Source organism: Vombatus ursinus, unplaced genomic scaffold (genome assembly GCF_900497805.2).
Source record: "Vombatus ursinus unplaced genomic scaffold, bare-nosed wombat genome assembly UNPS02014778.1, whole genome shotgun sequence".
NCBI classification, from domain to species: domain Eukaryota; kingdom Metazoa; phylum Chordata; class Mammalia; order Diprotodontia; family Vombatidae; genus Vombatus; species Vombatus ursinus.
In genome coordinates, this window is record NW_020954556.1 from 58457208 (window position 1) to 58529296 (window position 72089).

The following is a 72089-nucleotide window of genomic DNA, read 5'->3' on the forward strand; positions in this document are numbered from 1 at the left end:
GTACTAGCATCTGAGATCTGGAAAAGCCCCGTGCAGAAGGTGGCTTTTGAGCTGAGCTCTGATGAAAACCAGGTATTTTAACAGGCAGAGGTAAGGTGAGGATGAACTCTAGACATGAGGAAAGGCTATGCAAAGGTACAGAGACAGAATGTCATGTGTGAAGACCATCAAAAAGGGCCACTTGGCCAGAACTTTAGAGTGTGTGAAGGACAGTAGTCTATAATGAGTCTGGAAATGTAGGTTGGAATCAGGTTCTGAAAGGTTATAAATACTAAATAAAGTAAGCAGTTAAGTAGCCCATTGGATAGAGCACTTCTTGGTCCTGATGTCAGGAAGACTTGGGATCTAATGCAGTCTTAGACACTAACTTGCTATGGGATCCCAGACAAGTCACTTAACTTCTGCCTGCCTCAGTTTTCTCATCCATCTATTTCTCAGGATTGTGTGAGGATCAGACGAAATAATCTTTGTAAAGCACTTTGCAAACTTAAATGCAATATGCTAACTATCGTTAACATTACCTATTATTAGTGATCTTAGAAATCAAGTGTTTGCTGATTAAGATAATTTCTTGGCTCTTTGTACCTTATTTTACAGTATTACAGTTTAACTGTTTTACATGAATTAACTATCTCTAAGAAGTGAAAATAAAGTCAATATCTTTGTTTTTACATATTGCTAATTTGAAGGGTGGGGTGGGAAGGAGCCAATGGATAATTTATCTGGGTGTCTTTGTCTCATCTTTATCTTTTCATCTAATTGGTATTTACTTTGTTATTTACTCAAATTAGTCAAGGATCTTTATGCAAGTAGTTGAGTACAAGTTACAAGCTTTTGATCACTTTCATTTCCTAATCTGAAACCATATTTTCCACCATGTTTTTTGCTGTCCATTCCCATACTCCCTTTCTCATTAAAGTCATCAAGTAAATGGTGACTTAGTTTGGAGAATATTATCAAGTTCTTTGAAGAATTTCTCTACTTCCTTCGTCTTCTGTAATGATTTATTTATTTATTTTTAATTTATGGAATAAAACAAGCCTTTGCATAACACAGTAATAAAAAAGATGAATGTAATGAATCATAGCATGCAGGCTAACATGACCTAACTTGTGATCTATTAGCCCAGGCTCATCCTAGGTATTTCCAGATACAATGTGACCAAGTATCATAAAAAAGATGTTTCTCATTTCTTTTTGGCCATCCAATGAAAACAAAGCTGCCAACTTCTTAGTGAGCAGTCACCAGAACTAGCCCAACCCAGACCCAGAATGTCTTGGCTCTTTCACCATCTTTATCTAGTAATAAACCAAACAGATCACACTCTAAGCATACTGAAATTAAGCTGGAACTTCCCTTAACACTTGGGGCCTCCTCTCCCTAGAATATCCACCTACCTCTGTGGTTTCTCAATCTGGAATATCCATTTCTAATGCCTGTACCCTGCTCCCCTTTGTGAGTTCCTCTAGAGGCAATAATTTTGTGGAGGGGCCCTGGGCAATCTTCATTTCCTTCCTGACTCCTGCTCCTGGCTTCAGTATTTCAAAACCATGCCCCTGAAGTAGGCACCTTCACCGCACTCTCCACCTCTTTGAAAATGGAAGAACAACAACAACATTTATAAAATCATAGAGAACTAGAAGGGATTTTAGTGCTCCTATTGCCTAATGCCCTAATTTTTATGGCTGAGAATATTGAGTCTACAGATGGTACAAAGCTGGTCCATTGGATGATAGAATCACGATCCAAAAAGGTCTCAACAGGCTTTAATGTAGGGATGGATCTAATAAGATGGAATTTAATAGTGGTTATGCTGATGCTTACACTTGTGTAAAAAAACTCAGTGCCATAAGCACAAGATGGGGAGAATATGTCTAAGCAAGAGCGCATCTGCAAATGATCTCAGGGTTTTAGTTGACTGCATGCTCCCTATGAGTCAACAGTCATTCCCTGGACATCTGATCGCCAGCCATCTTGCCACCTGAACCAGAGACTATACCCTGAGAACTTAACCTTTTCAGCTCCAGAACTCCTGCTTTGAGATACTGCTGGTCTGATTGGGGAGTATCTTATGTGGTTCACTTTATCAGACTGGCCCCATTCGCACTTTGCTCTACTCTTTTCTTGCTGGCAGCCCCACCCCTCATATTATCCCTTCTCTTCTTTTTTCTTTCATATAATTAATAATTAATTGATTCTATGATTTGTTTTTTGACTCACTCATTTAGGATTTCCCTGTTAAATTTCCATTTGAGTCTGTGTATTTTGTTTATGCTCCCTGAACTGATTACTATTTTTATTGCATTATGGTCTGTAAAGAATGTGTTTAATATTTCTGCCTTTTCACATTTGTTTGCAATATCTCTGTACTCTAAATACATCATCAATTTTTGTAAAAGTTCCATGTGGTACTAAGAAATATTTATATTCTTTAGCAGTCTCATTTAGAAGATGCCATAAGTCTTTATCTCTAGTTTCTCCAGCAATTTGTTCAATTTTATATTTTCCCTTTAAAAAAAATCTTTCTGTTAGATTTGTTCAAAGACCTCTTGGTCATTGAAATCTGCCATTATGTAATTACTATGTCTTATTGTAATTCAATTAATTTTTCATTTATGAATTTAGAGATGCTAAGGCATTTGAGCATATTGGGCAGGTCATTTAACCTCTGTGGGTCTCATTTTAACCATTTCTAAAATGAAGGGGTTGGACCAGATGACCTCTAAAATCTTTTCCAGTTATAAATGTATGATATGTGACTCTCTATGAGGATGATCAAGATGGAGGAAGGCCTTGAGTCCATATAAGAATTGGTTGAAAGAATGGAGGATGTTTAATCTAGATTAAGGAGGGCTTAGGAGGATGACAATAGCTGTTTTCAAACACTTGAAGGGCTTTATATGAAAGAATGGGGCAGCTAGGTGGTGTAGTGGATAGAGCCTGGGGACTGGAGTCAGGAAGACCTGAGTTCAAATCCAGATTCAGACACTTACTATCTGTGTGGCTCTGGGCAAGTCCTACTTCACCCTGTTTGCTTCAGTTTCCTCATCTGTAAAATGAATTGGAAGAGGAAATGGGAAAGCACTCCAGTATCTTTGCCAGGAAAACCCCAAATGGGGTCATGAAGAGTTGGACAGGACTGAACAGCAACAACAACATGAAAGCCTTAAGAAATTGTTCTACTTGCTCCAGAAGAGAAAAATAATGATGCTGGGTACTAGTTGCAAAAATGTAGGTTTAGCCTTGATTGAAAGAAAAAGAAATTCCTAACAATCAAAGCTATCCAAAATTAGAATGGGCTGCCTGAGAAGTAATCAGAGGCTTTTGAGCAAATACTGGAGGACTGCATGTCACATATGGGGTATGTTACAGAACAGAATCTTGTGTCAGGTATAGATTGGCTGGACCAAATGGTCTCTGAAGTCCCTTCCAACTCTGTGAGCCATATTAAATAGGTACCCCCTCCCCTCTACACACACATAAACCTTTCATCCGATGACGTTGTCCTCCTTGCTCTTCCATGAACAAGACTCTCCATCCCTCTGCTCCAGGCATTTTCTCTGACTGTTCCCCATCCCCGGAATGCTCTCCCTCCTCTGCTCTGACTGCTAAGCTCTCTGGTTTCTTTTAAGTCCCAACTAAAATCCCACCTTCTACAGAAAGCCTTCCCCAGCCCCTCTCAATTTCAGTGCTTTCCCTCTGTTACTTACTTCCTGTTTATCCAACACAGAGTTTGCTTTGCATATACTATTTACGTATTGTTTCCCATATTAGTTTATAGGCTCCTTAAGGGTAGCTACGTATCTTTTGGTATCCCCAGTGCTTAGCGCAGTGCCTGGCACATAGTAGGTGCTCAATAAATGTTGATTGATTGATAGTGAATAAGAGAGAGCCAGGAGAGGAAATCAGGTGCTTTAATTTTATATTCAGTGTTTTTTTTTTTCCCTTACCATGCACTACCTTTAACAATTCCATTCAAATACATGCCAAGTATTATACTTAGAATTGGAAAGGCAAAGCCAAAATGAAAAAAATAAATTAGTCCCTGCCCTCAAAGAGCTTACATTTGCTAAAGGGGTGCATCATGTACATAGACAAGTAAATACAAGTTTGAGGAGAGAGAGAGAGAGCACCAACTACTAAGGCTATTAATGATAACAATTGGCATTTATACAGCGCTCTAAGTTTTGCAAAGCATTATATATTTACATGTTATATTATGTTATTTATATAATATAAATGATAGATACATATGTTAAATATTATATATTTATGTAATGTACATGGATATAGAAATATATTGTTTTGTAATCTCAATACATATTTCATATATTAAAACATAAATATAACATATTATTTATGTATAAATATAATAAAATATATTGTGCTATATATTTATATGTAATCCCATTTTGTCCTTACAAAAACTCTGTACAGTAAATACTATAGGAATTATCCCCATTTTATAGATGGGGTTAAAATTTATCCTTTCTGAGTCTCAGAGAGATTAAATTGTTTAAATGTTTTCTGAAGCGTGATTGCAACCAAGAATTTGCTGACCTCTAGTTCAACGTGTTATCCACTAGAATACAAGGGATCAGAAACAGTTTTCTACAGAAGGAGGACCTTGAGTCTAATCTTGAAAGAAGCTAAGAATTCTAAGAGGTGGAGGAGAAGAGAGAATTACGCTCTAGGCATTTTTGTTGTTAGCCATTTTAGTCATATCTGACTCTCCATGATCCTGTTTGGGATTTTCTTGGCAAAGATACTGGAGTGGTTTGACATTGCCTTCTCCAGCTCATTTTACAGATGAGGAAGCTGAGGCAAACAGGGCTAAGTGTCTTGCCCAGAATCACACAGTAAGTGTCTGAGGCCACAACTTAACTTGGAAATCAGCTTTCCTGACTTCAGGGCTGGCGCTCTATCCACTGAGCCACCTAGTTGCCCCGCTGCAGGCACAGTGGACAGCAAGTAGAATGTTTTGATTGACCGAAAGAGTATCAAAGAGGAATAATATAAACAAAGTCAGGAAAGGTAGGATAAAGCAAGCCTGCTAAAATCGTTAAGCGCTGAGAAATTTATATTGAGAAATGATAGGGAGCCATTAAGGCTCTTTGAGTAGGGGAGTGACTTTTCTCATAAAAGTGTTTTAAAATTTACAATACTTTCCTTATAGAAATCCTTTGAGGTAAGTAATGTAAGCACCATTATCCCCTTTTTACAGATAAGAAAACTGAGTTTCAGAGAAGTTAAATGATTTATATAAGTTTACACAACTACCAAATATCAGATCCTGGCCCAATTGTTCTCAGGTCCTCCTAACTATAAGCACAATGATGCAGATACTGGGCTAAGATTTGCTACTGAAGCAAGTCTAGAATTGGAAGTGTCCAGATTGGAGAAAGTTTACATCATTTACACTGTTGTAAATAGTTTGAATCCTTTTTTTTTTTTTTTTTGTCATTTTAAGTAAATAAGCAGTCACGTTTAAATGGAGTATTTCATAATATGAACATTTGAATTATCTTTGGTTCTCTAGGTTTGGAACTTGAGGTAACCAGGCAGGGTACATCAAACTGGAAACCAAGCCCAAGCCAGTTTGCCATTGGCTAGTAAGAGAGGTAGACTCTGGGCCCCTAGAGAAAATGAGGGATGAGGTCTAAATTAGAAAATCATGGTTTCCCAATGTCCTTAACATGACTGCCTCATCATATTAGCCACATTTTTTTCTGTTTCCTGCCACATGAAGTATGGGGGGAAAGAATGCTGGATTTGGACTCAGAGCTCAAATTCACTTAGACCTGTGCAACTTGAACAAGTCTCTGTACCTCAGTTTCCGTTAACTGTAAAATGAGGGGGTGGTACTAGATGACATCGAAGGTTCCTTCTAGCTCTAAATCTCTGATCTTGAGTGAATTTGTCTGTCCAAAGTGCACGTTTTCTCCACTGGAGTCACTGTCTGCAGATTCATACTTGTTGTTTCTACCACCCCAAGTTGAGGCCCCTGGTCAGGTTGCTATGGGGGGAGGGGATAATTAATTTTAGTTCAGGGGCTGTTTCAGCTTTTGTATCAGCTCAGGAAATGGGCTGCTACAATAACACTTTTTTTTTTTGGCTTCAACTCACAGGGAGAGACGAAAACTGCTTTCTGAGGATAGCCCCACCCAACAATTATCCACAGAGTTTCAGGTAATGGAGCTCAACATTTCTGTGGTTTATGTGAGGGGCTATTCTGATTTTCTTTCAAAATCAAAGACCTTGCCTGAATTTTTTCCTGCCAAAACCAACAAAAGGGAGCAGAAAAACTGGGGAATGGGTTAGAAGGGATGGAAGAAGAGAAGTGAGGGAGAGAAGAAGAAGGAAAGGAAGGAAATGAAAGGAAGAAGGAAAAAAAAAGAGTAGGAAGAAGAAAGGAAATGAAAGTGAGGGAAAGGAAGAAGAAAGCCTGAGGGAGACAAAAGGAAACAGGAGGGCTGAAGGAAGAAAGAACGAAGAGGAAGGGAAACTAATGACTAGGTTGGTAACTAGAAGGGGGACATTCATTGCAGCTTCTTTGGGTATGGGGAAATGATTTTTAATTCCTGGCTCATAGCCCAGGGAGAAATCACTTTTTCTTGCAACACATACTTACCTTTGTCACCATGAAAGGGCGGGGAGTAGATTTAACACAGAGACTCACGGTCAGTTGATTTTCTTCCTATTTCTCTGTATTGGAAAGGCACGACACTTCAATATTTACAAGGCGTTTGTTCTGAAATGGAAAAAAAAAAAAAAGTTGAGCTCCATGACAAATTTTAAAAAAAGCAAGATAATGCTTAACCCTCACAGATGAAAGGGGGAAAACCACGAAAGTGAATTCACTTTCTTTGGTTAAAGACAATGAAATCCTTGTGCACACCTATGCCCGGGCAACCCTCCCACAGTTACAATCATGTTTCTTTTTATCTAAACCCAACTTTAAAGGGCTCCTGATCCTTTGTCTCTCTCCTCCTGATTCCTGGATATTTCCTTTGGTTTTGCTGTTGGGGTGACTCAGTTTTCTGGATCTGATAGTTAAAAACTTGCCTATAAATTTTTCTGGTTTCTTTTAAGACTCAGCTTAAATCCCACCTTCAGCTGGAGGCCTTTTCTGGTCCTCTTCCAATACTAGTACCTTTCCTCAGAGATTACCCTTCGTTTATGCTGTACATATCTTGAATGAATACACAAAGTGACCTCCTGGAGGATAGGGATTCTTCTTCTATGCTAGTGCTTGGCATGTTGTAAGCATTTTATAAGTGCTTGTTGATTGATTGGCGTGTAGATTTGACTTTAATTAAAAAGCTCCTTGAGGGCAGGGACTGGGTTTATTCTGAGCTTCTAGCAGAGTGACTTGTACATGGCAGGTCTTTAATAAATATCTAGTGAATTGACAAGGGAGGGGAGGGGGACAGCCATAGACTGGAAGACTTAAAAGTCTAAATTCCCACCTATATTAAACACCCCATGCTTGGGGCCAAAGGATCCTTGCTCAGTTTACCAGGTTTGGGTTTGCTTAAACTGGGCCCATGCAGGAGACAACTCCAGTGTGTTTTCTTCCTAAAAGAGCCTACCTATTAAAATGATTTCTTGCAGCCTTTGTTAAATAGAGCACATCTGTACCAGATTGGGGAAAGAATGAAATGGCAAAGACTGAAGTTAGGATGATGAGCCGTAGATCTCCATGTCAAATCAGCCCTGTGATTTATCACCAAACCACACAGAAATTAAGCATCTGGCTAAGAGGGAAGGAAAGAGGACAGAGGAGAGGCATGATTTACAGATGCTAAGAGGTCATGGAGAAATAGAAGCTCACTGAGCATCTGTCACTGTGGAGGAATCCATGTGGACCCATGGGACCAACTTGGGAGCTTGGATGTGGCCCAGGGCTGGGTTGGGGAACCTGTGGCCTCGAAGCCACGTGTGGCCCTCTAGGTCCACCAGCGTGAGCCTTCGACTGAATCCAAGGTCACAGGGCCATGCTGGAGGACCTAGTGGGCCACATGTGGCCTCAAAGCCATAGGTTCTCCACTCCAGGACCATGGGAAAGGGTACTGGGCAAAAAATCAAGAAACCTGGAATCTAGTCCTAGTTTTGCCATAATGTGACCACAAACAAGGCACATACTGCTGGGGCCTCAGTTTCCTCATATGTAAAATGTACGAGGAGGAGGCTTAATTAATATTCTCTTTAAATTAATTTAAAGAGAATTAATATTCTCTTTAAAAGGCAATGAGGCATAGGAGAAAGACTGAAGGACCTGGAGTCAGGAGAATGGGGTTCAAATCTTCCATTGTAGTGTAGTAGAAAGAGTATAGTCTAGAATTGAAGACCTGTGTTCAAATCATGATTCTGCCATTGACTACCTATAAACTTTTGGGTCAATTGGTTAAGTTCCCTGGGCCTTCTCTTTTTCATCCCTAAAATGAGGGGATTGGACTCAGGAGTGTACTGGTAAGTGTTTTATAATAGACTCTCCCCCCAAATTATATGACAACACACTTTTAGGTTTAATCTGCACTATTACCATTTTCTCCATCATTTTCTTGAGTCTAGACAATCAATAAAACAATAAATCAAGTCCTGATTTATAGTGTCCGCTCATTTCTGAAGTGTAAATCCTCACACTGAAATTTAACCATCAGCCAAAAAAAAAATTTGGCTCCAGCTTGACCCTAGTTGGACTAACTGACCTCCAAGGTTATTCAAGGCCTGAATCCATGATTTATGATCATATAAATTTATTAACTATATGTGACTTAGAGCAGGAGGACAGAACCCTTTTTGGGTCATGGACCCCTTTGACAGTCTGGTGAGGTTTATGGGTCCTTTATAAGAATAATTCTTTTAAAGAACTGAAAGAAATACTAAATTTCAGTTAAAGGTTAATGAAAATAAAGTTGTGATTTTTTTTTCCCATCCGTGTTCACAGACCTTCTAAAATCTCTCCATGAAACCCTTAGGTTAAAGACCTCTGGCTTAAAGCTTCATTTTCCTCATTTGTAAAATCAGGAGAATAGCCTATGTTGGAAGGATATGATACATGAAATTTGGAACTTGTTGTGAAAGAGAAAAAAAAATCTTGCACTACCCAACTCACAGGATTGTCATAAGGGAAGCATTTGGAAAAATTTTAAGTATTATAGAAATGTGAATCATCATTGTGATGAATAGTAATTGTTCTATTATAAATCAACATTATTACATGATTATTAGTGACAAATTAATTAGTTACCCATTAATTCTATTGTTGTTGTTATTCAGTCATAAACATTTATCAAGCATCCTACTGTGTGCCAGGTACTATATGAGGTGCTGGGGATAGAAACAAAAACAGAACAGATCTAAAGTTTTATGTCCATAAGCGGGTGATGGGAATGGGAGGCTAACCCTGAAAGAGCTGTCACTAACCAGACAGAAGGGACCTTCCTGCTTTGACTCACTCTCAGATTTACATTCCCTGACCCCACAGGGAAGTAATTAATTTTTTAAAAAGTCAGCTCTTGGTTGGCCACGTATGAATTATTCACCTCATGGATTATTCACAGCAAAAGTCTAAGCTTAGCCTGACTTCCACTAGCTAAACCAGGGGGGACCCCTCCTCCTGAAGTCAGGCAATATTTGTTCAGGGAAGAAATGAGCTCTTGAGAGGTGCTGTGTAGACTAGACCAAGGCCCATTTCAAAGGTGCTCTGGTTGATGGTGAGCAGGAGTAGCCACTACCCAGTCTGTGCTGGTGGAAGCCAGGAAGGGGTTTGGAGGATGTTCAGTTATCTCGGATCCTTAGATGAGTGTGCTCCATATATACCATCCTGTGATATATGTGTGAACTTGACGAGATAGACTGAAGTGCACTAGTGGCCCTTCCCCTACAACTTAGAATTACAGGATTGAGAGCCCCAAAGAACTACATAGGTCATCTAGATGGACCTCTCATTTTATAGCTACAGAAAAAGAGGTTCGGGGAAGTCATCAACTGTTCAAAATAACAGAGATTGCTACACCTGGAGCCAAGAAGACCCAAGTTCAAATCCTGTCTCAGACACTGACTAGGTATGTGACTCTGGGCAAGTCACTTAATCTAATAAAGTCACTAATGCCGTCTCAGTTTCCTCATCTACCAAATGGGGGTAATGATAGCACCTGACTCCCAGGGTTGTGAAAATAAAACAAAATGTTTGCAAAGTGCTTACCTTAAAGTGCTAGATAATTGCTAAATATCATTATTATTAATGTTAAGAGATAAACCAAGGTCTTATGATTCCAAGTCCAAAGTCCTTTCTGCCTATTACAGCATGCTGCCCTCTGCCAGTCCCACCATGTCCCATGATCTCAAACACATAGGACGATAAGATTGCTTGTCAATTTAATTCACCTCAATAAAGCTTTGTGCTACTGAACATAGCTAGAAAATGTTTTGGGAGAAGAGATGCCATGGGAAGCTCAAGGTGGGGGAAGGGTGATAAAAAGGTTTGGAATAGCCTCTAAGATAAGATAGTTTATTTGGAAGCTGTGTGGAGTATGAATTGGATAGTGAAGCAACCTATTAGCAAGCTACTACAATAGCCTAGGCAAGATACGATGAGGACCTGAATTAATATAGCGGCTAAGTGAGTAGAGAGAAGGGGTTGAATATAAAAAATTACTGTGGCAGGATTTATAAAACTTAGGAACTGAAATCAAGTCAACAAGCATCTATTAAGCAAACAACTACTATCTACTGAGCGCTATGCCAGTGATTGGCTATGTGGTTTGCGAGAGAGAGAAGAATCAATGATAATTCCAAAATTGCCCAACTGAGTTAATGGCAGGACAGGGGCTCTTTTAACTAAAAGAGTACTTTGGAGGAGGGATGATTTTATGGAAAATATAAAGAGCTTACTTTGGATATGTTGAGTTTGATAGATAGCAAGAAGTTAGTAATATGAGATCGCAGTTTAAGAGAGAAATTAGGGGTGGACATTTTTTGCCCTCATCAGATCTCCTCTGTAATAATTGTGTTCAATAAACAAAGGTGCATTTTAAGAAGGACCATGACAAGATGGAAAATGTCCGAAGAATAGCAATCAGATTGGTAAAGGGTATTGAATACAAATCCTATGACTATAAGTTGAAGGCAGTGGGTATGTTTAAAGCAGAGAAGAGAAGACTCATGGAGCACATGAGGTATGTTCACGTACATGAAGGACTGACATATAAAGAATTAGACTGGTTTTTTTGGCCTCAAAGAGTAGAACCAGAAACGATGGGTGGAACTTAAAAGGAGACCAATCTGGTCTTGATGTCAGGAAACAAACTCCCAAAATTTAGAGCTATCCAAAAGTGGGAGGGGCTACTTTGAGAGGTAGTGATGGTGGCTCCACCTTAAAGGTTTTCAAACAGGCTGGATGACCACTTGTTGAGTGTGTTACTGTGGTTATGCTATATTCATGTATGGGAAGGCTGTTGAAGTTCCTTCTGATTCTCAGATTCTGTGGATTTGTATTAGAGGACCTGAGTTCAAATGCTGGATGACCCTGGACAAATTACTTAACATCTGTAAGCTTCAATTTCCTCATTTGTAGAATGTGGGAGTTGGTTTAGATGATCTCTGAGTTCTCTTCCAGCTCTAAATCTATGATCCCACATATAGATTTGGGAGTCATGTGCATGGGTACATGGCAAACAATGCTGACTGTAGGGCAAGAGAACCTGATTTCAAAATCTGCTCCTGATGCTTTAACTATGTGATCTGACTTAGGACAAGTCACTCACATTTCCTGGACCTCACTTTCTGCCTCTGTGAAATGAGGGGTTTGGACTTGGGAGCCTAGGAAGTCCCCATATCTCTGTATCTATGATCCTAAGGTCATATGAACCCATGGAAGTTGATGAGATCACTAGAGAGAAGGTAGAGAAAAAAAGAAAGCCCATTAGAGAACTTTGAGGAGTAGCCATACTTAGGAAGTGGTACATAGAAGATGATCTAGCAAAGAATCTTGGAGGTGACAAGTGGAAGAGAGACAGAGAGAGAGAGAGAGAGAAACAGTGTCATGGAATTAAAAGGAGAGAGTAGCCAGAAGGAAAGGGGGCAGGGTTGACAAGGTCTATAGTGGCAGAGAGTTCAAGCAGAATGAAGCCTGAGAAAAGAAAATTGGTTTTTAGCAGTTGAGACTAGTAGTAACCTTGGAAACAGCACGTCAGCTGACTGGTGGGGTCAGACACCAGATTGCAAGGGACTGAAAAGTTAAGTGGGAAGTGAAGAAATAAAAATAACATACATAGACAATCTTGTCTGAGAGTTTAGTCATGAAAGAGAGAAGATCTATAGGGCAAGAGCTTGAGGGAACAGCAAGGTCAAGAAAATTTTTTTTAAGGAAGAGGGAGATTTTGATACATTTCAAAAATGAAATGATGCTATTGACAATTTCAGAAAGATGTGATTTGAATTGTTTTCTCAATAGTGGGGATAGATTTGCATTGATCCAGTCATCTACTCATACACACACACACACACACACACACACACACATGCCATCCTCCTTCCATTTTCCACCACGGTTGTGACCATTTTCCTTCTTTCTCTACATTTCACACCACCAACCAAAAACTAGCAAATAGAACTGACGTCAGCCTGGTACTAGGTCTGTGACATAGGAGGAACATCTCTGTGATGAACCTAAGTATTCCAATATATTGTTAGGGAATGGGTTAGAGATGCGACTAACAAAGCAAAGAAGCTAAATATGATTTCTATGAGGGCCATTTGCACAGGGAACAATTCTGTTCATATAATCACCAAATTAGGGCATTGGAAGGGACTTAATTGACCATTTTGTCTAACTTATACATGAAGGAATCGCCATTAATACATACTTGATGTTTGAAGACCTCCAACAAGGGGATACCTGCCAATTTATGAGAAAAACTCCTATTTAATTTTTGGACAACTTTTATTGTCAGAACATTTTTTTTTTGACATTAAGTCTCAGTTTGCCTCTTTTCACCTTCCATTTATTGCTCCCAATTCTGCCCTCTAAGACTAAAAAGAACAAATGACAGAACTCCATATGACAGCCATTCAAATACTTGAACATAGGTATCATGTTCCCCCCAAACCTTCTTTTCACCAGGCTAAATATGCCCAGTTTTTTTTTAACTAATCCTCATGTGTCATAAATTCCAGGGCCATCACCATGCTGGTTGCCATCTTCCAGACACCCTCTAGCTTATCAAGGTCTTGCTTAAAGCATGGTGCTCTGACCTGAACAGAATTCTCCAGCTGAGGTCTGACAAGGGCACAATACAGTGGCATTCTCACCTTCCTGTTCCTCTAAGGTATGGCCTCCTAATGGAGCCCAAGATTGCATTAGCACTTTCGTCTGCCACATCACCCTGCTGACGCTTATGGAGCTTGACAACTCCCCAACTCCCTATGTGCTTTTCAGAAGAACTCGTGAGACTGGTTACTTTGCATAAACCTCTTCACTTAAATCCAATTCACTTGCAAGTTATGGCATCCCTTCCTGATGTCTTGGTCCTCTAGGAGAATGAAGGACAAACAACACAACAATTACAACAGCTGTCTGTACCTTCTCTATCTTGTACTTATGGAATTAGTTACAAAATACTAGGTAAGGAATACTACCAGTTTTGAGATCAAAATGATTAAAGTCAAGATATCATGAGATAATGTCATAACTCAATTATGTAACTTAAATCATTATGGAAAGCCTGTTAAAAATTGGGATCAAGGTCCTTAAGTTTACACAAATTTCACTTAAGTGGGCTTGGGCATCATTTGTTCCTAATTTTCTTGGTTATGATAATGCAAACAAAACAAAACAAAAACACACACACTCATGAGAAATAATCTTGCAAGGAAAAGAGCAGAAGAGCCTGAGTATGTGCTAAAGTGCAAAACTTTATATTTATTCTTATTGATATAGTAGCCGATTTAGCACGATAATCTAGAGCTGAGATGCCAAACTCATGGTCAGTGTCGGTCACTCCTGAACACAGCAGGAACCAGGTTAAAATGCAACTGATAAATATTTAACAAAATAAATAAAAATACAGTACGATATAGATAATGTTAACTTGTAGTTTTCTAAGTCAATATGCAGCTGTGGGGATCTATTTCTAGTTGAGATTGAAACCACTGTCACTTGTCAAGATCCTTTTGCGTCCTAACTCTATCATCCAGTACGTTCACTATTCCTGCCAGCTTTGGATCATTGGGAAAGGTGAAGAGCTTGCCATCTATGCTTTTATCAGAATCACTGATTAAAATGTCCCATAGTCACAAACTGCAGTCCTAATGAGAACTAACTGTATCATGGTTGCATACCATTGGTCACAATGGAGACTGAATAAGAACATATAGGAAGATCAATACAACTTATTTTACAGTCTTGGAAAGTCAGAAGTCCTAAGTTTGAGTTCTGACATTGAATGATTCTTGCTATACATATCATTTGATGTTTATGCACATGCCCAGGGCCCAGCAGAAACAGGGGCAGAAAAGAAGAAGGGGGAGGGGGAAGGGAATAAGTATTTATTAAGCATTTACTATATACTAGGCACTGGACTAAGTTTATAACTGTTATCTCATTTGATCCTCACAACAAACCTGGAAGGTAGGCGCTATGATAATTCCAATTTCACAGTTGAGGAAACTGAGTCGGAGGTTAAGTAACTTGCTGAGGAGGATCACATAGTTTATAAGTGTCTGAGGCTGGATTTGAACTGGAGTCTTCCTGACTCCATGCCCAAGAAACTGAATTAGAAGGAGGTTTGGTAGATGCAATAGCATGTGGGGGTGGGGGTGGCAGGATAGGAGAGGAGAGGGGAGTGAAGCATTGGAGTAGAGAATACTTACCACTAGAAAAAACAAAACCAAACCCAAAACTTTGAGGCATCAAATCAAGTCATACAAATAGTCAAGGTCACAGCACTACCTGCATTTTGGCTTCCTAATCTTATATGGTCCTGCTGAGCTCTGAAACTCTGCCTAGAGGTGAGTCCTCCCTCTTAACTGATGATGATTTAGTAACAGCATGTTCATTTGCTAAAGGCACAATCATTTTGGGTATTGAGTTTACTTTCTGAGGCTAAAGAGTTATAAACCAAATGATTTTTTTAAAGGTACATATGGACTGAACTCTCAAACTATGTGACCTCCTAGGTCTAGACAATGGAATCATCTCCCACTGGACAAGGTGAATATCCAGTTCTCTTAAGTTGTTTAAGATGGATCTGGACAAAACACCAGAGAACATCTATCATCACCGGGACTTATGACTGGACAAAGGTAGATTCCTCAACTGTTGCTGAGTTATGCCTTTCATAACACTGAGAGACAAGGGAATGGCCCCTTGTGTTCCTGCCCCACCCCCCAATTACAACTAATGCTTTGAGGTGAGAGAGAGAGATGAAAAAAGTATTTAATGTTCTTGTCTTGTGGGTTTTCTGACCTTCCTGTGAGAGCACAGCCCTTCTCTAAGTATGGGAAGAGAGGGGCACTCAATTATGTTGGCTGCTGTCCTGGGTACTCAAGAACCAAAAATGTCTCCATGGTTCATATTGATCAATTCTGAAGATAACAACAGGTAGTGCAGTGGATAGAGTCCTGGACTTAGAATCAGGATGATCTGGTTTAAAAAACATATCTGGCTAGTTGTATGATCTTGGGCAAGGACCTTAACTTTTATGAGCCCCAATTTTTTCATCTATAAAATGGGTACAACAGCATCTATAGTATATGCCCAACAAGATGATTATGAGGCTCAAAAGTGATAATCATTGTGAAGTATTTTGCCAACTTTAAAGCTCTATAGAAAAATCAGTTGTCATTGTGATTATCATAAAGTCAAGATCTACTCACACCTAGAAACACCATACCCCCTTGCCCTCAGGGAAATTTCTCCCTTGAAGGACAGGAGGAGCATTTGTAGAAACTTCTAGGCCTGAAGTGAAACCAAGTTTTAGGCTGGTGTCCACATTATAGATATTTTACCAAGGATTCATTCATGCAGGTAATTTGCTTCTACATGTAGTTTCCTCACTTCCAGACAGGATTGACTTCAATCCAAAAGACACTTAATGGGTTAGGAATCCTGTGAATGTTCTTAGTCAATCAAAATGTAGATGGTGAAACAGAAGGTGAGGGCATGTTCCTGGAGAATCCCCTTCTGGTCAGACTTAATGGGCTGAAAACTAGTCAGGAAATTTTCTTCCAGAGGCTGCCACCACTTTCTGAAGATCCGAATTCATTTTTTATTGATATTCTCTGGCCAGGACCTCTGGAGAATTTCTATTATTTATATGATCAGCTTTGGGAAGAATGTCGAGATCCCTAGTGAATGAACATATTTTATTCCTTTGACTAGATACTGTTCAGTGGGTGAAGGGTGGGGTGTTCCTAATGGAACAATAAAAGTGTGTAAACTTATGAAAGTAATGAGACCATTCCTAAGACAAATGTAATAGAAAAAGTTGCCTCTGGAAAATGGGGAACATGGCTGTAAAGATGATGAATGCTAAGAAGTTGACATTTTAATACATTTAAGGAATATGGGGGAATCAATGAAGAGAACAGAACTGGTCTGGGAAATGAAACCAAGCAATAAAACTGCCCTTTTGAGAGAGGAGTGTTCCAAGGAGAGGCCTTGTAACTCTGTCACTTGGCAAAAGTCAGGACACTCTTTGAAATTCTGTTAAAAGGTATTTACATCATTTGTTTTCTATTTTCTGTAATTTCCGTCAATGAAACTTAAGGAGAATAGCCAGATGACTACAATCAGATGTGGGTCCAGTTCCAACAGGTTGAATAGTATACTTCCCAGGCACTTGGCTTGGTCAGTCTCCTTTGAGTTATGTGGTTCTTTTTACAATCAGTATATGTGCCAGGTACTGTGCTGGGTGCTGGGGACATAAAGATAAAGCTAAATAGTCTCTGCCCTCAAGAGTCTGGCATTCTCCTGGGAAGATACATCAACTAATCAACATTTGTTAAGCACCTACTATGTGCCAAGCACTGTGCTAAGTGCTCGGGACACAAAGAGAGGCAATCATTATAAATGGCAAAATCCCCACAACTCAGACTCCATTAATAGAGAATGGATAATAATTCAGGAAGTGGCCAAGCTGATGTGGGTGGACCTAATTACTTTCTCCATACAGGCGATTATTTTTAAGGCATCTAACTGTATCACTACTTTACTGAAAAAAAACTTCAGGGGTTCCTGTTGCTTCTAGGAAAAATACAAATTCCTTTGTCTGGCATTTAAGATCCTCTAAAATCTGGCTCTTGCCAACCTTGCCAGTCTTAGCGTATGTGTGTGTGTGTGTGTGTGTGTGTGTGTGTGTGTGTGTTTGTGAGAGAGACAGACAGACAGAGACAGAAAAAGAACAAAAGAGAGACAGAGAGAGACAGAGACAGAGAGACAGAGTTATGAAGCAAATAGATACATAGATAGATGGATGAAAGAATGGATGGACATAGCACTAATTAAATAATTATTATGTGCTAGAAATATATACTAAATTCAGGGTGTACAAATATAAGCAAAAGAAAGAAAGAAAGAAAGAAAGAAAGAAAGAAAGAAAGAAAGAAAAGTCTCTTACCCTCATGGAGCTTACGTTCTAACAGAGGAAGATAACTCATAAGTAGGACTAGAGTACAATGAAGAAGGTAGAAAAGCACTGAGAGTTAAGAATGAAGCAGGAGAGAGGGGAGTTTGGGTTGCCTGGTTGTGCCAGGCAGGAACTTCCCATCAGAGGGGAAGGCTCCAGAGCTGGAAGCCTCTCCAGGGGGAGAAGGTTACTGGGCAGAAAGTGGAAAAGTCCAGGAGTGAAGCTGGGAGAGAAGTGAAGTGAGATTACTCCCCTTCATGCCCTCTCTATTCTTCTTGTCAAACTGGCCTGGTTGGGGGGTATTACCCTTACACAACATTCTCTCACTTGCCTCCACATATCTGCACAGGAGCTCCTAAAGGTCTGCACTGCACTATTATCTCAGTTTACCTCTTAGAGTTCCTGGATACTTTCTAAGCAGGTGTTATCTCTTGCACAAAGATTTTCCTGATTCCTCTCAATCCCAAATTGATAGTATTCTCTATCACTTATGACTTTGTATTGGTTTATTCCTACTTACCTGTGTATATCTCTCAGCTCTGAGCATTTTGTCTGCCTGTCCTCCATGCCTGGAATGCTTTCCCTGCTTCTCTCTGACTGTTGACCTCCCTGGCTTTCTTTAAATCCCAACTAAAATCCCTCCCTCTACAGGAAGCCTTCCCCAACCCCTCCTAATCCCAGTGATTTCCCTATTTTAATTATTTCCTATTTATCCTATATATAGTTTGCTTTGTATGTATTTGTTTTCATGTTGTCTCCCCCATTAAACTGTGAGCTCTTTGAGGGCAGGGACTGTCCTTTTCCTCTTTTTGTATCCCTAGCACTTGGCACAGTGTTTGGCACATAGTAGGTGCTTAATAAATGTTGATTAATTGATGTTGTATCTTCCCAGGAGAATGTCAGTTTCTTGAGGGCAGAGACTATTTAGTTTTTATCATTATATCCCCTGAACCCAGCACAGAGCCTGGCATAATATGTAATAAATAATAAGCACTTAATAAATGCTTATTGAGTTTAAAGACAATGTTATTAATAAGTGTGATTGAGAGTATGAGATACAAATAAACAGTCAACTGGGCTCACAGTCTAATGGAGAAGACAACAAGCAAACAAATACGTATAACCAAGCTATGTACAGAATAAATAGGAAATAATTAACAGAGGGAATGCACTAGAAGGCACTGGTGAATGGTAGGTGTATAGCACCAATTGTTCTTACTGAGTTGGAATCATGTACAGTGACTTGTATAAAGTTGGTGCCCCCATTCATAAATGTTTGCTAAATGGAATTGTATTGTATTATCTTTCTTTAAAAAAAAATAGACAAAATGAAATTCCTGGAAAATCTTTCACAGAATCATAGAATTAGAGCCAGAAAGAGCCCATTGGGTCCAGCCCCCTCATTTTGTAGGTGATGAAACCATTTTCAAGCACCTCAAAGTGTAACTTGTGTACAAGTAAATGATGTGCCAATGACAAACCATTGTAGAGGCTAGAATTGGAAGGGACCTCTAAGGTTATCTAGGAGAAAAGTTTGGCCTGTGGGGGAGGTGGTATTTGAGCTGTGCAGGAATCTCTCCTCTGACATCTGGGTCAGATGACCATCCATCCTCTCCTTGAACACTCCCAGTGGCAGGAAACTTAATTCATAAAACAGTACATTCCATTCTTGGACAGTTTGAATTGCTAGAAAGTTTCTTCTTTATATTGGGCCAAATATCATCTCCTTCTTTCGCCCTTTGGTCCTAGTTCTGGAATGACGCAGAACCAATGTAATCTTTTATCCACAAAACAACCCTTTTAATATGAGAAGACAGCCATCATACCTTCCCTAAAGCTTCTCTTTTCTGTGTTAAACAAGCTCAGTTCCTCTAAATGTTCTTTATGTGATATGGTTTCCAGACCCCTTGTCATCCTGTTTGCCCTCTACCTTGCTCCAGTTTGTCAATGTTTGGTTTAAAATATGGCACACAGAATAAAACATAACACTGCAGATGTGGTTTGCCTACAGTAGAGTATACTATCCTCTCGTTGTTACAAAGCAGCAACTTCTTTCTTCTGGATACCATGCTTTTACTAATGCAATCTAGGATCCAGTTGGCTCTTTGGGTTTGCATTAGCACTATGTTCTATTCAGTTAAGATGAGTCCTAAAAATCTGTTCAAGCTCAAAATGTTACCTGAATTATAGTTTTACAAGTTTTATAAAGTACAAAAAAAAAAAGCATTTATTAAGCACCTGCCTCATTGTGAACACTGGTAGGTGCTGTCCGGTGAGCAGGGATAGAAAGTTTAGATAAGATATAGTCCTTACTTTCATGGAGCTTAGAGTCTAGTAGGGACATAAAATACCAACTCAGAAAGCCAGAGCACAAATTCTACATGGTAAGTGTGTGAAAGACCAAAACAGAGTGCTACAGGAAACGGGAGATCACTTTGGACAGTCAGCACATCCAAGAAGTCTTTGAGGAGGAGGTTTGAGCTGTACTTTAGAGGGAGAATGAGTAAGAATTAAGTAATCAAGAGGGGTGAGAAGAGGAAGACATTCTCGGCATAGGGAATGGCAAGCAAAGGCGAGGAAAGGTCAGAAAGTAGAGTGTTGAGGGGGACAGAGAATTATCTAGTTTGTAAGTAGGGAGCAGTGAGAGTAGGGGATTAATATGAAATTAGGTTGGAAAGGTGGGGTGGCAGCTGACAGCATAGTGTTTGGAAGGCAGAGTAGCAAAATTTAAACTTTGCCCAGTATATATGAAGCTCAAAAGAAAATATGTGTGTATGTGTGTATGTATGTATGTATATGTATGTGTATATGCATATGTGTGTGTGTTATACTTGTTTATACATATACATGTGTGTTGTATGTTTCTGTGTGTGTATCATAAAATTACTTTTAGCCTTGAACATACATACACGTATGTATGTATATTGGATCATCCAAGCATTAGTACAGTTTTAAGTGTCAATCACTTAAAGCTATATTATATACACATACATGTTTATACACACACACACACACACATATATACATTGTGTATATATGTGTATGTGTATATGTATGTATGTATGTACTTACCAAGAACCAACCCAGACCTGTCCTTCTCTGGTCCTGTGAGTCCTGAAGAAACTTGGGATCCATTAGAAGGGAGGGGACCCACCAAAACAGGATTGTTTGATGCTCTTAGGAAAGGGGAGGAGTGTTTTCCTGACTAAGAAGGAGTTTAGGCTGTATTTTTTTTTTTGTGGGTTAATTAAAACCTTTTATATCTGATGTCTTGTTAGCTTGAATGTTAGCAGAAGAGAGCCAAGGGCATTTTTGGGGAGAAAAAGGAGCCAAATTCTGACATTCCTAGGGGAAACTCGGCAGAGAAGAGGGAGAGAGGTGGTGCCAAAACAAGCCAAATTCTGATGTTTGCTAGGCAAAATGAACTACAGAGATTATTTTTGAATGAGACTCCCAAAGTGAGTCCAGGCCTTTGTGTTAGGGGCTGGAGCTCAACTGACACATTTGTTACATAAATATTAAATGCATCTTTTCTATTCTTGTAACATTTTAGAAGCCCTTTGGGTGAGAAAACCCTGATCTTTATATTTTTGTAACATGATGCTATGTAATGATATGTGAAAGTGCAGACACATTTTTTTAAAAGTACCTAATTGTCCCAGCATAAGATTAATCCTCTGCCTACCTGTACACACAGCCCAATGTTCAGACAGGATGAGCTATGACAACTTCAAAATTAGGCATCTAAAGAAATAGCCCCACCTATCCCTCAAAAAGAAAAACAAAAAAAGCAAATGAGCTTGGAAACTGCCTATGTGAAAAAAAATGCAGACATAATTAAGAGTTTTGATCAGCACAACCCATGTTGAATTTATTTTGGAAAAGACCAAGGGAGATATAATGCTAAAGGGTTACAGTCACACCCAATGAGCCAATTGTACAATCATTTTGAATTCTCTTTCCAGAGAATTTAATGCCCTCATTTTGACCTTGTTCAATGATTTCAGATTAGAGAAGGAAATGAGTCAAATCTAAATAAAAATCCTTCATTTCTTGGCCAGACAAGTGATTGTGAAGGAAATTAAATGATAATACAAATTGACAGAGCGCTTCAGATAATGTGCCCCAAAATCTGTAACTGCAGGAGACATGAACAGGGAGCTTGGCTGGGGAACTCTGTCAGAAGTCTCCTAAGAAGGATCCTCCTCTATTTGTCCAGAAATACATCCAGTGGTTCCAGATGCTGACAAATGCAGATGTCTTTCCCTGGATGTAACCAACTCTTAGTACTTAAGACTCAAGAGTAAGTAATGCAAAAGGGACCGGTCTTAAAGTCAAGAAGACATATGTTCAAGTGCTGACTTGCTGGCTGTGTGATTATGAGCAAAGCCCCTCAGTGCCCCCAGACCAGTCTCTAAGACTCTTAAGTGACAGGGGAGTTGCTACTTTGATGGAAGTTGTTTACACACTGGGATCAGGCCAATACTAAACAAAGAAATCACAGCTCTAGATAAAAAAAAAAAAGATTTAATTTTATTTAGAATTAGAGATGTAATGTGGAATAATAAATAGAGAGCTGACCTCGAAACCAGGAAGACCTAAATTCAAGTCTCATCTGTGACAATTACTGACGGTGTGAGCCTGATTGTCTCACTCAGCTTCTTAGTGCCCCCAGACAATTCCCTGAAACTATAATTGCAGAAAAGGTGCTAATTGGCCTACATTGGTAAAGGGATTTTCCTCCTGGGAGATTCCTATACCTATCAAATCCCAAATCCAGTTCTTAGCCCTAAAATGAAATAAATACATGCTCTTCACTGGCAGGTTGGGAAAGGAATGGAGGAGAGATAACCTACATGAAGAGAAAGGAGAAGAAAACAGAGACAGATGGAAAAACAGAGGAAGAAACAGAGAGACAGAAAGAGAGAGAAAGAGAGAGAGAAAGAGAGAGAGAGAGATTAGTCATCTGTGCCTCTCATTTAAAGGATCTTAGAAGGCTTAGCGTAATTGTTACCCTCTTCCTGAGGTCAAGAATCTAAAATGAAGTCGGGGAGAAGTTCTTTATGAAGATCTCCTTTGGAAGATGGCAGACAGGAAAGACAGAATGCCCCTGTGCTTTGCCATCGTTCTGTTTCTAGATTATGTTCATTCATTTACTTTAACCCCAGAAAACTGCCATTCCGTCTTTGGCCTCTGCACCTTGACAATTCTGTCCCTCCAGTGTTACAAAAGAGTCCATATTTTACTTTCTATCTCTCTTCAGAGACACCCCACCCTCCCCCAGACTCGCTATTTGCAAAATGCCATTTTTCCCCCTTTTTGACCTCCTTACACTCTGGGTATTTGTTCTTTAGCTGTATTGGTTGATCCCACATGTTATATTACTCATATACTGAGCACATTCAATGGGGGGGGGGGGATGACTTACAGCAGATTGTGTCTTCTGTTCTTTCTATTAGGGGTGCAATTTCAATGATGAATGTTTCTAACCTGACCCAAAGAATTTCATCCTTCTCTGGAAAACTGTGTAGGAGAGGATTCTTAATGGACAAAGAATAATGTCTTCTGATACCCAGCCAGAAATTTGGATTTGCTTTTAAAAGCTTTCTGGGTCTATTATTTACAGTAAACATGATTCTTTCCTTTGGCCTCTCTTGATAGTCAGAAAGTAACCTGTGGGTGTTTGCATGGGTGTGTCATTGTTTTCACTGAGAATCACTTAGCAGCAATGATGAGTTAGTTCTGTGTTAAATGCCTTCTTGATTGGCTACCTTAAAAGGCTATACTGCACTCCAAGCTTGTACACAGAGATTCCCATAACTGGTAAGGAGCTTGGTGTGCTGGGGGCACAGGGTTGGGGAAAAAGGGATCTGCTTCAGAGTTCAAAAAAAATTGTTATTGCTGTTCCTAACAACAGTCATTTGTGAAACTAGAATATAACCGAAGAGATACCCTTGAAATATCCAATAGGATGGGTTTTTTAGGGGGGGAGAGAATGAAGATTTTAGGTTTCAAGTGCCTTAAGAAAGGTCTTACTGCAGTGTATACAACTGTCATCGAGATAGATGTGGGAGGTGGGAGGTTAGTGAGAAAACTATGTCTAAATTTACCTAATCGGTTGCCAAATCTTTTCAGTTCTATCTCCACAACATCTCTTCCTTCTTTTTTTTACTCACATGTCCATAGTCCTCTGGTAACCTTTGCTGTGGACTAAGCTATTATAAATAGCTTCCTAAGATTACTTTCCCTGCTTCAAGCCTCTTTTCTCCCCCGTGCATCCTCCAGTTAGCAGCCAAAGTGATGTTCCTGAAGTAATAACCACACTAGCTAACATTTATGAAGTGCTATAAGGTTTGCAAAGGTATTCTATAAATATCATCTCATTTGATCTTAACAACCTTAGGAGGTAGGAGGCATTATCATCCCTATTTTATAGATGAGAAAACTGAGGCAAGCAAGAGTGAAGCAACTTGCCCAGGGTCAAACAGCTAGTAAGTATCTGAGGCTGGATTTGAACTCAGGTTTCTTGATTCTTGGTCCAGTGCTCTATCTATTAGAGCCATCTAGGTGCCTCATAAAATAAAGGTATGACCATGTCAGTCCCTTCCTCTTTAAACTCTATTGGCTTATTCCTTCAGAATCAAATAAAAACTCCTCTGTTTGGCATTGAAAACCATTCACAAGCTGATTCTGAACTCTCTTCCTGCCTTATTATACATGGTATCCTTTATACAACTTCGGGTCCAGCAAAGCTGGCTTTCTTGCTCTTCCTCACACACAACTCTGTCTCCCATCCTTCTGTCTTTGCACTGGTTGTCTCGCATGCCTAGAAGGCATTCCCTCCCTATTTTCACCTCTTAAAATCTCAAATTGCCTTCAAAGTTTAGATCAAATGCCACCTTCTACATGAATGGTATTTTCTAATACCCCCTTCTGCCAGATACTAATCTCTTCCCCACTAATTATCTCATATTTATTTTTCATGTAACGTTTGCACCTATCGGGGTGTGAAGTAGAGGGTGAAGTACCCCCTCCTCTGACCCTCCCTCTTTGGAATGTAGGTGTTGCCAATGAGGACTAGCCATGTCTTTTCTACTCCCACTGGGTAGTTTAACTTCCTTAATCACTTCCTTCAACTCTGTCACTGCAGAGTTTTCTCTGTGCACGTGGGTGAGGAAGAGCAAATAAATGAGTCCATGAGGACACGTGATCTGTGAAAGCCCAGCCTTGCTCTAGGAGCAGGAGGAAAATCCAATACCCAGCTGAGCTCTCCCTTCTGAGAGGTTTATTTAAAAAAAAAATCAGAACTCAAGACTATAAGATTTTCTCTTAATTTTACTCTGGTCCCAGCTAGGAGAAAGCTTGCCACTTTTGTATCAGGGCTCAAATTTTGGTCCTTTCTTTTTATACCTTTGTATACAAAAACACATTGTTTTTGAAGCAGAAATAGAAACAGAAAATACCGTTCCTCTTTCCTGCAGCCCCTATGTTTAATCAAAAACACAGAGAAACTGAAGGCAGTTAAAATAGAGCAGGTTTTATCAATAGTGAGTTGGCCTTTAAAAATTCTTCTTACAACAGAAGGTAAACTGTAATAGACAGAGAATTCCAGATTATACATTTTTCTCAGAAAGAAAGGGATGATAAGAAGGAAAATGGTGAGGATGGGCTGGTAGGTGGCGCGAGGATAGAGCACTGGCCTGAAGTCAGGAGGACCAAAGTTCAAATACGGCCTCAAATATTTACTAGTTGTGTGACCCTGGGCAAGTCACTTAACCCTTATTGCCTTGAAAAGAAGATAAAATGGCGAGGATTCTGGTTTGAGTACTCCCTCCAATAGGGCAGATAGCAATCCCTTCCCTGTATTAGTAGCCAGCTAAATGAATTGCTACAGATAAAAAGAAATAACTTGGCAACCAGCCTTCTCTGGTGATAGGCCTCAAGACAACTGTCTATCACTAGACCTATATTGGAAGCCTCTTCTGCTTGTGATCTTTTGAATTTATGCTCCATTGGAACAGTCTTCAAAAATTCAATTCGATTCAATGAACATGTATTGTGTCCATTCTGTTTGTAAAGCATGTGCTAAGCACTGAGGATATAAGGATAGATACTACAGAGGTCCTGCTCTCAAGCAGCTTACAGTCTAATAGCATAGGGTGAATGGGACAAGTACAAAGATAATAAATGAGTTGAATTGAATTGAAAGATATGTTACAACAGAGAGTGATTGAGATGACTGTGAAGGTGTGATCCAGACTGTTCTGAGACACTTGAGAAGGAAGGGGATTACCTTTGGTGGTACTAGGGGTGAGAGGAGGAGGTGTTTGGGAAAGGCTTCATGGAAAAGGCAGCATCTGGGTTTGACTCTGAAACAAAGGAGGAACTTTAATAAATAAAGAAGCCAGCATCACCTCTACAACACTAGGGCACATTTGAGTAGGACTTTAGTACATTTAGTATGGTATATTGGAGGAGAAAATAACATCATATTTATTTATCCATTTTCCACCCCAAGGGCATTTTCACCCTTTTTTATTATTATACTTCACTTTCTTCCTTCCCAGTTCATTCCCATCACCCCTAGCTCATTCACTTTGACCAAAACCCAGCAGTTCTCTCTGCTTTTTTCTATCCTTCTTCCTAACCTTCCTCATTCTCCTTGCTTTCTGCCTTCCACTGTGTTATCCCTTCCACTTTTATTATATCTTAACTTCTGTCTTGTCGATGATTTAAGCTTCCTACTTCATCCCACTTCTCTGCCTTCTTTCTTGACTTTCTCACCCCCAAGATTATGGAGGCAAGAAGACCCTTCACAGAAGATGCCCAGATGTTCCCTTCTGACAGTGCTTGTGTTAATTCCAAGGCTTCACTTCTTCAGGATAGTAGGAGCTGAGTGAGGGTGTGTGGATAAATTAATATCAACCCTTCCCCACTGGTGGAAAAATTATTTAGAGTCCATTGCTCTATAATGAATGAGTAAAGTAATCTGCACACAACAACAATAATAGTGATAGTAATAATAACAAAACATTTCTCTCAAATATAAGTTGAGACCACTGAAGTAATTGTGGCTGCTCGCCTACCTCTTCAACCATAGCAACAAAACCTCTGTTATGCTATTGATAGGACCTTGGAATGTCACAACCTCCTTGGGTCTCTGTTTTCTCATCAGTAACAAGAAGGCATTGAGCTAGCTGACCAGGTCCCTTCCAGCTCTGGGTCTGTAACCCTATGAGGTTATTATGAATTGCTCTAGATGACCCTGGAAGTGAAGAGGAACTCAGGAATAAACAGGGGACTCACACAAAGATGTGAGCTCCCAGCTGGACAGTTTACCAATGTCAAGCATTCAGTGCCAGACATTAAGACAGGAGATTCACTTTCTTTCCATTCCTCATGAAATATCTTCTAGAAAGTTGGTAATTTCTCTGGCTTTCTGTTACGAATTCTCACGAAAGGATACATTACTACTTTTTAAACTGTAGGCAAAGAAATAATCATACTTTAAGCACATCAGAAAAACTCTCATACTAACATCTATATAGGAGAGTCAACACATGACCCTAAATTATAATATATATATAAAAAGGATACTTTGATGGATCTGCAATTCCCCCCATTGATGTGGGTTGGAACCCTACATGAACCTGCCCATCCTGTATGCCTACTGTTGTCTTATAAATCCTTCAAGGATGGTCCACCCACAGTGCTTAGCAGCTTTCTCTAGATCAAGGAGTATGATAAAGACCATGGATCCCTTTTCAAAATAATGTTTTTAAATGAATAAAGTAAAATACATGAGATTACAAAGGAAACCAAGTACATTGAAAGAAAGATATATTTTTTCCATTGCAATTCACAGACCTCCTGAACTCTCTCCATAAACCTTATGGGGGTCTATTAAAAATCCCTTGTTCAAGATCTTTTGAAATTACGTAGAAACCAATGGAATATGAAGGCTATCCATACTTCAATTATTATAAGATCATAGAATCATATATTTAGAGTTGGAAGAGGTCATGTAAAGCATCTGGTCCTATTGTCATAATCCTTTGCAGATGAGTGAACTGAAGCCCAGAGAGGTTAAGAGTCTTGCCTAAAGTCATGAAGGTAATAAATGATAAAATTAGATTCAAACCCAGGCTTCCTGGTTCTAAATTTTATATTCTTTCCACTGCACCATGATGTATACTTCACTCCTGCTAGTTACAAAAAATTGTTATCAATAGAATAATACTAAACCCCATACAGATACTACATATATATAATTAAGATACTTGGCAACCACAGAACACATCAAAGAAGGAATAAGATAGTGGGGTGCCATAAGAGTGTTCTATCCTATGTCCCTTAATTCCAGGAATCTGGAGGAAAGGAAGATAAAGCAAATCTATTTTTGTCCTCCATCTTTGGGAACTGCCCCAAAGAAAAATGTACCTGTGAGTGAGAAGCTAATAGCCCCATTTAAGGACACCTGGCTTCAGTTCTAGGAATGTCTGACAATTTTTGGGAAAATAGAATGGATCTCCCTGCTCCCTGACCCTGATGGAAAATAAGAAATTGTAGCTGAGGGAAAGAGCCCTCAGTAAAAAACCCAAAATTCAGAAGATAAACACATATATGCATCACAAGCGATAGTCCCATTTGGCAATACCTGACTTCATTTTCTGAATATTTTTAAAGAAATGCCTGTCCATTTTTGAGAAGGCAAAATAGAATGGGTCCCCCTGCTCCTCCATCCTACTAAAAAGCAAGCAATAGGAGATGAGGTATGTAATTCTCTGGAAAATTCCGAAAAAGTTCAACAGTTCAACTTGACGAAGTTTGTCTTGCTATATACACATTCATTCATTCAATACTGACTAAACACTTACTATAGGCACACCTTGTTTTATTGAGCTTTGCTTTATTGTGCTTTGCAGATATTGCATTGTGGTTTTGTTTTTTTTAATTGGAGATTTGTGGCAACTCTGCATCAAGCAAGACTATCGTCGCCATTTTTCCAACAGTGTGTGCTCACCTGTGTCTCTGTGCCACATTTGGGAAATTCTCACAATATTTCAAACTTTTTAATTATTATTATATCTGTCATGGTGATCCGTGGTCAGTGACCTCGGATGTTTTACTACCGTAATTGTTTTGGAGCACCATGAACCACATCTATATAAGATAATCAATAAATGTTGTGTGTGTTCTGACTGCTCCGCCGATCAGCTGTTCCCCTGTGCCTCTTCCTTTCCTCAGGCCTTCCTATTCCCTGAGACACAACAACACTGAAGAATATTACATAAACTTAGTTGATAAAGCAGTGTCAGAGTTTGAGAGGATTGACCCCAATTTTGAAAGAAGTTCTACTGTGGGTAAAACGCTACCAAACAGCATCATATGCTGCAGAGAAATCTTTCTTGAAAGTAAGAGGCAAACTTCATTGTTGCCTTATTTTAGGAAATTGCCATAGTCCCCTAACCTTCAGCAGCCACCACTCTGAACAGTCAGCAGCCATCAATATCAAGGCAAGACCCTTCACCAGTAAAAAGATTTTGACTCACCGAAGGCTCATGTGATAGTTAGCATTTTTTAGCAATAAAGTATCTTTTTAAATTAAGGTGGGACTTTTTTAAGACATAATACTATCGCACACTTAATGGACTACAGTATAGTGTAAACATAACCTTTATAAGCTCTGGGAAACCAAAAAATTCATGTGACTCACTTTATTGTGATATTTGCTTTATTGTGGTGGTCTGGAACCAAACCGACAATATCTCCAAGGTATGCCTATATGTAGTAATACACTACGCTGGTTGTTAGAAAGCACAGCAATAGTATAGAATTTTATAGATTATAAAGAACTTCTACTTATATATTTTCAATTTATCTTCACAACAATCCAGTAAAGTAGGCAGGGCAAATATTGTTATCTCTATTTTATAGGTGCAGAGACTGAGGCTCACAAAAATTTTAGGGGAACCGTGAACAGATCCTGTAACTTGTTTCCAATCTCTCCCTTTGCTTTTCAGGTGGTATATCGAACAAGACTCAAGTGGGAATAATATTATAAAATGAAACACATTTCTTTTCTTTTGGACTAGAGTTCATTTAAAGGATTTAAGCAAAGGTCCACAATTCAGAAATCAGGAGCCTAATGCTAACCCTTCACCAAATAAGTCCCTCTAATGAGATGAAAAATGGAGGTCATCAGACTTCACTACCATGCTGAAGTATTTTGCAGGTCATTGGGTTAATGCATGAAAGCATGTGGAAGAAAGACACTAAAGAATTATTATTAGGGGCTCCCATAGGCATCATGCTTGCCCTCAACATAGAGGTTTGTCTAGAGAATATATGTAATATCATCACACAGATATGAACTTGCTACTCCCCGTCCCAACATGTCTGCTGCTTCATCACAAGACTGCTAGGGATATCAAATGGACACTGTGTTCCATCATGGTAGCAATTTAAAATGCAATCCAACCTGGCCTTTGTATTTGGTTTATCCACCTTTGGTACCCACTTGTCACCCAGCCCTCATCTCTGGCTCCAAGAAGCTGTAGCATGCCCAGCAGCCCCTGGGAAGACTGGCTAAACCAGGTTGAGGGTAACTGACAGGCCTCAAATCCATTGGTGAGTTAGGGAATGTCTACCCAAAGCATGTGAAGACTTCCCCCAGCAGAACAGGCAGATAAGAATAATTTGTTCCAACAGCCATGAAGGCAGCTGAAGCAGGCACTGTGGAGCCCTTAGAACTTGGTCAAACATGGAAGACACCAAAATCATCCACTGCAATTTGAACCATCACCAGTCATCTTGACTTTTGTCTTGCCCCTGGAGTTCAATGACTCCAGAAGAAAGAGAAAAGCTGATGACTTTGTGCAGCTCTGTCTCACTTAAATCCAACTCACGGGCAAGTCAAAGCATCGCCCTGTGATGTCATTGGTCCTTTTTGAAAACAAAGGATGAACCACAACAACAATTTTGTTTGGCCTAAAATTCAAATTCAGCTAAAAGAAACTGTAATGAGTACCTATGATGCAAAAAGTGAACTTGAAGAATCAAAAGACGTGACCCCTGATCTCACGGAATACACACTATAGCTGAGAAGACAAGATATAAATATCGGAAAAACTAAATGACCATAGACGTCAACGACTTGTGAAAACAAGGTGGTAGGATTAGAAGAATCTCCAGTGGGGGAGGAGGGGGCTCTTCCCCTTGCCTTCCCCTTCACCCTTATCTCATATGGGCCACTTGGCTAGAAAGTAGCCAGGCTGTTCATTCTGCTGAATGAACTGGGTGTCACCAACCATAATCCTTCTGATGAAATGGAGGACTGCCAGACCTTGCCATCTACCCTACTGCTGATCTTTAGGGTTCCTGGGACTTTCCCTGTACCTTACAGTGAAACTCTCTTATATGTGTTGTCTCCCTTAGTTAGAATATGAGCTCCTTGAGAGCATAGACTATTTTGCTTTTTTTCTATTTGTATCCCCAGCACTTGGCACAGTGCTTGACACATAGCAATTACTTCATAAATGCTTTTTCATTCATTCATTCATTCATTCATTCATTCATGTGAGATTTCCTAAGAAAATAAATGATAAATCACCAAATGAAATTGTATAGACATATCATTATAAGAACTCAGTATTTTAACTGTCAAGAGGAGAGGTAATTTCACATTGTTGATAGAATGACGGATTTGAGGTCAGGAAAACCTGAGCTCAAATCAAAACTCAGAAACTGACTGGCTATGTAATCCTGAGGCAGTCACCTAGCTACCCTGATCCTCAATTTCCTCATCAAAAAATGAGAATAGTCATACTTCACTGGGTTGTTGTGGGGTTCGAATGAAATAATGTACATAAAGTCCTTTGCATACTTAGGGGCTACAAATCTTTTCTCCGTGGACCATATTAGCATTGCTAATTACATGAGTTGCTGCCACTGATGACGATCTTTGACAAATTGTGGAGAATAGTCATGGAGTCTTGGGACTATAGGTGAACTACTGATGTCTTGATTTTCCAAAAGGGGAAAAACCCCACCTGATGTAGATGATAGATAATAACCTTGATGGTGATAAAGTATAATTCCAGGCTAGATAATTAAGGAGATGCTTTATGGTCACTAAGCAAAATCACTCTGAGCCAGGATGGATTTATTAGGCATGTCAGGCCACCAGTCAAAGTAATTAGAACATGTATAATGTAGCTGGTGGAGACCTAGGAGGAGACCTAAAAAGTTTTATGATAATTATATGTTGAAATTAATTAAAAGAAATAGAATTACTAGGCAAGTTTACTCACTTGTATTGATGTTTAATGTCTCTTTCCATTTTAATTTTAACATTTTATTGATATCTTTCATTTTCATATCATTTTTATTTCCCACAATATCTCTTTCTCTAGCCTCTCCCAGGAAACCATCCCTTATAACAAAGTATAAATTTTTTTTTTCAGAAAAATGAACTAAACTGAAAAAAAGATATGACATTACATGCAATATTTCACACGCATGGAAGTCCCTCACTTCCATAAAGAAGCAGGGGGAAAGGAGTTATTTTCACGTATCTTCTTTGAGGTTTATCTTAGTTAATGTTACGTTCTTAATAAATATTTTAATATTAAAAAATGAAATAAGTTGCAAAAGCTGATGCCTCCATGCACTCTGTCCTTTAAATTGTAGATAAAATTGACAGAAATTTAATGGACTTTGTAGATCAAAGGCTAAACTCATTTCCGTGGAATGGCTATGTGAAGGGCTCCTTTTTCCTTGCCCTCCCTCCCCACTGAATTTATTTATGAGTAGTCTGGACAACAGAGATGAACTCTTAACACCTGGGTGCCAGATGGGAAAGTCATACTGTATACAGCACATGCCCCTGCTCGTCCACTTCCACCCCATCACAAGCCCATTGCCTGAAAGATGGCCAAAGGCTTATGCTGGCTAATTTGCCGCTGTCATATCCTAAAATGCCCTCTCCAAAAATAACAGCTACAAGAGAATGGCCTTTCATCATACTTAGAGGCTGGTCGTCTACTGGGGGCTAGCAGGCATGAATGAGCCACTGGGGCCCCCAGGTACTTGGATATCCCCATGGATAAAGAGACAAGGGAAATCAGGGAACGTGTGTGAGTCCTGGCCATTGCATTTCACAGAATGATAAGCATCCTGTACCTGCTGTGAAGAACGGCCAGTCCCTGACAGAAGATCCATTGGTTAGTGCTAAAACAGATGTTTCTTGAGCCCTCACATCTTAGGTGGCCACTTCCACGGGGTAGAAAAGAATAATCTAAGCCTTCTGTGTTTGCCAAAATAACCATGTGTAGTTCTTTGTTCTGGAAGTCTCTGGAACACACAAATAGATTCCCAAGGAGTGTGAACCTCCTGTCTGACAGTCTTTGGACAAACTCTTGGTCCGCTGCACTGAACTCCAGATTCCCGAAATCCGGCAGTAGGGTTTCTGCAGCCAGAGATGGTCTATGTCTCCTCTAAGGAGAGTATTTTGCAGCTAATGTAGACAAGGCAGATACAAGGGACAGACATGTACACTGAAGCAGGTGATGGTGATGACAGGTATTGCATCGACTATCCAGGCAGGAATATAAGCATCCAAGAGTCTGCCTTCTAAGTAGAATGGTCTAGTCATTGACCCAAAGCTAGAGTTCTCTAAGCTTGGCTAGGGAAGAGTCAGGGTTAAGGGAGGCAGGGAACAATTGGTTGCTGGGACTATGACTTGAATGTTACTTTCTCTAGTGAACAGAGAAAGGCAGTGCAGTACAGTGGAAAGAGCACTGCATGTGGAAGTCAGAGGACCTAGGTTCAAATCCATCCTCTGACAATTTCTACCTATAAGACCTTTGGCAAGTCACTATCTCAGGGTTTCTGTTACCTGGTTGGTAAAAATGAAAACTAACATTTGCACAGATTTTAGGCCTAGAGTCAGGGAGACCTGAGTTCAAATACAACTCAGACACTTAAGAGCTGTGTGACTTTGGACAAGTCACTTAACCACTATCTGCCTCAGTTTCCTCATTTGTAAAATGGGAATAATAATAATAGCACCTACTTCCTAGGATTGTTGTGAGGATCAAATGAGATATTATAAAACAATTAGCACAGTTCCTGGCACATAGTGAATGCTATATAAATGTCACACACACTCGTGCACACACACACATGCACACACATGCACACACACACAATGAACTGGAGAAAGAAATGACAAACCACTCCAGTATCTTTGCCAAGAAAACCCCAAATGGGGTCATAAAGAATTGGACACGACTGAAATGACTGAACAACATATAAATGTCTGTTGATATATATGTATGTATATGTGTGTATATGTGTGTATATATGAATTTATATGTATATATGTGTGTGTTTATATATATAAATACACACTGATATTTATCACCTATATATAGATATTTATTTAGCACCTACTATTTATGTGTGTATGTATATACATACATACAGTTATATATAGGTATACACATATCATATATATATACACATATATGTGTGTGTGTGTGTGTGCATATATATATATATATATATATATATATATATGTTACCAGCTGTCATTTCTATAGCACCTACTATGTGCCAGGCACTATTATCTCATTGGATCCTCACATTAGCCTTGGGAGAGAGTTATTATTACTCCCATTTTATAGCTGAGGCAAGTGAGGTAGACAGAAGTGAAGTGATTTCCCTTGGGTCACATAACTAAAAAGTATCTGAGGCCAGATTTGTACTCAGGTCTTCCAGACTCTGTAACCCACTGTGCTACCTAGCAGCCTACAGCTTTTGGGGGCTATGACCCCTCCCAGTCACCACTAGATACAGGAATTATCAACCACCACCTACAGCCTTGTCTCCTAGGATTTGTTGGCCACACCCAGATACAGAACCCTGAAACAAGGGTCATCCAAATAAATCCCCCAAGGCTGACCCTAAGTGACCAGGAAAGCATTAATTTTAAAGTTTTGTTTCTTTCATTTCTCTTACTAGACACATCATGAAGGAAGAGTAAGGAAAACAAGAAGTTGGAAAGAAGAGGGGGAGGGAGAGGACCTTAGGAAAGAGGCATTCTCCTTCCCACCCCCTGCCCCGCAAACAGGGTTGTATAATCAAAAGGGGCAGAATTACCGCCAGCAGGAAGGCAGTATGGTGGCAAGGAAAAACTGGAGCTCTGGAGACAAGAGATGTGAATCTGAATCCCCTGCTTGTGTGACCCTGGGCAAATGAGTCACTTCTCGTCATTGGGCCTCCATTTTTTTGTTTGTTTGTTTTTGTTTTGTTTTGTTTTTGTTTTGTTTTGTTTTGTTTTGCTTTGCTTTGTTGTTTTTGTTTTCTTTATCTGCAAAATGGAGGTATGGTACCTGTGAGCATTGTTGGGAGACTCAAGAAGACACTATTGCTGAGTTTGGAAATGTCTCTGAACTCGTCTTTCACGGCTGTTTGGAAGACTTCTGGTAAGGAAAAGGAACCATCTTTTTTACTTGACTCAATGAGAAGTGTAGCCCGCATGAATTGGAGCATCTGATTTCTGAATGTCCATGGCACCCTTGCACCCTCACTTTGCAATCTTGCAAGTTTGTATTGCAGATGATGGGGGGGTGCCAGGAGGTGAGGAATAGTCTTTCTCCTGGCCCAGGACTAATTCGACTTTGCTCCCCCACCTTTTGCCAGATATATGGGGGAATTAGTTCATTATGGTACCATTTATTCGTGGTGGATAATTGCCTTCTGTTCCCTCTTCTATCTCGAAGACAGTCAGGCTTGGGGGAAGAACCCGAGTCTATTCCCCATCTCCAGCAGTTTGGGTGGGTGCTTCCTTGCAAATTATTTGTTCCTCAATTGCCTTCCAATACTGTTGTTACTTATTTATGAACTTGTTCCTCACCCATTGCCTGCTTTATATAAAAGAACTTGTTTTCTTGTTTAGTATAATTAACAAGGGCAGGAGGTAGAGATCTGGGAGAAGGTTTTAATTTCTGCAGAAAGCCTGGAGAAATATCCTGCCCCAGAATAGTTGATATGATGGGTCGGAAGGGCAGGGGAAAGAATCCACTGATACTCAAAGGAGGCATACTGCCAGGCAATCACAAGTTTCCAAAAAACAGAAAGGCCTATAAGGAGGAAGAGAATTTACATACATGCTAAACTCATATAATGATATAAAAAGAGTAATACAAAACATAAATACAGGCTGTTCCAAAAGTCTTGGGGCAGTTTTAAAGTTTAACAACTTCAGAAGGATGCTACTGTAGCATTTGAAAGTTTAATCATTTTAATTTCTTTTGTGCTAAGCTTTGTAAATTTTGACTAATATAGTTTTAATTTTAATCTTAACAAGAAGGGGCACCCTGTCATTATGCAGTATGTGTGTGACAGTTTCTGGATGACACTTCCTTAGGCCAGTGGCATCCGTAGAGGAGGGCCCCTTGCTCGGCCATCTTGGTCATCTGATCTCTCTCCGTTAGGCTTTTTCTTGTGGGGTCATGTCAAACCTGTCACACATACATGAAAAACCTTACTCTCTGGATGATCTTAAAGCCAGAAGCCCAAATGCAATCCTTTCAGTCACTGAGCAGGAGCTGACAAAAAATTATACAAAGTTTGAACATCGACTAGAGGGATGTGTAGCATAAGATAGGGCTTATATTAAATTGTAATAAGAAACATATCAATATTTTAAAATGTAAGTAATTAGCCTTTCAAATGTTGGTTTTGTAAGTTTATAGCATTTATACTTCGGAAGTTATTCAAGCTTAAAAGTGCCCTAAGACTTTGGGGGTGCACTATAAAATGTATCATGTAATTATGCATAGTATCCATATGTATATATACATATATACATACATACACATACATATACATACATATACACATGCACACACGCACACACACACATATATATGTATGTCAGGTATCCCTTCCACATCGTGACTTTCCCCATCATAGTTATGATATATTGTGGGGAGGCATAAGTAATTAAATGGGAATTTGGGGGAGTTTTTCAGAAGCCACAGATGACACATGAAGGATGGCACAGAAAAAGTTTAGAAATTCAGAAATGCATAAACTCTATGTATAGTATTGCATAATATCAACATATTTTATCTTTTAATACCATAGTAATTTGGATTTTTCTGGTATGAAGGGAAGGCCAAAGAACTTTCACACAGTTTTACAGATTTTGGGGGCACTGAGCCCTTAAAACCCTTGATGTGGAAGAAATAACTATAATTAATATAAATATATTACACAGCATTATATATAATACATTAAAATCATTTATATAGGCAGATCTAGTGGAGAAAAGCCCTGGAGGCAAAAGCAAGCCAAGGTGGGGCAGGATTAGCTTCCCAAGGGCATAATCCTGCCTAAGGAGCTGGGGCTCATACCTCTTCCACCTACCCCAAGAGCTCTTGTTACCAGCCTTGCTCTGCCTACCACCTCTCACCCACGACGCAGTAGGGGAAACATTCCCTTAAAGGGAACCATAATTCCCCATTACAACCTAACAGAGTTAATAATGTTTACATTACCTGCCACACAGAAGTTGTTGAGAATATTCTTTTTAAATATTAAAACCTTAGGTGAAATAGTATCATCATCATCAAAATGTGTTTATTAATTAACTGTAAGAGGGCCTGATAAACATCGTACAGTTAAAGAGACATAATCCTCTCAATAAAGGAAGCATTGACGTAGGCAAATGAAGCTTGTATCAATGGATAAAATAAATGGCATATTAACATTATGTGCTAGCCAAGGGGTAAGTTCATGTCGGGAAGTGGTGAGTGAAACAGGGCATTAGAGTTGCGTATTTAGACAGGGTGGAGCCAGGGAGAACTTAATTCCTCTGATTCAACAATAATATCTTTCAGCCTAAGAGCCCAAGAGCATGAGAAACTGAGGAGACAGCTGACAGTTAATATAGAGTGTTCCTTCCCTGACACATAACCATACCCAAGGCTGAGGAGTGCCCTCCAGCAAGGCAATTTTACACTCTTGTTTATAGCCAAAATGAACATTTGTTTTTTCTAACAAATGAACCAAGCAATAGTAATGCATTTGATGACCATAACAGCTTGGAGAACAATTGTGGTGTGAAAGGAAGCGACTGATACCCATAGATACCTCTGCAGCCAATCCAAAAGCCTGGTTCCTCTCCAGGCCAAAATACCAAATGGAGCTGGTTACAGGATGTCATCCCAACTGGCCCAGAAGCGAGCTTGCAACCTCCCCACGTGTAGATTTGCAGTCTGATGGGATCTGCACACACAACAGACCCTGGCGACATTTAAATTGAGCGGTTCAGAATTTCTGTTAATCTTCTACCTTCTTGAAGCATTATTATGAGGGGAAGAAAAGTTCCCTTTTACTGTTTCCTTCCAGCTTGAGTAAAGTTGCTCTGACGCGTGAATCTCAGTCACCCACTATCTCCACACAGTATGGTGTCTCAAGTAAGAGCAGCAGGGCTGGCCTTCAGCAACGTGGGCAGATGAGGCAGTTACCTGCACGGCCTGGTTGGAGGACCACAGAGAAAGCCCTAAAATAGCTCCTCCATTAACCTGTGAGTGATGCTTGAAATGCTAACCTTAGAGTCTCATTCCTTTGGTTAAAACAATCTGGTCCTGATAAAACACAAATGCCTCTGGGAAGTATAAGGACGTCGTGTTATTGACACCATATCATTTTTTGTGTTACAAATTCTCTCCCAGGAGACAACTAGCTGGGAGCAACTCTCTGTAAAACGAGAGAACTGATGGGTAAATTTTGTGGGGGGGGGGGGGGCAGGGAGAGGGAGATCCAGATTGAAAGTTAAAGCACAGCCAGGAGAGGGCAGACTCCTGTAGTGAGGCAGCATGGGAGCACTAGACCTAGCAGTATCCTTGTAAATGTTTAACAACTGGCTCCCTGGGGGGGGAAGAAAGAAAAATGTACACAGGGCAAACTTTTAAGTTTAATCTGCATCATTGACATTTTCTTCATCATTTTCTTAAGTCTAGACAATCAATAAACAATACTTTTTTTTTTCCAGTTTCCGGGGTATAAATGTTCATCCTGAAAATTTAACAATCAGCTTTTGGGCACATCCCTGGACTAGACCTTTAGGTGAAGAGGTGGTACCCTGATTGTAGAGAGATGCATTGTTGGGCAGAGGGAAGAGAGATGGATCTTGGTCCTGAATCTTGGCTCTGCTACTTTTTAATGTTGGACAAACCTTTTAACCTCTCTGTGCCTTAGTTTCTTCCTCCGTAAAAATGAGGGTGTTGGACTAGATCACCGCTGAAGTCCCTTCCAGCTCACAGTCTGTGGACTAGTGAATAGAGGGGTTGGGGCTATAGGATCCCAATGGTACCTGTTTCATCATGGTACTATTCCATGACCAGGGCCAATCCTAAGCAGCAGTGAGTTGACACCAGGAATTCAGCTACTCTATAATGGAATCACTCCTCTTCCTGAGTTCAAATCTGGCCTGAGACACTTACTCGTTGTGTGACCCTGGACAAATCACTTACCCCTATTTATCTCAGTTTCCTCATCTGTAAAATGTGCAGGAAAAGAAATTGGCAAACCACTCCAATGTTTTTGCCTATGAAAACCCCAAATGAGATTATGAAGATTAGAACACAACTGAAAATGACTGAACAACAGCCATATAATGACACTAGACCCTCAGACAGAGCCAGTCAGTCATTTGAGTTACTTCACATTGAAGCCAAAGGCAGAGTCAAGCTGATCAGTGACCTTGACTTTTGGGAAGGTAGCTGTTGAAAGTAGAATTCTCTATTGATCCACAAGGTCAGGAAAGGCAGATTGGTAAATGCAGCCTCTCAAGGCCCTAAGGCAGCTCTAAGCCCCAGAATGTTGTTTACCTGTATTGGGAAAGGGAGTTTACTCACTAGTATGACCAGAAAGGGCAAAGTCAGAACTCCCAGGCTTTAGATCTGGACCTGGTGATACACCATGCCATGAGCTCCTCATTGTGGATACTTAATAAATCCTTGCTGACAGTATACAAACAGCCCCAAGGAACTATTAATGAATTAATGAACTATTCATTCTGGCAGCTGGATACCTAAACACATCTATTGTCTAGTGGTGATTGATATAACTGTTTACTCCAAAGTCCAATTAAAAGTTTCCATATTTGAACCTCTGGTTTTGTTTGGCCTAGCCAAATGAAATAGGAAAACATTACCAACTTTCTCCTCCCTCCTAATCTTCCCCTCCTCCAGAAAAAAAAAATTGGCTTTTGGTTGAAATAATAACAATCAAGCCATTTGCAGTCCATATGTTTCCACCCAGGATTTGCAACCAAAATTTCAGCATTCATCACAAGAGTTATAAACAGCGTTGTGGAAATTTCTCCAAGAGTCTCCATGAATAGCAACACGGATGAATGACAACTCTGGGCCTCAGCTATTTTCATTTCTATATCAGGCTGTAGTGTCTCTCTCCTAACTAGAGGCCAAGAGAAATGGCTTTTCAGGCCTTCCAGTGAAGATATGATATGAGGCCCAAAGTTAGATAAAGTGAACCACGGGAAGACCCTTTCCTTCTAATGATGGATTCTATGATCAGAACAATTGGCAGATAAACCCCAGATGAATTGCCCAAAGGGATAGCACTTCTACATTGGGATGGGCCCCTTCATAATATGGACCATTGGAGTATGGAGTTTGGATGATACATCTTTACCCTGATCCCTGTCCAGGGATGATTAGGCACCAAAAGAACCAGATGGAGCTCATAATATGCCCTCTCTTTATGGAGCTATTCAGTCGTGTCTGACTCTCTGTGACCCCATTTGGGGTCTTCTTGGCAAAGATACTGGATTGTTTTGCCATTTCTTTCTTCAGCTTATTTTACAGATGAAGAAGCTAAAGCAAACAGGGTGAAGTGACTTGCCCAGGGTTACACAGCTAGGAAGTGTCTGAGGCAGGATTTGAACTCACGAAGAGGCATCTTCCTGATTCCAAGCCCAGTGATCTATCCATTGCATCACCTAGCTGCCCCATGTCTGGACCTATAAGCATGGATCCCAAGGATAGCAAGAATCTAAGGTCTCTAGGGCAGGAGTGTTTTTGTGTCATGGACCCTTCTAGCAGTCTGGCGAGCTTATGTGGAGCCCATCTCAGGAACATGTTTAAAATAATCAAAGGAAATGCTAATTTCAGTTAAGGATTGGTGGAAGTAAAGATGTCATTTTTCCCCATCCAAATCCATCTATGGAGTCAGGCAATAGCCATGGGTTTGTTAATACTTTCTTATATCTCTTTTATGGGTGATCCTCTGCTTAATCTAAGTGTTGTTGTTGACTCATTTTCAGTTGTGTCTGACTCTTTGTGACCCTATTTGGGGTTTTCTTGAAAAAAATACTGGAGTGGTTTGCCATTTCTTTCTCCAGCTCATTTTATAGATGAGGAAACCGAGGCAAACAGGGTGAAGTGACTTGCCCAGGGTCACACAGCTATTAAGTGTCTGAAGCCAGATTTGAATGAGGAAGATGAGTCTTTCTGAGTCCAAGCCAAGCGTTTTATCCACTGAGCTGCCTTACCTAGTCTAAGTATCGAGATTCAGATCCTAGTTCTCTTCCTTACCATCATCACGACCATGTGCAAGTCTCTTAAACTCTCTGGGCTTCAGTTTACTCACTTACAAAATAGTAGGGATCAATGAGATGGCATTTAATGGTCCATCTATCACTCCCTTTATTGTTTCACCAGGCTCCCAGGCTTCTGGCAGCGGGGCCAGGAGGGGATCATGGCCAGACATTTGAGTGAGTGAATGTTGGAAAATACAGGTGGGTAAGGGCATGTCTCCTGGCTATATCCCACAGTCAAAGCCAAAATGACTTTCAGACCATCTGTTGTTCTGGATTATCTGTGTTTCTGTTCTCTTCCATTAGTGTGACTAATTGAGAGCCACAGACTACACATGGATCCTGGTGGCTAATTCACTCACTCCTCCCTGCCAGCCCCAAAGCATCCTCTGTGTTCCAGGAGAAGACTCCATCACTCAGTCTTGAAAAGCCGGGATAACCAGGCCACCCTCAAACTATAAAGAGCCTCAGCTCCCAAATGCTTGGGGTTCAGCCCAGGGCCTAATTAACCTCTGCTCTGAGGCCCTACTTACGCACTTTGGACTGGAAAATATCCTACTCAAGGCACATGCTGACCAAAGGGTTTATTGGCAGCCTGGAGAGTGGCGGGCTTTAAGCAGAAAGAAGAAACAAGCCCAAGGAAGGCAATGGAGAGAAGGAAGATTCTGCAAAGTACAGACTATTTTCTTCTGGTATTCCAGGAGGCCCAGTGAAATAAGAATTCTCCCTCTTATTCGGGGGCCCCTGGCATTGTTTACTTTCTTTTTATCATTCTCCGCTGAACTTAAGGAGCTGGCACCATTTCTATTCTGAAATCTCATTGTCAGGGGGGTTATTTTTCAGCTGTTTCAAATCATATCTGGCTGGACTTTGATCGCCTGTGGGTTTCTTCCTCCTAAAGAAACACATTTTTTTTTCCTATAAGAGACTTTTCACCATCAAACTTGTGTTTGATGAATATGGATGTTTTTAAAATGATTTCTTCTAAGTTTTGTCACACTTTAGCTGCAAATCTCAATTTGTAAGTCTATTTTTGCTCATTACAGAGGTTGCTAGTCAGCTAGGTGGTACAATTAAATAGAGGGTGGGGTCTGGAGTCAAGAAGACCTGAATTTAAATCCTGCTTCAGACATTTACTAACTGCTTGACCCTGGACAAGTCACATAATCGCCATTTGCCTCAGTTCTCTCATCTGTAGAATGGGGATAATAATAACACTCATCTCCCGAGATTGTTGGGAGGATCAAATTAGATAATATTTGTAAAGTGCTTAGCACGGTGCCTGACACAGAGTAGGGGCTATGTAGATGCTTATCCCCCCCTCCTCCCATTACAAGGTAAATGTGGCCAAATCTTTTAATGATGCAGGTGTTTGTGAAAGGGGATAAGAATAGCACTGACTAGCCCCTATTATAGAAAGTAAATTGCTATATTGGATTGTCATTTTACGTAATTTTGTCCCAGGAGACAAAGCTTTACCTATAATGTAGGGCAGTGAGTCATGTGCCTGGCCTGGAGTCGGGAAGACCCAAGTTCAAATCTGGTCTCAGATACTTACTAGCTGTGTGACCCTAGGCAAGTCACTTAACCTCTGTCAGCCTCAATTTCTGTTACCACGTGCTGGGAACAATGCTAAAGCAGGGGGAACACAAATACAAATTAAAACAAAGTCAGTCCTTGCCCTCATGGATCTTACAATTTAATGGGGGAAGCTAAAAGCTAAAAATTGGAAAGGGGAAATGGTGACTTTCCCCTTTCTCTTCCAGAGAAGACCAAAAACAGGGTAGATGGTGGGAGATGGAGAGAAAAGCTGGGCTTTCCCTCCTCTCGAATGGAGGCCGTGGATCCCATGGTCTGGCCTTTCAATTAGATTCCAGTCAGAGGGGCAGAGGGTACTGAGGAAATGTGAGGACCCGGCCGATTCAATCTTGCAGCATAATGAGATTTTGCAACCATGATTTTCTCATCAAACGTGAATTTCTCACCTTCAAAATAAGAATACTTATACCACCTACATCTCAGGGTTGTTGTGAAGATCGAGTAACGTAATATTTGCAAAGCTTTTTTTTGCAAGCCGTAAATCATTATATAAATGCTAGTAATCATCATCATCATCATTATTATCATTATTATTTTATTGGTATAAGGAACTCCAAGGTAAGTAAGGTCCCTGTACCAAAACAGGTCAGCAACTTCTCATCTTAGAGGGTTTCCTTGGCAACTGAGAAGTTAACCAATTTGCCTGAAGTCACAGAGCTAGGATGGAACTGAGGTGACTTGAACCCGGATCTTTTGGTCAGGTCTCTATCCACTATGCAACACTGCCTCAGATAATGAGCCATGTTACAAAAGGATTTTACTGAGGGAGGCAGCATGGTGAACAAAAAGAATCAAAGAATTTCAAAGGCAGAAAGGGCCTTAGAGGTCGTGTAACCCAGCCCATTCCTGAGAAAGAATTTCTACTACAACACACCCAATAATTGGATGGAGCACTGGCCCTGGAGTCAGAAAGACCTGAGTTCAAATGTGACCTTAGACACTTGACACTTACCAACTTTGTGACCCTGGGCAAGTCACTTAACCCCATTGCTTAGCCAAAATAAAACAAAACAAACACATCCAACAAATAGTCATCTAGCAATTACAGATTGCCAGCGAAGAAGAACCTACTACTATCTCCTGATGCAGCCCAGGCTACAAATTGTTAGGAAGTTTTAGGAAGTTTAGGAAGTTGTTCCTGCTATCCTGATGAAATTTGCCTCTTGCAACATCTGCCCATTCCTCTTATTTCTGCCCTTTGGGGTCAAATAGGAAGGAGAGATGGAGAAGAAAGGAAAGAAAGGATGGAGGAAGGAAAGAACGGAAGGAAACAAGGAAGGAAGGAAGAGAGACAGAAAAAAATGAAAGAAGAAGAGAAAGAAAGAGGGAAGGAAGGAAAGAGAAAGGAGAAAAGGGAGAGAAGGAGGGAGGAAGGGAAAGAAGGAAGGAAGAAAGGAAGGAAAGAGAGAGGGAAGAAGAAAAGGGAAGGAAGAGAAAGAAGGGAGAGAGGAAGGAAAGAAGGAAGGAAGGAAGGAGAGAAGGAGGGAAGGAGAGAAAAAGAAAAATAAAGAAGGAAGGGAGGGAGGAAAAGAGGGAGGAAGAAAAGGAAAAAGAAAAAGAAAAAAGGGAGAGAAGGAAGAAAGAAGGTAAAAAGAAGAAAAGAAAAAAGGAAAGAAGCCTTGGGGAATTTTTTTCAAAATTCTCCATAGCTTTATAGTAAACTTATAGCACACAGTAGTTTTATTCCTAATTGGTTTGCAAGTTAATTTTTTGGGACATGGAATGGTTGTCACAGAAATGATACTTTAATTAGGTGCTAGGTTCCCTGGCTAACCCACAAAATCCTGTTTAACCCACAGCATAGTTTAAAACATTCATTTGCAATGATAGAAAGCAACATAGCATAATATTGACAATTTAGGAAAATATGATTGAACGTAAAATAGTTTTTGTTTATGCTGAATGCCTGTGCTTGAGGAAAGGCAAGTATTGGTTAGTAACATACCAACAGCTAGCTAGCCTAAGACTTGCTAAGGTACTGAAGGGGTTTCTGGGCAGTTTCAAGGGCTTTTAGTGATTTATAGCTTGTGATTGTTTCTATTTTGTGTCTAATTTCATTCAAAATGTTATGTCTTGCCTTTTCCTTAACACAGGTGTTTCATTAGCATCATTCATGCTAATCTCCTGAAAAGTAGTTTACATTGCAGATGGAATGAAGAGAGGGAGGGAGAGAAGAAGAAAGAGAGAGAGCATGAGGGAAGAAATTTTCCTTATGTCACTGAGCAAGAGTTAGAAGACAGAGGGAATGATGAAGAGAGAATTGATAAAAATCATAGAGCTTAAAAAGAGATCTTTAAAATGCTGTGTTTATCTGAAAAAGATCACCTAAAGTAAAATTAAATTAGCAATAGAGGATAAATGCAAAAGCAGGGAGTGTATTAGGTACAGTTTCAGAAAAAAACAATATTGGATTTTTCATCAGAAGACCTGAGTTCCGATGACAGCTTTACCATTTACTGTCAGTGTGACTTTGGACAAGTCATTCTGGGCTTCATTTCCTTAGCTATAAAATGAGGGAGCTGGACTGGATGGTTTCTGAGGTCCCTTTCAAAGTTAAATATCTGATGTTTTTGATCTCTTAATCCTCAATTTACCAAACTGTCTAATTTATGTTATCACTGAATTGACTGAAGTAGCCACCACTTGTTTCAGCATCTAATAAAGACACAGCCTAGAGTACAAGCTTCTTTTGAGCAGGGACTGTTTTCTGGCTTTTGTCTTTCTATTCTCAGTGCTTGGGATAGTGCCTTTCACTTAGCAGGTGATGATTAAATGTTTGTTGATTTGAATGAGCTCAAAATAGCTAGAAAAATTTAATGCAGTTTCTGAAAGTACCTAGCTTGGTCCCTAGCAATGTCTTCAATGTCTCCTAGGGAACTTTAGACCCTTCCTGCATCCAGTCAGTGAAAATGATGACAATCCCCCTATATCACATTACTGAAACAAAATAAAGGACATGAATGACCAGTTTGTATCCCCAAGTGAAATAGAAATAAAAGTTGTATAACTTGCTTGAAACCACACTTACTGAAGTTAGTAAAGTATTCATTTAATATTGGCTATTACACATGGTTATTTTCACTATGAATGAGCCAATTATCAGTGCTCTTAGTATTCATGCAAATTCTGGGAAATGTATTTGCACTGGACTTCGAGTCAGGACATTTGGATTTCAGTCCCAGCTTTGATACTTAGCAGTTGTGGGCCACTCAAGTTATATCATCTCACCCTCAGTTTTCTCATCTATAAAATGGGGACCTTATTTGCATTACTTATCTCACAGAATTGTTATGAGGAAATTGCTCTGTAAACTCTAAATCACTACGTAAATGTGAGTCATTATAATAACTACTAGATTGTAAGCTCCTTGGGGTCAGGGACTATATTCTTTTTCTTCTTTCTATCACCAGTGTTGCATACACTTAGTGATTTATAAATAAATGCCTGTGAAATTTAATCAAATCATTGGAGAATGGATGAAGGGAGGGAAAATAAAGAAAAGGCACCAAAAAGAAAAAAAAAAAGAGAAATCCATTTCCCCGTCGATTCTCCAGGGAGGTAAAAGGAAGTGTCACCATCATCACATAAGCATACACTTACCAGTTGGCCGTCTTTGGTGGATGGTGATAATGTTGAACCCCCTGTGAATAAGTACAGGTAAAATGCAGTCACCACTTCCATTTACATGTGGCCAAGGACTGAGATCAATGCCTTATTACTATCCCACTGCCTCTGACCCTGGGAAACAAATCAGTTATCTAGAGTACTAAGGATGGAGGAAAGATCACATCTATCCTACCTCCTTCAGAGCTTCCCTTCCTCCCAAGAACATAGCCCTGCCTCTCGCCTCTAGCCCAGAGGCTTTCTGGGTCCGAAACAATGAAGATGCTCTTCAAATTAGCAGGTTCCTTGAGAACCAGGACAGAAGAATGTCGTCTTTAAGGGATGGACTGCTTGGAAAACCATAAGTCTTTTAAAAGGTTTCCCTGGAATCCTCTGTCCATACAACTAAATTCTCCAAACTTGCTAATGACCTCATAACTGCTGAATCTAATGACCTTTTCTCAGTCCTCACCCTTCTTGACCTGTCAGCAGCCTTTGATACTGTGAATCATCCTTCTCCTCATGATACTCTTTTCTCTCTAGGTTTTTGGGATCCTGCTCTCTCCTTATTCTCCTCCTGCCTCCCTGACTATTCCTGCTCAGTCTTCTGCGTTGTATCTTCAACCAGGTTGTACTGCTAACTGTGGGTATCTTCTAGAACTCCTTCTCTTCTCCCTCTATACCATTTCATCTGGTGATCCGTTGAAACCAATTATCTCTATCCAAACGATGCTCAGATTTATTTCTCTGTTCTAACTGCTCTCCTAATCTCTAGTCTCATATCTGCCTATTGGACATCTCAAGCTGAATGGATGTCACATAGATCTCTTAAACTCAACCTGTCCAAAACTGAGCTCATGATCTTTCTGCCTAAGCCCTCCCCTATTATAATCTGCCCTGTTACTGTAAAGAGTACCCTCAGCATCCCAGTCCCCAGGGCTCACAACCTAGGTCATCCTCAACTCCTCACTCTCACTAACCCCATATCCAATCACTTGCCAAGTCCTGTTGATTCTACCTTTAGCAATGCCTCTTGTACACACGCCCTTCTCCCCTCTGATACCTCAACCACCCTGATGCAAGTCCTTGGCATCTCATGCCTGAACTATTTCAATAGCCTGCTGGTTGGTCTCCTTGCCTTGGGTTTCTCTCCATTCCAGTCCATTTTCTACTTATCTTACAAATTGATCTTCCTAAAGTGCAGGTCTATGTCACCCCTTTATTCTGCAAACATCAGTGGTTTCCTGTTACCCATCCCCCAAATAAAATATGAAATCATCTATTCATTTTTTTTTTAGTAATCCCAATGCTCCGGTGTTGCTGGCGAGGAAATCAGTTTTAAGAAGCTGTCCACTAGGTGGCGCTGCCAAATACATTCTCTTCTAGGGCCTTTCCCCCAAATGCTACAAAATTCATTATCGATGGAGATGGTGGCAAAGTTCATAAATGTTCATGACTACACTGGATCCTGTGATGATTATTCTCTGGCTGTGGCAAGATTCAATTTAGGTCAGTAGTTCTTCCAAATTGGCCGTTTTCCTAATGGGATCAGGAAATTCGAGCAGGAAGGGACCTCAAATGTCACCCAACCCAAATCTCTCATTTTACAGATGAGGAAACTGAGGCCCAGAGAGGTAATAAACAGCAAAGCCAGGATTTAGAGATCCTTTGCCTCTTGGCTATACCATGCTGTATTTTCTTAGATTTTAAACTGCCTCAAACTAATAAGAGAACTACCTTGGGAAATTATGCCACAGAACCATGCAATAAACTTGATTCCATTACTCCCATTCACAAACTCTTTCCAGCTAAATGGGGCATTCAGGTGCTCCTGGAACAATATGTTCCACTTCGCATCACATACCCCCAGAATATGTGCCTTCCTCATCCCCAGCTTTCAAATTCTTTTCTTTCAAGGCAGCTAGGTGGTACAAAGGATAGAGTACTGGGCCTAGAGTCAGGAAGATTCATCTTCCTGAGTTCAAACCTGGCCTCAGACACTAGTTATATGACCCTGGGCAGGTCACTTAACCTTATTTGCTTCAGTTTCCTCATCTGGAAAATGAGCTTGAAAAGGAAATGACAAACCACTCCAGCATCTTTGCTAAGAAAATCCCAAATGGAGTCCCAAAGAGTGGAATACAACTGAAGAACAGAAAAGATTGTCTTTCAAGGATCAGCTCAGGTAGTGAAGCCTCCCCCATTCCACCAGCTAAAAGTATGCCTTGCCTCCTCACATTGTCCTCAAGCATCTTGTCTGGCTCTTTCCTTTTTCACCTTTTTACCCAGTTTGATCCAAGAACAATTCACTAATGATCTCTGTAAGCTCCTCCTATTTCTACCTTCAGTCTCCCTGCTACCATGCCTGTACTGGGTAAGGAATCGTGCTCAGTGTTTCAATCAGGCTTCTGACAATGACTTCCAGCTGCACAGACAATAACAGGTAATAGAATGCTTACCTGTGTCCATGTTTCACCCTTGTCCAATAGAATGTAAGTCCTCAAGGGCAATGTCTGTACCATTTTCTATCTTTCATCCTTCTATACCTGGCATTGTGTCTTACACTATAAATATATTGGTAAATAATTATTATACAGTGTAGTGAAGTTCAAATCTGTAGTTACTGTCTTTGGACTTTTATTCTTTTCTCATCTAAAGAAAGGAAGGAGCTAGATGGCACAGTGGATAGAATTCCAAGCCTGGATTCAGGAAGACCTCAGTTCAAACCCAGGCTCAGACATTTATTAGTTGTGCAACCCCAGAAAAGTCACTTAACCTCAGTTTCCTCATTTGTAAAAAGGGGATAATAATATCTGCCTCCCAGGATTGTTGTGAGGATCAAATGAGATAATAATTTTAAAGTGTCTTTGTTATTTATATATAGTAAATGCTGTGTAAATGTCAGCTATTTATGATTATAATTATTATTATTATCAAAAGTATACAAAGGGCACAGTTACGGAATCTAAGAATTGGAAGGGCCCTTAGAGACATGGTTGAGCCTGCACCTTAACAAGAATCCCGTGAGCACAATCATGAGAAGTGGTCATTGAGCTTTGGCCTGACAACCATTACTTCATAATTCTACTTCTATTCTACTTCATGACGGTTCAGATTGTTTAGAAAATACTCCTTAAGTCATGCCAAATAGGTCTCTCCATCCTTTAGCCATTGATAGTGGCTCTGCCCTCTGGGTCCAAGAAAGTAAGTGTGTAGACTACCTTATCCATTTAACAGCTGTTCAGATACTTTGAAAGCAGCAACACTCCCTGAGTTTTCTCCTTTCCAGGCCAAAAATCCCAATTTTTTTCAACCCATCCTCATACAGCATGCCCTCCAGCTTTCTTATCCTCCCGGCTTCTACTCCTCTGGGGAATGGGGGGTGGTAGTAGAGGTGGCTGTCTTGCTGGAGGAGGTTATGATGACAACTGGTGCTGGCTGTATTGTTTATTAGTAAGACATTGAAGTAGAAAACAATATCAAAAATTTATTTTATAGAGATATCATGAGAGTACATAAATAAAATGAAGTAATATCTGGGAAAGATGTAGCAAAGAAAACTAAACCCAGAATGCCTTTCTTTATAGACTGTGCTGAGCCAAAACTCCCATTGAGTTAAAGCACAGACTGCAGAATTATGTACACAGAATGCCTTTAAAGTTCTTCCATAAACCCCAAGAAAACAGAACAGTCTGTTTAGAGCCGCTTAGGCAGCAACCTTAATTCCTTTCTGTGGGTTTATAGGCTCTGGTACAAGTGGTCCCCAAATACTCCTTTCTTTTAATTACAAATAAGAAAGAACAAATTCTACCCTCACAACTTCCACTCTGTTGTGCTCCCAGGCACAAAGGACAGAGTTCAGGGAAAAAGGAAGACTTCATTCCAAGCTTCCTATGGTAGGGTTATAGGCTGAGCAGTGGTTGTATTTTCAACTAAGGCAGTTTTTTTTTTCATTGCAGACCACATATTCTTAACATCTTGAATGCTTTAGGTTGAAGTCAATGAAAAATTCTCCAAGTATTTCCAGGACTTTATTATAATAATTTTCATTTCATTTCACTTTTCTTTTTCTTTCTTTCCTTCCTTCTTCCTTCCTCTTTCTTTTTCCTTTCTTTCCTTCTTCTTCCTTCCCCTCTCTCTCTCTCTGTCTCTCTCTCTCTTTCTTTCTGAGAAAAACAATCCAGTTAAATGTAGAAAGTCCTGGGAAAACTAATTCAGGACCAGTTGCATAATCGTCCTTCAAACAGAAGTGCTGTTAACACAAAAGACTCTTATGATATATTTAAAAGCTTCATGGAATGGTAGAAAGCACACTGGTTTTGTAGTGTGAGGCTCTGCCTTCAGATCCCCCTTGCCCTCAGCCCTGATGCTTAATGTCCGTGTGAGAACATTGCTCTGGGCATCCGTTTCCTCGTGCCTTCAAAATGGTGGATTTGAACTTGATTACCTCCGAGATCCAGTTCAACCCTAGTTTAATTTAGGCAACTAGTAGGAGGCACATTGAACTCATTCTCAGGCGAAAGTGATCCTGACTCTGCGATTCATTAGTTATTTCATCACCTCACTTTTTTCTTGTTTGCTTTTGACTTGCTTGCAGTAGATGCCTGGTAGTGGGAGGAGGTGTTTAATAATTGCCTGTTGAATTGAATCACTGGGCAAAGGGAATGGGTAATTTAGTCACTGTATTTACTTGATTTCAAATTGATATCCAGAACAACTGAAGAATTTGCCAGTTTCAACAATAGCACAGCACCATGCACCACTGACTTTCCTTGGTTTTTGGTCTTTGCCAGTTTGTATGGTGTAAAACCTGAGAGTTTTAATTTGAATTTTTCTAACTATTGTCAGAGGCTGAGTAGTTAGAGTGCCAGCCTCAGAGCCAGAAAGACCTGGATTCCAGTCCTTTCTCTGGAATGTACTCACTGTTTGACTCTGAGCAAGTCATCTAACCAATTTGCTAATTTGCATCATTAGAAGGAGTTTCTTCATACAGTCATTCCCTATACCAATAAGATGCAGATCCAGGCCCAATCCATTCTCCATTAATGATTTGGGGCACATTTTTACATGGTCATTTAGCATTTGTAATTCGTCTTGGAAGGCACTATCCCCTTCATATATGAGAAATGTGGATGCTGAAACAGGAATAAAATGAACTTTTGGACCAGAAAATGAGCTCTTATATAATAAAAAGGACTAAATATTCTTGTGAAAGATGTAAAGCATTAGTCTTTCAGTAGGTGAACTGTTTGGTTACTGAAAGGGACAAAAAAGGAAATTTTTGTATACAAAAATGATAAAATACATGTATAAATAATGATCATTTTTTCTGTTAAAATGGAAGGACAGACATAAGAGGACCAGAAAGAGAAATGAGAAGTCTTATTTGAGGGCAGAGAAATGATTGAGGCTGCCAGGCACTGTTGTCCTTCAGCTAATTTGCAGTTGACTTCACTTTTTTAGAGCTTGAGAGGTTAAAACTTATGAAGTATGAAAGCCAGATAATCATTTGGAAATGGGGGTATTAAATAAGGATTGTTAGTTTCACAACTGAGAGAAAGTTGGATTTTGTGCGTTTGGCCTCCTAAGGCAAAGATGAGTCGTCGCTGACCAGCAGGAGGCTATGATTTGAGCCATTGGAAGTGGTAAAGAACACAGCAGGAGAGTGGACAGTAAGAGCAGTTTGGAAAGCAATAGAAGAGTTTAAAAAAAAATTCCCTTCCAGCAGGAGGAATCATCTACAGAAAGGCATCAGTTACTGTATTTGAGATTTTTGAATAGAATAGCAGCATCGCTTGGTGGAGGCACAAGGTCAGAAAGGCAGGCGGGAAGGTCCATTTCAATACTCCTCTTCTTCTGAAGATTGGAGATTGGTCAGGAAAGGGAGCACCAGGAGACGGACATTGGAAGTCCGACTCCTCTCAGGGGACAGGAGATAGAAAGCCTACCTAAGGTCAAAGGGAAGATTTCTTGGGTCTTTGTACAGGAGGTCATCCACTTCCTGGTTAGGAGATCGGGTTGGCAGCAGGAGGTAGGATATGCCTTCTGTGGGAGCACATGGAAGTTGTTGCTTTGAGGCAGAAAGAAGACAGCTGGCCTGGCCCCTTGCCACTTTCCCTCAGAGGACATACAAGGCACAGGGCTGGCAGTCAGAGGGCCCTGAACCTGCAGGGCTTAGTTTCCACATCTGTAAAATGAGGGGTGAACTAGAGGGCCCCTGAGGTCTCTTTCAGCTCGAGAGCTGTGATCTTTCTTAGCTACCATTTCTAAGCTATGTTGCCTGCATTTTAGCCATCATCTTTAATTCTCCCCCAAATCCTGGTCTCCAACCCTGGAACCACCTTCAACTCTGGTTAGGTTGACTTTGCCTTATCTTGCCTAGAACCAGGCTTTTATATCATTTTATGCCCACTATTTCCAAACCCTGCTGCCCGCATACCCCCTAACATACTCGTTATTACTCAACTTTGCTCCTCTTAGTGTCTTATCATTCCTATATTAGAATAGAGGCTTCCTGAGGGCAGGGACCCACTTACTTATTATAGTTGTATTTACCCTGCACTTAGCACCATGCCTGGCATTTAGCAAGCACTTTATAAATTATGTCTGTCCATCTGTCTGTCTGTCTATCTATCTATCTATCTATCCATCTGTCCCTCTTAAAGCACATCTGGCTTCCTTTTAGGTTCCTGCTAAAATCCCACCTTCTACAGGAAGCCTTTCTTAACCCCTCTTAATTCTAGTGCCTTCCCTCTTTTAATTGTTTCCTAGTTATCCTAAATATAGCTTATCTGTACACATTTGTTTACTTGTCTCCTCCCCATTGAATTGTGAGCTGCTTATGGGCAGGGACTATCTTTTGCTCCTTTTTGTATTCTAACAACATAGCGCAGTGCCTGACACATAGTCAAGAAACTATTAAGCATCTCCTATCTATCTATCTATGATCTGTCTATGATACTAGGATGTTATGTATGAGATTCTAACAATTCTGTAGGTTCATCTTGTATCCTGCTATTTTCTGAAGCAAAACTTACTGAATACATTTTGTTTTGTTCTATTTTTACTAATTCTCTGGCATATTCCGAGTACATGATCACATCATCTACAAATATTTGACAGACATATTTTTGGACGGTCGAAACTCGCTACCGAGATTCAGTTTTTTTTCAAGGGTGAACCAACGAGTCAAGGCATCCCCTGTCCCAGATGTGAAATTCTCCTGCCACTGAGAAACATAGAATCCCAAGAGTAAAGTTTGCAGGAGCTAATGCATTTAACTTTGTAACTTTGCCCTTAGGCTAGGCTGTGCCAATGGAGGAGTGCAAGCTCACTTGGCCCCATATATCCAGTTGTACCCAACCTGTGCTTCTTATCCCAGTCCAGCCATCTCCCAGGAAACCGGAGCCAAACCAAGTACCTCAGCCATCTATCCCCCTTCCCCTCTTGCCCTTTTGGCCTGGAGTACTAAGCAGCACTCTTGTTATGGGCGTGAAAATGATGACTGACTGTGCACTCATTCCTAAGGCTCCCCAGATGGAAACTCCCTTCCCTGGGCACCACTCCCTCTTATGGTTTATCTCTTCCTACCTGTTAAAGTGCAGGCTCCTTGAAAAAAAGAATTGTATCACTTTTGCCTCTGTATCTCCACTTAAAAAAATGCTCTTCCCCTCCCCCATTATTCATTCATCCCTAACCCTTAGCAGCTGTTTAAACACCTGGAGGGTGGGGTGAGGGAGGGGTAGCTCTCAGGAGGTTTGCCTTTATGCGGGTGGAAACCTGAATTTTCATGGATGCCATTAATTTGAAATTTAACAAATGTGGATGAATTACCTACTTGTGCTGCAGGGCTAGATACTGGGCCAGCGATTTCTTTGGTGTAAGGAGTTTCCAGGTGAGGAAAATACCCAAACCAATGCGGGTGGGCATCTTCAATGCAGCTTTTTCTTGGAGAGTTGCCCAGAGCCCAGGGATTTGCCAACAAGGGTCAACTAGCCAGCATGTGGCGGTATATTGAGGCAGCTAGTTGGTGAAGGGAACTGAACGCTGGACAAGGAGTCAGTGTGACCTGAATTTGAGTCCTGTCTCAGATTCTTAGTATCTTGGTGACCCTGGGCAAGTCACTTAACTTCTTCTGCCTTAGTTTCTTCACCTGTTAAATGGAACTAACACCTATAGCACCGATTTTACTTCAATTCTATGGGTCTTGTATTGCCAATGCATGGCCTTACAAATTCAATATGGAAGACCTAAAAGTCTTAATTTCCCTTACAGGGCTCAGTTACCTCATTTGTAAAATAGGTTAATAATGGTACCTACCACAAAAAAGGTGTTTTGAGGATCAAATGATGTAGATAGATAAATACAGCAAGCCTGGGACTGTGTTAAGCACTGATACAAATAAAAGCATGATGGACAGTTCCTACACTCAAAGAGCTTAATCCCCCCCCCCCCCACGGCAATCAGAGGTAAGTGACTTGCCCAGGATGACACAGCTAGTAAGTGTCAAGTGGCTAAGGCTGGATTTGAACTCAGGTCTCCCTTGACTCCAGGGCTGGTACTCTATCCACTGCACCACCTAGCTGCCCAAGGAGCTTAAATTCTAACGGGGGAAGACGCAAAAAGTTTGGAAGGGAATGAGAACTATACCCACAGTGGCATAACTGGCATGTTCTATTGAACCCTGGAACGGAGCAAGATAGGACCCAAGCTAGCTTCCCAAAGCCCGAGGGAGTTCTAGGGGCTTACACGTTTAAAGTGTTATATAAATGTTAGCCTTTATGTGTCAGAGGCAACATTAGAACCTAGGTCTTCCTATCCACTACTTCATGTTGGCCTAGATGTGCTGGAGACCTTCTAATAACCAGTACTTTTATATCCCTAGAAACAGAAGCGATTACAAATTTTATTTTATTTTCTGAAAGGCAGAGAGCAAACAAAATAGACCCAAGGGGCAGTTGTCACCTCATTTTTCTTTGCTCTGGTTCCAAAGGGACAAAATAAAAGAATATAACAATTTGATGTGATGTCAGACTGGTCCTTCTTGAAAGGAAGGACTGTTGTTGACTTTTCCTTATATCCCCAGTACCTGGCAGATATTAGGTGCTTAATAAATGTTAATTGACCAATTAACTGATGTAAGAGGGTCATCTGAGCTCCTTGTCATGACATCCTGACAGCTTCAGACATCCTTTTCCTTCCCAGGATGAATAGTACTTTGACCCCTACAAAACACATTTAGGAGAGAGGGAAGAAAAAAAATATAAATGTACATGATAACTTTGTTGTATATTTAAAAGGAATAGCAAGTTGGATATAGTAGATTTGCAGTTTCATGTGCTTGTTTTATTCCATAAATTGAAAAGAAAATAAATTTTAAAAAAAGAAAACACATTTGAACTCCATCTTCTGATTTTAAAATGGCTTGCTTAGAGGATTTCACCCTAGGATCACATACTACAAGTCTTTGTCAGGATCCCCTGGGGGCTTTTGCAATTCCCAAAACACATTAACTTCAGCATAGCTAGCAATAACTTTCAGTAAGGTGGAAAGCTACAGAGACAGGGCTTCTATGCCAAATAAGCTTTTTTGAGAGTTCCCTCCTGTACTGGGATTTCTGCATTCGCCACATTTCTGACCTGTCTTCTCACTGTTAAAACCAAAGACGTGGCCAGGGGCTAGAAAGCTGGTGCCAGCAGTCAGCCTGCCGTAAAATGGATGAAGCATACACTAGATTCTCTGGCACAGCAGCTGGGCCGTGGCCACTTTAAAAATGGCCTGTTTTATGTTCTCATCCTTGAAGACTTTGTGTACACTAGTGGTCATTGCTATTCCATCTGCCAAAGACTTTTTCAGGCTAATAAACTGTAAAAAGAAAGTCATTTATGATATGAAACCCCCTCTTTATCAGTAGGGTTGGGCGACATCCAAAAAAAAATGGCTGGGCATATTTCCATGCTGCCAAGTGACATTATTGGGTAAAATTTCATCAACCACTGCTGTTCTCTCTCCTATAAAGAGTTCAAGAAATGTAGACTGCCCCATAGACAGTTCTCAAGTACCGGACTGATCTATGGACAGTGTTATAATTCTGTGTTCTGGGTCACTGCACAAGGTGAAGAAAGGGAGAGAGCTGAAGATAAAACCGGATCGGTGGAGCCAAAGAGGCAAGTTGCCTTTGGAAGAAGCTCTGGGTCCAAAGCTAGGAAGAGAACTCCAGGTTGGAATCCCAGGTTTATCACCTACTTAAGCAAGTCAAAATTCCTCTGACTTTTAGTTTCCTCATGTCAGGAAGACCTCAGTTCAAATCCTGCTTCAGACACTTACTAGACCCAGGGCAAGTCACTTAATCTTTCTCCATCTCAGTTTCCTCATCTGTAAAATGAAGACACAAGAATAGCACCTACCTCCCAGGTTTATTGTGAGGATAAAATGAAATAACATATGTAAAGCACATTGCAAACCTTAAAACATCTTTTATATATATATATGAAATATGTATTATAGAATAAATATATCATACAATATATATTAGTGATATATTATATTACATAACATATTATGTGTTGTATATGATAAATTATACAATATATTATATATGATGCATAGTACATAGTAGTTTTTATAATGTGTTATATATTGTTATATTATGTATAATTATATACATAAAATAATATGTAACAATGTTTTAAGGTTTACAAAGAGCTTTAAAGTTTATATATGTATGCATATATTATATCTATACATTAATGTGTGTATATGAAGAGGGGAGGGACAGAGAGGAGGAGAGTCGGGGAGACGGGGAGAGAGAAAGAGACAGGGACAGAGACAGAAAGGGAAGAGAGAGAAAAAGAGACAGAGAAAGAGAGAGGGAGGGAGAAAGGGAGAGGTGGAGAAAAAGAGAGAGAGGCAGGGGGGAAGGAAGGAGAGAAAAAGAGGTAGAAGAGGAAGACAGAGACAGAGACAGAGAGACAACAAGAGAAGGGAGAGAGAGGTATCGGGGAAAGAGAGAGAATGACAGAGAGGGAGGGAGGGAGAGAGAGAGAAAGAAAGAAGAGAGAGAAGCTATTATAAAGCTGTAAACCTCCAACAGTGGTCAGCAGCAGAAAGGGGCAACCAATCACCTGTATATGTAGTCCAGCACACACACAGCCATTCATACATGAAGGCAATAGAAAAGGGACAAGAGCAGAAAGGGACCTTGAAGATCTACCCTCCCTCATTTTACAAATTAGGAAACTGATTCTCAGAGAAGTTAAGTGATTTGTCCAAGGTCACACAGTTGGTTTATGGTAGAGTCAAGGCTAGACGCTCAGTCTCTTGAACCGGAGTGCATCCCCTTCCCACCACATACAACTGATTCTATCCATGACTTTATCAAGTGGCTGAGGTGCTCGCATCTGCCTGTATATCTAGTTAAACTAGGTGATTGTTTATGTGATTTCAGGGTTGCAGAGAAGATGGCCACCATAGTATCTGACTTCAGCCACTGGAGACATAAACTTTTCATTGATACCATTGCCCTCTCCAAGAGTCTACTCTTAAGATCAAGATATCTGGGGGAGGAGAAAATATATTAATCTGTCCATCTGCCATCCTAGGGGCATAGATTTAGAGCTAGAATGTATCTCAGAGGACATTTAGCCCAATCCCTGTGTTTACACAGATGAGAAAACAGGAGGGAGGGACACAGGAAGATGTTAAGTGATTTGCTCAAGGTCACACAGCTAGTAAATGTTAGAGGCAAGATCTGAACCTGTATTAGCAGATTACTTCTTCCAGCAGTTGGTTGGGAGCAGGACACTGAAGAATGAGAATTTTGATAGGGGTAAAGAAGAATGGATCATAGGCATTATCTAGAAAGGATGAACGTGGGGGCTAGGCCTCTCTGGAGAGTGCTGGTAAGGGAGGGGTCAGCATGAGGGCACCATGCATCTTTGAACACAATTGCAGGGATGAGGGGGGCCCAGAAAGGGAAGTGGCCTGGCACTCAGAACTTTGCCAGCTTCACGATTTTGACTCTAGCCCTAGAAGGGCTGATTGGTCAATACCATGCCTGGGCACTTTCCATCTGTGACCTTCAACACAATTCTACACCCCCCTCTCCTTTGGAGTACCTTTTCTCAAGTTGATCACCCTTCATGGCAGGATTTTTAAGGTGGGCTCAATATCTCTAGACCTCTCAGAGAATTGTTGCCTATTAATCATTCCTTGAAAAAACCAGTGCCAATGTGTATAAAGGAGATGGGAGAACATTTTCTAGAGTGTTAAGTTGTTTCTTATAGTCTGGGCAAGGAGTGATTCCCACTAAACCCATGGGTGTAAAGTGAAAAACCTACTATTCAACAAAGCTATACTGTATCATTAAGTGGAAGGTTTTATCAATGGGTAAGGTTACGTACTACATGACCAGCTGGCACTGATCCCAGATGACACAACATAGAGTTAGTTACCAAGCCATAGAGATTCAGGGTTTTTTCATAATTAGCCTTCTATATTCCTCCCCCTCCTTTCACCCAGTCAGTTTTAATATGTTCCCTGTATAGGCCTGAATAAAACTTTACAACTAGATGGTCATTAAAGAAAAGTAAACGCATTGCAAAACTCTTGGAGGAAATTTTCATCCAATTATTTTTTTCCAACCTTATTCCTTGGATACTCAAGAAAATATGCACGCAGTGGCCAAGAAAATGAGAACATTTCTAGTGAGGTGCCAAGTTAGCTTTCACCTGTAGAAAGTAGTGCCTTAAATCTCCATTTATGTCTACAGCCTTCCTTACAGATTTCCAAAATATCAAAATTATGAATTAAAATAACAAATAACTCAAAGGGTAATTGGGAGCACATGGCAAGCCGCATGTTAACAATGATGGCTTTTACCAAAGATACAGCATGAATGACATTATCACAGAAATGGAGGTTGTTGGTCATGTGGTGAGACTGGAAAAACGACAGATAGTTCCATTTAGATATAGTTGTGCTATTGAGACAAAAGAATATGAGGAAGGCCTGTTGTGTGTGAATATAGTATCTATGGTGGACTAATGGAAAAAAAGGACAAGAATTGTACAGATGTTGTGGCCTGTGTTGGCAAAAGGATCACCTACACTTTTTTTCCTTTTATTTAGGCAAGTGGGAATAAGTGACTTGCTTAGGGTCACACAACTATAAAGTGTCTGAGGCCAGATTTGAACTCAAGTCTTCCTGACTCCAGGACCTGTGTGCTATCCACTGCACCACCTGGCTTCCCCCGATCACCTATAGTTTAAAAAACAAAATCATAGAGTCATCAAAGTACCAGATTCTCTTTAGGGATAGTTGAAGCATTTGGGCTAGGTCAGTGGGATAATATGATACAATGCTTGAAATGGAGATAAAAGGAGTGAGATAAATGGAGTATTGTCAATGAGTTCTATTAGATAGGTGATCACAGGAGCAGAGATTTAGAGATAGAAAGGACATTGAATCTAAACTCCTTGTTTCTCATATTAAAAAAAAAACAACAACTGAGGCAACGGATGTGAAGTGACTTGCCCAAGGTCACGCAGCTAATAAGTGTCTGGGGAAGGATTTGAACCTGGGTCTTCTTGATTTTAAGATCAGCTCCATATCCACTATAAAATGTGGTCTCTGGCCAGCCCTATTCCTCTGTATATAAAAGGACTGCTTTGCATTAAGGTAAGTGCCAGTAATTTAATGTGTTATCCCTCCTAGGAATGTGTCTTTTTTAATCAGAGGGCAATGCTTGCTCTAAATTGATACATCTCTAATGATGGTACAATCCAACACACTTTTAGTTAAGGGAGACTTTGTAGGTTTGCTCAGTCACAACACCCCATCCATGTGTAAATCTAACCCTGTTCTGTAAATGAAAATGCTAAAAATCAAGGTCAGTGCATTCTGCCTGAAAGCTTCAAGGAGCTCAAAATAGGCCCTGTAATGGCCAGAGGATGCCACATGCCTGAAAATGTGAGGTTGCGGGTAGAGATTCTACCAAGCACCACTGGGATCTGGGTTGTGAGGGGAGTGGAAGAATGGCTTTCCACTCTAAGCCAACTGAAAATTTGGGGGTACAGGAATAGAACTGGGAGGATTTCCAGACCACAGGCATCTGTAATGCCATGATTAGTGACACAGTCAGTGCTTTCAGCACCAGGGAAGGTGAGAGGGAGGTAGTAATTGATCAGGATTGACTTTTTAGTCCAGACTCTAGGTCAGAGTGGGAAAGGGTGCTGTTAGGCTCATGAGGATGCTTGGAAATGCATTACAGTCTACATGAATCTGCTGTAGCAACATTGGAAAGACACATGAAAGACCCGAGAATCAGTCAGTTCTCTGTCTCTTACTGTGTGACCTTGACGAATCACTTAAGCTTTGTCAATTTCCGTTTTCTCATATGGAAAATTAAGGGGAATAAACTAGATCATATCTGAAGTTCCTTTCCAATTCTAAAAGCTTAGGATTCTCTTAGATTTTCCAGGAAGTGTCATTTGGGCAGATTATATGGCATTCCCTTTATTGCATCCTTGTGTCCCCTCCTGTGTCCTCTGCCTGTGGTTTGACTCTTTTTGAAACCCTCAGCTATGTGAGGAAGCAGTACACAGATGACATCTCCACATCCTCAGCTAGTATTAACTCTGAGGATAATGTGAGAGTCAGATAAAACATGGTGAGCAACCACAAAGCATTCCCTTCATTTAGTCAGTATATGTACTTGCAGTTAATCCTTGGCATAATGCTTGGCACATGGTAGATCATTATTAAATGCCGATTGACTTAAATTACCAGGGATTAATTAAGAATTTATTATATGCTAGACACTAGATATATGCTAAGTCCTGGGTATATGAATAAAGGCAAAAACACAGTCCTTTCCCTCCAAGAGCTCACACAGCATGTGAACAATCATGTATATAAGATGGATGCAGAGGAGATGATAGTTAATACCAGAGGGAAAGATGGAAGGAAGGAAGGAAAGAAGAAAAGAAGGAAGGGAGGGAGGAAGGAAAAAAGAAAAAAAGGATGAATTCATTAAGAACCTGCTATGTTCCAGGCCCCATGCTAAGCACTTTACAAATATTATCTCGTTTGATCCTCACAATAACCTTAGTGTGCTCTTATTATTCCCATTTTACATTTGAGGAAATGGAAACGGACAGAAATTAAATGACTTGCCCAGAGTCACACAGCCAATAAGTGTCCGAGACTAGATTTGAATTCAGGTCTTCCTGATTCCAGACCCAGCATGCTATCCACTGTGCAAACTAGCTTCCTCTAATGTACTAGCAATGTGTATATTTATGGGGGTGAGGAGCGAGGAAAGGCCTCTTGGAGAAGGTGGGATTTGAGCTGAGTCTTGACAGAAGTCGAGGAAGGCAGGAGGCAGAGGTGAAGAGGGAGTACGTTTCAGGCATGGAGACAGCAGATGCTCAGGTAAAATTCAAGAGGTGGAGTACTTTGTGAGAGGAGTACCAGGAAGGTCAGTTGTTGCTGGATTGCAAGATACATGGGAGGGAAGGAAGTCTAAGAAGATTAGAAAGGTAGGAAGGGACCAGGCTGAAAAGGATTTTAGAAGCAAAACAGAGGACTTTGTATTTCAATTTGCAGGTAATAGGGAAGCAACTGGCACTTATTAAGTAGGAGGGAGACATAATCAGACCTGAATTTTAGGAAGATGACTTTGGAAGGCGAGTGGAGGATGGCCAGGAATAGAGAGAGACTGGAGGCAGAGAGATCACCCAGAAGTCCATTGCAATCATCCCAGTGTAGGGGTGATAGGGGCCTAAACCAGGGTAAGGGCGGTGTGAGTGAAGACGAGGGGAGATGTGAAGGTAGACAGGACAAGATTTGGCAACAGATTCGACCTGTGGGGTGAATGAGAGTGAGAAATCAAGGATGCCGCTGAGGTTGTAAGCCCTTGACAATAACGGAGAAGTTGTGAAGAGGGAAGGATGGAGGGGTGGGGAAGATAATGAGTTCCGCATGATCCATGTTGAGTCTGAAATGCCAATGGGACATTCAGACTGAGATATTCAAGAGGCAGTTAGTGATGCAAGTTCAGGATAGAAGTTAAAGCTGGTTAAATGATGGGAGAATCATCAGCATAGAGGTGATAATGGAACCCATGGATGCTGATGAGATCATTACACAAGATAGTAAAGATGGAAAAGAGAATACGGCCAATTTGGACCAATTTTTGGAGCACATTCATGGTAGAAAAGGTGATATAGGAAATATCCAATAAGTTGTAAAGTCATAAAGATTCTATCTCCACACATCCCTTGCATCCATGGTCAATAGACAATTATTAAGCACCTGTTATGTGCCAAGCAATGTGCTAAGACCTAGAGATACAAATAAGAAAAAGAAAGACAGTCTCTGCCCTCAGGGAACTTACAGTTGCTTGGAAGAAGACAATGTAGAAAGCTGAAAAGGAGGAGGAAGCCACCAAAGGGTACCAGCACAGAGGCATGTTGCTCATGGAGTCTAAACCAAGCAGAGAAGATGGTGGGAAATGAAGCGCTGGCTGACGGTTCTAAGCTTCCTCTTTGGGAGCAGTTTTTTGCTCTGTCCTCCAGCCCTCCAATCAGAGGGAGGGGCAGCTGGTGCTTAGGAGGTGCAATACCAAAGCTGAAGCCATCTCCGTGATAATGAGATTTCTGGTGATGATCTTATCCTGGGGGAAGCCTGATGTTCAAAGAGTCAAACCAAGCAGAACAGCTGATGGGAAATGACTCCACGCCCTTCTCTTACTCACATGAAGCACACCCTAACGCATTACTCCACTAAGACTACTACTCCTAATTAATCTCCCTGCTTCCAATCCTTCCTCAATTCTTTTTTCCATGCAACTGCCAAATAATCTTCTTGGAGCACAAGTCTTACCGTGGCATGCCTGTGATCTAAAATTTTCAGTGGCTCCGTATTGTCTCTGGAATAAAATTCAAATTCCTTAGCATTGATAATCCTCAATCTGACTCCAGCCTGCTTAAATCACATCACGGCTCTTTGTGCAATTTACATTCCAAATAAACCGGTGTACTTACTGTTCCCTGAACTTGGATTTTTTTTTTTTTTGGTGAGGCAATTGGGGTTAAGTGACTTGCACAGAGTCACACAGCTAGTGAGTGTTATGTGTCTGAGGCCAGATTTGAACTCAGGTCCTCCTGACTTGAGAGCCAACATTCTATCCACTTTGCCATTTAGCTGCCCCAGCAGCTCATTTCTTGACTCACAAGCTGTCACCTCATGCGTGGAATGAATAACTCTTCACCTCTGTTTCTTAGAATCTCTAGCTTCCTTCAAGACAACTCAGGAATCAGCTCCTTTGTGAAATTTTTCTTGATCTCTTATCATCCCTCTAATTCTCTTCCACATTTATCAGTTCTCCTCCCTCCTCAGATTACTTTGTATAGTAAATACAATGTAATAAATATAAAATACAATATAGTAAATATATTTTATGGTAAATAAAATATGCTAACCGTATTACATGGTAAATACAACATAGTAAATATGTTATATAGTAAAGAACATACAACATGGTAAATATGTTTTATGGTAAATAATATTTACTATTTTATATGGTTAATATAGTAAATATATTGTAGAGTAAATAAAATACAACATAGTAAATACGGTTTATGGTAAAGTATTATATAGTATATGATAAATGCAATATAGTAAATACATTATATCATAAATAAAACACAACATAGTAAAAATATTTTATAGTAAAGCATAATACAGTATATAATAAATGCAATATAGTAAATATATAATAAATAAAATACAACATAGTAAATATATTTTATGGTAAGTAAAATATACTAAATATAGTATATGTAAAATACAATATAGTAAATATGTTGTATGGTAAATACAGTATAGTAAATACATTATATAGTAAACATATTGTAGTAGTTATGCACATCATGACTTCCAAAATGAATATAAGCTTCTGAGGACAAGAATTGTTTCATTTTTGTCCTTGTACTACTAATGCCAAGCATAGGAACTTTGGCCTAATAGGTATATAAGGGCGGAGTTCAACTCAGTAAATCAATCAAATTATCCCATCTCATTTAAAGTGTCAGTATTTGTTGTTCAATTGTATCCCACTCTTGTTTGTGACCTCATTTGGGATTTTTTTAGCAAAGATACTGGAGTGGTTTGCCATTTCCTTCTCTAGCTCATTTTACAGATGAGGAAATGAGGCAAACGGTGTTAAGTGACTTACCCAGGGGCACGAAGATTTGAACTAGAAAGATGAGTCTTCACTTAGCTGCCCTCGCTCGAGTGTCAAACTGCTTATGCCTTAACTAGGTAAAAACTATACATCAAATAATTAAAGATTTCCTGCTAAGTATGAAAAATGCTCGATCATGTGGGAATTTATTTTGCTTGATGATACTGCTTTGTAAGGGAAGAGAGGAAGATCTTCATGCGAAAATAAAATAAAACTTAATTTTTTTAAAAAGTCCTTTATTAAATGGAGTGAGGTTGCATAGGTAGTGCATTCAGATTGTCTGAGGAAATTTGGTCATGCCCTCTGGGTCATCTATAAAACAGCAGTCCAAAAGGCTGTAAAGATTGGAGCCAGTGGAGAGAAGAAAGCTAAACTGATGAAAAGAATTTGGGGTGGGAGTGGGGCAGGGGAAAGTAGAGGCAAAGCCCCAGGCCTCTGTCGAAGGCTCAATCTCCTCCTCACTCCACCTTCCCCGCCCCCACCTTCATTAGAGAAGAAACTTCAGAGATCTAGAGGCCTTCCCATCTTCCCATCAGTATCCTAATACATGTCCTCAAATAAGCTCATAGTAATGTCTTCATCCAAATCCAAGGACAAACTAAACACAAATTCAAGAATCTACAAAAAGCCCAGCAGGGAAGCTAGGCCAGATCTAAGGGCACTATCCTGAGGATCCCAGCAGAATGAGTTTCAGGAACTAGGTTACACCTTTGCCATATTCATTCTGTAAGTTTGGGACCATTTTCACCTGGACTCTGTATGTACTTATGGAAGACAGTCACAGATTTGGGGGTATGTTTGTACCAACCATTCTTACCCTTTCACCTTAATAAATAAACCTTTCTTTTTTTTAAATTTTATTAATTTTATTCTGAACTTAGGAAATAAAAGAAGCATTTACATAACATAGTAGATTAAAAAAAAGATGATTGCACATGAAACTGTAAATCTATTGGGTACAACTTGGTATTCCTTTTAAATATATAACAAAATTATCATATAACTTTCTTTTTTTCCTCTTTTTTCTTCCCTTCCCCCCATTTATTACATCTTTGTGTCTAATAAATAACCCTTTCTAAAAGCTAATTAATACTAGCTGACTAATTGATGTTAGCTAACTATCACGGAGAGCACATTCCAGGATGGGGTCTGAGCCAATAGAAAATCATCTCCAACCCTTTAGGGGCACCTCCAGAATCCTAAGGGGAAATGTATAATAGCCTAGCTCTGCCAGTGTGAGTGGGAGCTAGGATAAGGACCTCCCATGGTCTTATAGGTGCATTATACATGTCTATTGTCTTGAGGTAGGTAGATTAAGGCTGAGAAATGCCTGACAATTGCAGCTTTGCTGAGAATCTATAATTTGCCTACACATATATAATTTTATTAAAGTACCGTACTATCCCATACTCTAAAAATCTGGCAAAGTGCACTAGTTCAGTTGATTGCCCATGTAAGAGGTATGTCTAAGAAGGGTAAAGTTGTGTTCCCAAGGAGATAAGCTAAATGAGAAATTCTTTCCTTAAAAGGCATGGTTGGAAATAGACAATGCTATCTATTATTTCAGGGATGATCCTTTCTGGTCTGTTTAGCTAATCAAGTTGGTTAGTCAACAAGCATTTACTGAGTGCCTACTATGCACCAGGCACTGTGCTCAGTACTAAGAATACACTGACAGGTTAAAAAAAAATAATCACTGATTTCAGGGAGCTCAGTCTAATGGTGGGAAACAAGATGAAAATAGTAACATACAAACAAGATGCAGACAAGATAAATCAGAGATAATCAACAGAGAGGAATCAAGAAAGTTTTTCTAAGTTTCTGTCATAGGCCTAAAGTTTCCTTTTGTTTTCGTTTTGAGGGACTGTTGAGTATAAAATGAAAATGTTACAGATAGAGTAATTTGGGGAGGAAAATGGCACCTTATAAAGATAATAGTGACATAGGAAATCAGTCTGCTATCACTATCAAAAGCTGTCTTATCAAATGGGACATTCTTTCAGAGACCATAATATGAAGCTGCTCTTGATATCCTCATTTGTGAATGATCTCTCCTCATTATCTCATATCATAATTATCTGTACATGTTTTGTTTGGTGTTATGGGCAGCATGCTGAGTCAGGAAATCCAGAGTTCAAATTATTCCTCTGACTCTTACCAGATTCACCAACAAACAAGACATTCAACCCTTCTGAGCCTCAGTTTGCTTATCTATAAAAGGAGAGTGAGAGTAAGGAGTAGCTGGGTGGGACAGTGGATAGAGTGCTGGGCCTGGAGCCCTGAGGACCTGAGTTCAAATCCTGCCTCAGGCACTTATTAGTTGTATGAACCTGGGCAAGTCACTTCACTCAGTTTCCTCATCCATAAAATGAGCTGGAGAAGTAAATGGCTCCAAGAAAAACCCCAGATGGGATCAGATGTGACTAATCAAGGAGAGAGTTGTAGTAAATACTTCACAGGCTTCTTTGTTGTTGATTAGTTGAACTTGACTAAAGTATCCCTGTATACCGATCAGCTGGCCTTTGGATAAATCTTCTTCTTTTTTTTTTTTTTTTGCTATTTTCTAATGGCTCAGAGAAAGCTGCAATGCTCTGCTGTCCTGGGAACTCATTCTAGTGACTAAGTATCTTGGAAATTTATCAAGACTAATGTGAATTCAACTTGCTTTGAGAATAAGAGATGGACAGACAGATGGAAAGACAGATAGATAAATAGATACATAGAACATTTGCTAAGCACTTATTATGCCCCAGGCACTGTGTTAAGTATTGAGAATACAAACATAGGCAGAAAGAAAGGTAGTGCCTACCCTCAAGGATCTTACATTCTGATAAAGGAAGAAACACATAAAAAGGAAAGGGAGAGGCAGAGGAAGGTAAAAATGTACAGAGAGGCAGGAGCAGAGCCATATTTGAAGAATTATATTCTATATAGTCACATATTCTAATGAAAGAAGGCAATACACAAATAGGTCCTCAAAGTAGAGAAAGTAAGGTACTTGCACCAGGCCATGGAGGGAAGGTGACGTGAGGGAAGTGACATGGAGACCTGGTCCCCCACAAGGTAAGTTGAAAGTTTGCCTAGCAGAGCCAGGAACTGATGGGGTGAGTCCAAGATTCTGTAGAAGTGGAAAAAAAGATGTATATGATGGCTATAGAGTAGGAGGCACCATGAGGAAGAGGAAGATGAGAAAGGAGAAGAGGTCAGGATCCCAAAGCTAAGGGAAGAACTAATGATTTTCAGAGTTCCTGGGGGGCAAGCAGAGGATCAGCGTCCCAGAGACCAGAAATTTCTATCACTTGAGGTCACATTGCTTTAATTTTGAGGGAGAATGCAGAGAACTATTATTCTCTATCCTGCCAGAACCTAAGATGTCTCCAAAAATGGGGGATAAAGCAAGAAGGAAAAGAGTCCATTCACGGCTTTGCTTACTGATAAAGGGTTTGTTTGGTAGACCCTCTAAAGGAGGGAAGCTGGAGAGGAATCTCAGTTTCTGGGTGTTTTCTTAGGGAAAGCTTCATGCATTCTATACGGAGTAGGACTTCATCCTCGACTCCTAAACATTGACTGCTCCTAACGTTTTCAGTCTAGAAATCCAATTGCACATAAAGTCAGGGTCCCTTCGTATTTCCTCTCTAGAGCAAAGGGATCTTCAGTTATACCCCTAATCCCCTGAGATAGTAATAGAACTAAGATTCATTAAAACAAAATATTACAAGAAAACCCTTTGTGAACCATACCCAAAAAACATTTGGTCCAGAAATTCTAGGACAACTCCCATTCACTTAGCACTAGATTATCCTTTTGTTATCCTATTTTATGAAAACTCCTTTTAAAAAAATGATACCTATTGGACACAGATATTCCAAGAAAGTGTATTTTGTTATGGGCATTTTGCAACAATTCCTTAAGATAATTGGAGATAATCTGAGGCAGAGCTATAACTAGTGTGAGACGGTTAGAGCTTATCCTAGGGTGCTGGAATTTAGGGGAAGATGATTTGTTCATGAGAAGAAATGCTTCTTCCTTGCTGTGACCACCACCCCCATGCCCTACTTTCAGTTTCTCAGTTGACCTATCCCTATGACACATTTCTCCTGGGGTCTATCTTCCTCCCAATTAGAGGGGCAAGATTTGGAATCTTTGAGGGGCAGGATACTTCCTTTCCTTGCTTACCTATGCCCACAGAGGGACTTTTCCCTACTTATTCCTTTGCAATGTAGCTGGTGGCTCAGTGGATGAAGCATTGGTGCTGGAGTCAGGAAGACCTGAGTTCAAATTCAGCCTCAGACACCATATATCTCTGAGCTTGTCACTTAACATTTTTGTTTGTCTCAGTTTCCTCAATTATAAAATGGGGATAATAACAAGTTGTTGTGAGGATGAAATGAGAAAAACATCTGTAAAAGCGTTTGGCACATAGTAGGTGCTATTTAAATGATTATTTCCATCCCCTCCTCCCCAAAATGTTAGTTGCAAGAATTCCCAGTTATGGTACTGTGCTGAAGGTGGGTCTTGTTTGCTTTGTTTTGGTAAAATCTGAATTGGAAATTATTGCCTTGAGAGATAGCCCTAAATAACAATTAACAAATTGACAAGCATTTAATAAGTATCTACTATGTGCTAAGTACATATTATTCACTTCCCAGTTTTGCCCCCTCCTTCCACCGACTTCACTAATTGTCCTCACAGGGTGCACAGGAACAAATCGCTCTCCACATTTCCTTCCACATTTGCCATTTTATGATAAACTTCCCCCAGAAGCCAGGAAGGAAGAAAGTTTAATGTGTTACGCTTTGTGTGTATTATATTTCCTTTTATTAACTTAGATCCCATTTTTAGCCTTGTTCTCCAGCAGTGCAGACACATTGAGCACAAAGCTCTCATTGATGTCAATGGCCTGGGGTTGGAAGGATTTCAGTGAAAATGAAATATGCTCACCTCAGCCCTACGAAGCATGGAGCAGGATGAGAAATGAGCCATAAATTCTAGTGCACAGAAGCAGAGGCAACAGTTCTACTTAATTCACTCTTTGTCTCTGGGCCAAATGCAGTCAGTTACTATCCCTACAGGATAATAAAGTCAATATTTTCTGTGCTTTTTATTAGTTAGTGTAACTGCTATTATTATGTAGAGTCGTTTACAACATCTCCAAGTAACCTGAATTATCTCTAGTAGATTTTGTGGATAGCAATATAACTAGAATACATACTCCATGAGGGCAGGGACCTTGCCTTATTTATTCTCTATGTCCAGCACATAGTAGGTACTTCTTGGCACTAAATTTTCCTTGTGCTGATCTTATTTTGTGCAAAATCTTGGTTTTTTTTTCTACAAGTGACACAAGTTATACATGCACACATTCACATAAAGAAAATATATTTTGTTTGGGGAATTTTGTAATTCCTTAAAATAAATTAGAGATTATAAATGTTTATTGAAGGCAAAGTTTGTGTTATCAACTTTTTTTTTTTTTGTATTTTCCTTCCCCTCACTCTCCCCTCTACCTGGGGCCATGGCCAAGTGTCTTGACTTATGTCTTACCACTGGACTCTAATGACTCTGGAGGAGATAGTGAGGCTGATGACTTTTCGCAGCTCCACCTCACTTAAATCCAATTCTCAGGCAAGTCAAGACATCATCCTCATGATATCATTGGTCTTCTTCAAGAATGACAAACAACAGCCACAACACCCTCTGCCTCACAAGTCCCCCAAACAGTGCTGCATACATGTGTGTTAAAAAAGGAAGGACTTTTCCAATATCAGTGGTGTAAGAGTTAAGTCAATTGAATGAAGTCAATGAATAAGTTTGAGGAAGTAATTTCTAGTCTGGGTCCATGAGACTAAAACCCAACCTCTAGTTGCCTATATTTATATCAACCTTTTATTATACAGAGTTGTTATGTTGTAGGAAACATGATTGGAACTATAATACATTCAAATGTATGTTGCCATGACCTTGTTAAATGAATGAATGAATGAATGAATGAATGAAATGGCATTTATTAAACATTTAATATGTGTCACATGCTGTGCTGAGCACTGAGGTTGTAAACCCTCAACTCTGTCTAACCCTAATCAATTCATAAATACAAGGAACTCACTCAACTCATTCAATCCATATTTATTAAGCACCTACTGTATGCCAGGTGTTGTGTTAAGTGCTGGTTACATTCTAATAGGAGAAGATACTATATGTAGGTGGGTGAAGGCCAGGGAAAGGAGTTTGGGTCATGTAAGTGACGGGGATGGTGAGTTAATACATAGGACAACCAGGTGAAAAATCCTTTCCAGAAACAGCAGCTTTTTATTTGCTCTGGTTTGCTTTGCTTCATGTATCCAGAGTAAGAAATGGAATAGGAAACAAGGGGAAAGGGCAGAAGCAGATGAAAAGATGGTCTGGATGAATGGCTGGAAAATTATGTGAAGAAAGAGAATAGTCTGGTGTTTAGGGCCAGTTAGATACAGTGGACTAGCTAAGTTTGTACTCACTCAATTAGCAGTAAAGATGGCTGGGCCCCAAGGAGGAAGTTACAAAGATGAGTAGATTAATTTCTCCAAGGACTGGGAGCATAGATTCTGGAGGTACAATGGTGAGATCTTATGCACAGGATTCTGGTGAGTCAGTTGTAGCTGGCAGATGATAAAATGGTTGTTAGTTCTATCATTTTGTTTCTTGTTATGTTCCTTATCTTGTTGACCACTTGGCAGAGAAATTATAAAGTTTATTCATCAAGTTGGACCTGATAACTTCTAAGGTCCCTCCAGAATTCAAAAACTCTAGACTGAGTCAACAAAATGTGTTGTTGTTCTTTGTCCTTCATTTTTGAAGAGAACCAATGACATCACAGGGTGTTTTGACTTGCACAACTAATCCCAAAAGGTATCCCAGAAGTGACTTATCAATAGGAACATGAATTAGTAACTTGAAACCTTAGAGGTCAAATCAAACTGAAGAGGTCTAGAGGTTTTGGGAGTGCTCAAACAGACCCCCCCAAGGTAGTGGCACCAAGCCCTGCCTGAAAGAATTCAACTCAAATCTTCTTCCAGCCAGAGAAAAAGTTTCTTAGAGATAAATCATATAGGCCAGACTCCCAAGGAACCTGAACATTAGTAACGCCCGTAGGGACTAGGGAAATGAGAATCTCAGACTTTTGGGCATGAGAAATTCTCAGCATCTTAATAGAGACAAGATGGACCTTACATACAGAAAGACTGTGGGAGGGATCTAGGAGTGGCCAAGTAGTTTGGGGTGACGGGAGGAAGGGCCTAGGGAGATCTGGATGGGAGTGGCTAGTAAGCTGGGGTGAACAGAACTCCTGGGACCTGGACTTCCTGGAGCCTAGCTAGGATTAAGGGTGGGAAATGGC

General features: G+C 40.1%; 1 long non-coding RNA gene across 1 annotated transcript; it reads left to right on the forward strand.

Annotated features, from left to right (window-relative positions):
- Positions 1 to 6134: 6134 nt before the first annotated feature.
- Positions 6135 to 30225, forward strand: LOC114045520. Its single transcript, XR_003569378.1, has 3 exons — positions 6135 to 6189; positions 15184 to 15309; positions 29657 to 30225. It is a non-coding gene; the product is annotated as an uncharacterized LOC114045520 (long non-coding RNA).
- The last annotated feature ends 41864 nt before the right edge of the window (positions 30226 to 72089 follow it).